The sequence below is a fragment of the Procambarus clarkii genome, chromosome 80 (assembly GCF_040958095.1).
Source record: "Procambarus clarkii isolate CNS0578487 chromosome 80, FALCON_Pclarkii_2.0, whole genome shotgun sequence".
NCBI classification, from domain to species: domain Eukaryota; kingdom Metazoa; phylum Arthropoda; class Malacostraca; order Decapoda; family Cambaridae; genus Procambarus; species Procambarus clarkii.
In genome coordinates this window covers 7,559,707-7,631,795 of record NC_091229.1, presented here as the reverse complement: position 1 = coordinate 7,631,795, position 72,089 = coordinate 7,559,707, and the positions used below count along the sequence as shown (strand labels likewise).

Here is a 72,089-nt window from a genome sequence, read left to right as displayed (position 1 = left end):
CACACAACTATAACTTGCAAACACTAAACAGAGTTCTATTATGCTATAACTTAAACGGCTTTCATTTTATATGCCTGCATTTGGGTGAGGTGATATGTTACAACAGTTTTGGATGAGGTGAAAACATACTTTCAACACAAGACAGAACATGAAACAATGGGTATAATATTGGGTAAGTTAAAGGGAAGAATGGAAGTAACTGCAGATGGCCTATTGGCCCATATTTCTTGATGCTTCTATATTGGTGCGGAGTCTTGAAGTGGGTAGAATATAGTTCTGCATTAATTGGCTGTTGATTGCTGGTGTTGACTTCTTGATGTGTAGTGCCTCGCAGATATGAAGCCGCCTGCTATCGCTGTATCTATCGATGATTTCTGTGTTTTTTGTTAAGACTTCTCTGGTGATGGTCAGCTTGTGGGAAGAGATTATATGTTCCTTAATGGAGCACTGTTGCTTATGCATCTTTAATCTCCTGGAAAGAGATGTTGTTGTCTTGCCTATATACTGAGTTCTTTGAGGCTTACTGTCCTCAAGTGGGCATTTGAAGGCATAGACGACATTGGTCTCTTTTAAAGCGTTCTGCTTTGTGTCTGGAGAGCTTCTCATGAGTAGATTGGCCGTTTTTTTGGTTTTATAGTAAATCGTCAATTGTATCTTCTGATTTTTGTCTGTAGGAATAACATTCCTATTAACAATATCTTTCAGGATCCTTTCCTCCATTTTATTAGCTGTGGAAAAGAAGTTCCTGTAAAATAGTCTAATTGGGGGTACAGGTGTTGTATTAGTTGTCTCTTCAGAGTTTGCATGGCGTTTCACTTTCCTTCTTATGATGTCTTCAACGAAACCATTGGAGAAGCCGTTGTTGACTAGGACCTGCCTTACCCTACAGAGTTCTTCATCGACTTGCTTCCATCCTGAGCTGTGGCTGAGAGCACGGTCAACAAATTGATCGAAACTGTGAACGCCAAGAAATCAGGACTCCAGCTGCCAAAGATTATTGAAGAATGCAAACCTGGATATGTGTATGGAAATGTCAAGACACACAAGCCTGGAAACCCACTTCGGCCAATCATCAGCCAGATACCCACACCCACATACAGACTGGCGAAGCGACTCAACGGCTTGCTGACTCCTTATGTCCCTTGTGCCTTCAACCTGAAGTCTCCAAAGGAATTTCTTGACTTACAGCGGGGAACACGGGCCACAGGGATAAGAACCTCGTTGGAAGTAGAGTCACTGTTTACCAACGTACCTGTGGATGAAACAATCGGGATGATAACGGACAAAGTGTATCGTGATCCGGCCTGTACTTCTCTTGACATACCAGAAAACATTCTAAGGAAACTACTCCAAGCTTGTACTAAAGAGGCACCCTTCTTGAGCCCGGATGGGCACATGTATAAGCAAGAAGATGGGGTCGCCATGGGTTCTCCCCTAGGTGTCCTGTTTGCGAACTTCTACATGGGTACCATCGAACAGAAGGTCTTAGTCAACATGAACTTGAAACCGGCCATGTACTGCAGGTATGTTGACGACATTTTTACACAGGTACCTGATGTTAGACATCTGCAGGAGCTGAAGGAGGCATTTGAGCGCAATTCTGTGTTGCGTTTCACTTACGAGATGGAGAAGGATTGGAAGCTGCCCTCTCTAGATGTAACAGTCATGGAAAGGAACGGATGTTTCCACACTGCAGTCTACACTAAGGAAACAAACATAGGAATGTGCCTCAATGCCAACAGTGACTGCCCAGACAGGTACAAGAGGAGTGTCGTTAACGCTTATGTCGACCGTGCTCCCAGCCACAGCTCAGGATGGAAGCAAGTCGATGAAGAACTCTGTAGGGTAAGGCAGGTCCTAGTCAACAACGGCTTCTCCAATGGTTTCGTTGAAGACATCATAAGAAGGAAAGTGAAACGCCATGCAAACTCTGAAGAGACAACTAACACAACACCTGTACCCTCAATTAGACTATTTTACAGGAACTTCTTTTCCACAGCTCATAAAATGGAGGAAAGGGTCCTGAAATATATTGTTAATAGGAATGTTATCCCTACAGACAAAAATCAGAAGATACAATTGACGATTTACTATAAAACCAAAAAAACGGCCAACCTACTCATGAGAAACTCTCCAGACACAAAGCAGAAAGCTTTAAAAGAGACCAGTGTCGTCTATGCCTTCAAATGCCCACTTGGGGATTTTCAGCCTCAAAGAACTCAGTATATAGGCAAGACAACAACATCTCTTTCCAGGCGATTAAAAATGCATAAGCAACAGGGCTCCATTAAGGAACATATAATCTCTTCCCACAACCAGACCATCACCAGAGAAGTCTTAACAAAAAACACAGAAATCATCGATAGATACAGCGATAGCAGGCGGCTTCATATCTGCGAGGCACTACACATCAAGAAGTCAACACCAGCAATCAACAGCCAATTAATGCACAACTATATTCTACCCACTTCAAGACTCCGCACCAATATAGAAGCATCAAGAAATATGGGCCAATAGGCCATCTGCAGTTACTTCCATTCTTCCCTTTAACTTACCCAATATTATACCCATTGTTTCATGTTCTGTCTTGTGTTGAAAGTATGTTTTCACCTCATCCAAAACTGTTGTAACATATCACCTCACCCAAATGCAGGCATATAAAATGAAAGCCGTTTAAATTATACCATAGTAGAACTCTGTTTAGTGTTTGCAGGTTATAGTTGTGTGTGTGTAAACTAAAGTCTTTGAAAATGTAATAAGTTATTGCGAAACGCTTTCAAGTGTCGCGTCAGACTAGAAATAAAAATGAATTTTGAAGAATTGATTTTTCAATATGCCTACATATATATACATATATATATATATATATATATATATATATATATATATATATTTATATACATATATATATATATATATATATATATATATATATATATATATATTTATATACATATATATATATATATATATATATATATATATATATATATATTCTGCGGGAATCGCAGAATATTATTAAATACAGAGGTCTGGCGCACTGCTACAGCTTTGTTCCGATCGGCTCGGAGACCCTCGGTTCGTGGGGAAATTGTGCATTGACGTTCCTGAAGGAATTGGGAGACAAATTGATGAGCGCTACAGAAAACCAGAGAGCAAAAAGTTTCTTGTTCCAGCGCCTCAGTGTTGCGATCCAGTGAGGAAATGCCTGTTGCGTCTTAGGCACTAGTCCAACTTCAGAGGAATTCAAAGAAGTGTTTGACTTCCAAGAATGATCGAACCCGTCTATGACATTCATCAATGTTTCCTATTGTCGTGTTTTTAAAGAGACCCATAACCTTTAAGCACCTAGCTTTTTGTATTATTTTTGTATCAACCCATGTATATCTTGTAACCATCAAATACATAATAGAGCACAAAAATAGGAAGGGGGTGGTAGGAGAAAAGAACCCAGAAACAGTATTGGAGGGGATCTAAACATTCCCTCATGTGCATTATGCGTGGTTTCCTCCGATGCTATGGTTCCCCCATCTTCCAGCTGCAGCCAGAGGTGGTACTCCCCATATATATATATATATATATATATATATATATATATATATATATATATATATATATATATATATGTCGTACCTAGTAGCCAGAACGCACTTCTCAGCCTACTATGCAAGGCCCGATTTGCCTAATAAGCCAAGTTTTCATGAATTAATATATTTTCTCTAATTTTTTTTCTTATGAAAGGATAAAGCTGCCCATTTCCTTACGTATGAGATCAATCTTTTTTTATTGGAGTTAAAATTAACATAGATATATGACCGAACCTAACCAACCCTACCTAACCTAACCTAACCTATCTTTATAGGTTAGGTTAGGTTAGGTAGCCGAAAAAGACAGGTTAGGTTAGGTTAAATAGGTTAGGTAGTCGAAAAATAATTCATGAAAACTTGGCTTATTAGGCAAATCGGGCCTTGCATAGTAGGCATAGAAGTGCGTTCTGGCTACTAGGTACGACATATATATATATATATATATATATATATATATATATATATATATATATATATATATATATATATATATATATATATATAAATATTTATATATATATATATATATTTATATATATATATATATATATATATATATATATATATATATATATATATATATATATATATATATATATATATATATATACATATATATATATGACAATGTCAGACCACGGAGGAAAAAATGAAACAGGAAATTTCCTTAAGTACTTTCGTATATTAAATACATCTTCAGAAGGTGTATTTAATAAATACATCTTCAGACCTTCTGAAGATGTATTTAATATACGAAAGTACTTAAGGAAATTTCCTGTTTCATTTTTTCCTCCGTGGTCTGACATTGTCACATTCTTAATCACGTGTTTATTTTCGTGATATACACACACATATATATATATATATATATATATATATATATATATATATATATATATATATATATATATATATATATATATATATATATATATATTATTAAATATGACCGAAAAAGTATTACCCACACCCACGTACAGACTGGCGAAGCGACTCAACGGCCTGCTGACTCCTTATGTCCCTTGCGCCTTCAGCCTGAAGTCTCCAAAAGAATTTGTTGACTTACTGCGGGGCACACGGGCCACAGGGATAAGAGCCTCGTTGGACGTAGAATCACTGCTCACCAACGTACCTGTGGACGAGACAATCGGGATGATAGCCGACAGAGTGTATCGAGATCCAGCCTGTACTCCTCTTGACATACCAGAAAATATTCTAAGGAAACTACTCCAAGCTTGTACTAAAGAGGCACCCTTCTTGAGCCCGGATGGGCACATGTATACGAAAGTAGATGGGGTCGCCATGGGTTCTCCCCTAGGTGTCCTGTTTGCAAACTTCTACATGGGTACCATCGAGCAAAAAGTCTTAGTCGACATGAACTTGAAACCGGCCATATACTGCAGGTATGTTGACGACATTTTTACACAGGTACCTGATGTCAGACATCTGCAGGAGCTGAAGGAGGCATTTGAGCAGAGTTCCGTGCTGCGTTTCACTTACGAGATGGAAAAGGATGGGAAGCTGCCCTTTCTAGATGTAACAGTCATGGAAAAGAGCGGAGGTTTCCACACTGCAGTCTACACTAAGGAAATGAACATAGGAATGTTCCGAAATGCCAACAGCGACTGCCCAGACAGGTACAAGAGGAGTGTTGTTAACGCATATGTCGACCGTGCTCTCAGCCACAGCTCAGAATGCAAGCAAGTCGACGAAGAACTCTGTAGGGTAAGGCAGGTCCTAGTCAACAACGGCTTCTCCAATGGTTTCGTCGAAGACATCATAAGAATGAAAGTGAAACGCCATGCAACCTCTGAAGAGACAACTAACACAACACCTATACCCCCTATTAGACTATTTTACAGGAACTTCTTTTCCACAGCTCATAAAACGGAGGAAAGGGTCCTGAAAGATATTGTTAATAGAAACGTTATCCCTACAGACAAAAATCAGAGGATACAACTGACGATTTACTATAAAACCAGAAAAACGGCCAGCCTACTCATGAGAAACTCTCCAGACACAAAACAGACCGCTTTAAAAGAGACTAACGTCGTCTATGCCTTCAAATGCCCTCATGGGGACTGTAAGCTCCAAAAAACCCAGTATATAGGCAAGACAACAACATCTCTTTCTAGGCGTTTAACGATGCATAAGCAACAGGGCTCCATTAAGGAACATATAATCTCTTCCCACAACCAAACCATCGCCAGAGAAATCCTAGTAAACAACACAGAAATCATCGATAGATACAGCGATAGCAGGCGGCTTGACGTTTGCGAGGCACTACACATCAAGAAGTCAACACCAGCAATCAACAGCCAATTAATGCACAACTATATTCTACACATCTCAAGACTCCGCTCCAATATAGAAGCATCAAGAAATATGGACCAATAGGCTTTCTACAATCACTTCTATTCAATACCCATTGTTTCGTGTTCTGTCTTGTGTTGATGAAATTAATACCCTATTAATGCCACCTCTTGTTCTGTCTTGTGTTGATGAAATTAATACCCTATTAATGCCACCTCACCCCATCCACCTCACTCAAATGTAGATATAAACAAAATCGGAGATGCGTAAGTTCTATTCAGTTGTGTATTTGTAAACTAAAGTCTATGAAAATGTAATAAGTTTTATGAAACGCGCTCGTGTCGCGTCAGACTAGAAATAAAAATGAATTTTGGAGAATTGATTTTTGATTTACCTCCAACAGTGAAAAGAAATGTACGAAAGATTGAGAAAATTCGTGTTAGAATTATTAATCTTACTTTTTCAGTCATATTTAATAATATATGTCTACAGGAAAGACTGCTACCAAAATATACTAATATATATATATATATATATATGTGTGTGTGTGTGTATATCACGAAAATAAACACGTGATTAAGAATGTGACAATGTCAGACCACGGAGGAAAATGAAACAGGAATTTCCTTAAGTACTTTCGTATATTAAATACATCTTCAGAAGGAATGAAGATGTATTCATTCCTTCTGAAGATGTATTTAATATACGAAAGTACTTAAGGAAATTCCTGTTGCATTTTCCTCCGTGGTCTGACATTGTCATATATATATATATATGTCGTACCTAGTAGCCAGAACGCACTTCTCAGCCTACTATACAAGGTCCGATTTGCCTAATAAGCCAAGTTTTTATGAATTAATTGTTTTTCGACTACCTAACTTACCTAACCTGACCTAACCTAACTCTTTCGGCTACCTAACCTAACCTAACCTATAAAGATAGGTTAGGTTAGGTTAGGTAGGGTTGGTTAGGTTCGGTCATATATTTACGTTAATTTTAACTCCAATAAAAAAAAAATTTACCTTCCCTGTGGGTGGCAGCGCCAGGTGGCGCTGCCACCCACAGGGAAGCAGCCAAATCCCGTAAGTATCACAGAACTGGATCACCACTACAATTTTGTCCCCATTGCTTCTGAGACACTCGGCGCCTGGGGTAAAAGTGCTACCAGTTTTTTGAAGGAACTGGGTTCTAGGCTCATTGAAACAACAAGGGACCCTAGAGCTGCCAGCTTTCTTTTCCAGCGCCTAAGCGTGGCGATACAGAGGGGAAATGCGCACTGCATCCAGGGTTCCTGCCCGCCATCTGAGGAGCTGGAGGAACTCGACAACCTATGATAACTATCTTTGTAACCTATATGTAACTCCTTTTTTTTGTAACAAGGTTCAAATAAAGCAAATATATATATATATATATATATATATATATATATATATATATATATATATATATATATATATATATATATTTATTTATATATATATATATATATATATATATATATATATATATATATATATATATATATATATATATATATGTATATATATAAATATATATATATATATATATATAAATGAATGAAAACTCACACCCCAGAAGTGACTCAAACCCATACTCCCAGGAGCAACACAACTGGCAACTACAGGGCGCCTTAATCCACTTGACCATCACGGCCGTCAAAAGGAAGTGATAGCCAAGGCTATTTGAGCCACTTCCCCGACGGCAACTCGGATGGTAATCTTGGGCATTAATATATATATATATATATATATATATATATATATATATATATATATATATATATATATATATATATATATATAAACATATATATATATATATATATATGTTTAAATATATATATATATATATATATATATATATATATATATATATATATATATATAAACATATATATATATATATATATGTTTAAATATATATATATATATATATATATATATATATATATAAACATATATATATATATATATATATATATATATATATATATATATATATATATATATGTTTTTATATATATATATATATATATATATATATATATATATATATATATATATATATATATATATATATATATATATATATATATATATATATATATATATATATATGCCTTTGAGTACCTGGGGCTCACATGGCCCCACAAAATGAGGTGATTCAATGAAATATCAATGTCCAAACTTAGGACCAAGTGCTGTTAGGTCGTTGTGGAGATACCCTCAGTTACCAATGACTTTTGTACAGTGGACTGAAGATTTCCTCCTAGACCAAATAACCAGCAATAACACTAGAGTACTCATCAGGTGGGTTATGCAGTTAATGTTGACTCCGGGTCACTGCGTCCTGTAATCCAGCCCTAAACTCCAACATGTTGAAACCGGTAGACCCTCTCCTACGTCCCCAATATAGATCTGCTGGCTAATTACACTGTACTAACTGCAACAGTCTAATATATTAATAATATAGCATAGGAAATTATACCTAAGGAAATAAGAGAGGCTTTCTGGGATTTTTAGTAAATTATGCCTCGTAACCCGGTTGAAATTCTTATGTTAGGAGCTCACAACAAAATAAATGATTTTTAGATACAACCGGGACGCGTCCTTGGAGAATGCAACAGCTCGATATGTAGCAATTCGTTTAACGGCACGACTCTGCTGTACAATTTGCACCTCTGAGTGAGACAATTCTGCGGTTATAAGCACAAATATGGCGTCTATCTGGAGAGCACAGTGATGTATCCGTCTCTCGTTCCAGGAGCTCAGGAACTCCGCCCCATGGCGGGGCGCTCCTTCCCCTCTCATCAGCTGGTAGTCACGGCACACATTTTCGGTGCAAATTCAAACCTTGTCCTTTTCTGACATTCTCACTCCATAAGATTCTTACAACCCAACACTCTCTCTCACTAATATTTACACTCGATGACATTGTACCGGGGGTAGGAAAATGAATGATGAAAAGAGAAGAAGAATAAAGTAATGGTTGGATGTTTGGGGCGAGGGAGGAAGAGAAAAGGTGAGGGAGATATGAGGAAGGAGTATGGGAGTAGCGAGGAGAGGTAGGAGGGAGGAGAAATGAAGGAGTAGTCAGGGGAAAGGGAAAGTTAGAGAGGAAGACAATGGGAACACTGAGGGAAGTAGAAGGTACATAATTAGAAGTAATAGTAGGATAAAGTAGCTGCCACCATCCATTCTAAACTTAGTACAAATAAGACAAGGAATGGAACTTGTTTGTACTTTAAGCTGTTATTAACTGTTAGGAATGTATCAAAGGCATCTGCTGTAAGCATATACACATAATCTTTAAACCGGTAAGATCAGAGTGCTCGAAACTCTAGTTTGCAATATATCAGAAAATTCAAGTTCTAGAGAACACAATTAAAGTCAGAGTAAAAAGTAAGTTAATCAAGTACTTACTTAACACTAGCTGAACTCGGCCACGCATTGTTGTGGCTCAGCAACGCATGTGCGTTACTTAGGCACAGCAACCTTTCCCTGTCTCCCAGTCCTCCCCTCCATTCCCCCCCTCCCCCGTTCCCTCGCCCTCCTAACTATTCCTCACTCCCTCATCCCCTCGTCCTCCCAACCACTTCCCACTCCCCTATCCCCTGGTCCTCCCCACCATACCCTACTCATTTGTCCCCTTGTCCCCCCCCCATTCTCCATTCACTTGTCCCCTCGACCCCATCAGCCCCAATTCCCCTATCCCCTCATCCTCCCCATCATTACCCCCTTCCCTGTCCCCTTGTCCTCACCACCATTCCCCACTCCCATCACCCTCTTCCTCCCCACTATTCACCACTCCCTCGTCCGATGCACTCCCAAAATGATCTGATGTCCCCAACAGAAAATTGGGAACATTAAATAAACTGATGTACCCATCACTGAAAAATAAGAAAAAAGTTAAAAAAACGAAATTAAAAAACTTAAAAAATAAAAAATAAACTATACTCACAAAATGAACGGTAAGGTAAACAACACAGCTCAATTCCAACACAATGTCACACATAATAATAAAATCCAAATGAAACTGAATTGAAATCTTTGAAAATTCAATTTCACTGAAACTCATTGGAATCAGAAACATAGAAATGGAATCGCAACATACTTGGTATAGTTTGTGTTGCTATTATATATAGTAGATGGCACTGTTAAAAAAAATGTTTTTACCTGTCACAGGTGTGTCATCTATATAGTACGTATATAAAAACATGCGTGTATTCGAATGGAACGTTGTGTCAGAGCAATCGGTGAAGAACTTTTGGAGATTATAGAGTGTATTGTTCTTACATACAACAGATGGCACTGTTTTTCAAAAAAGCATGTTTTTTCCTGTCACAGGTGAGGCATGTATATAGTAGGTATATAAAAACATGCGCGTATACGAATGCAACGTAGTTTCAAAATTTCAAAGCAATCGGTGAAGATTGCTTTGAAATCGATTGTGGTGTAGAAAGAGGTTTCGAAGATTCCCTCACATGTAAAACAAATAAAAAACACAGTTTTACAAAAAAGGCATGTTTTTCCTGTCACAGATGTGACATCCACATAGAATGTATATAAAACCCCGTTTGGATGTGAATGGAACATTGTGTGAAAATGTCAAAGCAATCAATGAAGAACTTTCGGAGATTAGCGATTTTGAACAAACGAACATTTACATTTTTATTTATATAAATGATAAATGATATGTATCATAATTCAAGCAATTTAACTTAATGTTCACGTTGTCATGATTAATATACAATGTGAGTCATCACACAAGAATTCGAGAATACTACAACTGACTGCCCCTGAAATCACACAACACGTTAAGTTAAGAAAACAAGAAATAAGTCACCTTATCGTTCACTCACCAAGGGTCTGAACCTAATTTGAACAGAGAGGGGAAGGAAGGGGTTGACAGGCAGAGTCCCCACCCAGCCTGCCAGCCTTGACTGGCTGCTGTTCAATCGTCCAGCCTCTCTGTCTGTTCTGTTCTGTTCCCTGCTGTTGCTGGGGGTATCCTCTCGAATGTACAGTTCACTGGGTACTTATTGCAAACATTGGAGCTAAACTCCGCCCACAAGTAAGAGGATGACGAGTAACCATGAGGAACACAGTACAGAAAACCAAGAGGAACACAACACAGATAATCAAGGGAAACAGCACAGATAACCAAGAGGAACACAGTGCAGATAACTAAGAGGAACAAAGCTCAGATAATGAAGAGGAACACAGAACAGATAACCAAGAGGAACTGCACAGATAACGACGAAGAACACAGCACAGATAACCAAGATGAACAGCACAGCTAACCAAGAAGAACACAGCGCAGATAATGAAGAACATTACACAGATACCTAATATGAACACTGCACAGAAATCCAAAAAGAGCACAGCACAGATAACCAAAAGGAACTGCGCAGACAACTAAGAGGAAAACAGCACAGATAACAAATAGGAACACAGCGCAGATAACCAAGAGGAACACAGCACAGATTACTAAGAGGAACACAGCAAAAATTACCAGGAGGAACATATCACAGATAACAAAGACGAACACTGCAAAGGTAGCCAAGAGGAACACAGCACAGATAAATAAGAGGAATACAAAATAGATAACCAAGAGGAACACAGCACCGATAACCAAGAGAAACACAGTACAGATAACCAAGAGGAACACACAATAGATAACCAAGAGGAACACAGTACAGATAACCAAGAGGAACACACAATAGATAACCAAGAGGAACACACAATAGATAACTAAGAAGAACACAGCACAGATCACCAAGAGGAACACAGCGCAGATAGAAAAGAGGAACACAGCACAGATAACCAAGAGGAACACAGCACAGAAAACCAAGAGGAACACATCGCAGATAACCAAGAGGAACGTATCACAGATAACCAAGAGAAACACAGCACAGAAAACCAAGAGGAACATAGCACAGATAACCAAGAGGAACATATCACAGATAACAAAGACGAAAAGTGCACAGATAGCCAAGACGAACACAGCACATATAAATATGAGGAACACAACACAGATAACAAGAGGAACATATCACAGATAACCAAGAGGAACACAGCACAGATAACCAAGAGGAACACAAAATAGATAACCAAGAGGAACACAGCACCGATAACCAAGAGGAACACAGTACAGATAACCAAGAGGAACACACAATAGATAACCAAGAAGAACACAGCACAGATCACCAAGAGGAACACAGCGCAGATATCCAAGATTAACAAAGCACAGATAACCAAGAGGAACACAGCACAGATAATCAAGAGAAACACAGCACCAATAACCAAGAGGAACACAGCACAGATAATCAAGATAAACACAGCACCAATAACCAAGAGGAACACAGCACAGATAATCAAGAGGAACACAGCACATATAACCAAGAGGAACACAACACAGATAACCAAGAAGAACAAAGAATAAATAACAAAGAGGAAAAGAGCACAGATAACTAAGAAGAACACAGCACAGATAACCAAGAGGAACACAGCACAGATAACAAAGACGAACACAGCACAGATAACCAAGAGGAACACAGCACAGATACAGAAGAGGAACAAAGCACAGATAACCAAGAGGAACACAGCACAGATAGAAAAGAGGAACACAGCACAGATAACCAAGAGGAACTCAGCACAAATAACCAAGAGGAACACATCGCAGATAACCAAGAGGAACGTATCACAGATAACCAAGAGGAACACAGCACAGAAAACCAAGAGGAACACAGAATAGATAATCAAGAGGAACACATTACCGATAACCAAGAGGAACACAGCACAGATAACCAAGAGGAAAACAGAAGAGGTAACCAAGAGGAACACAGCACAGATAACTAAGAGGAACACAGCATGGATAACAAAGAGGAACACAGCACAGATAATCAAGAGGAACACAGCACATATATCCAAGAGAAACACAGCACAGATATCCAAGATTAACAAAGCACAGATAACCAAGAGGTACACAGCACAGATAACAAAGACGAACACAGCACAGATAACCAAGAGGAACACATCACAGATAACCAAGAGGAACACATCACAGATGTGGGGAATAACTCAAAGGCAGCTACTCTCTTTTTTAAATTGACTTTAATAAGATAAAGTTCTATCTTATTTATTTTCTTAGTAAGAATTGAGTGAACTGTATGTACTTGATTAAACTGCCTGAAATTATCTCACAAACTATGGGGGGGACAATTGGTAGCTTAAACCAATTTGAGACGGCTCCTTCTTTAACTACCAATTGTTTACCCTTTATTACAATATTATAGCCAAGAGGTAGCCAAGAGGAACACAGCACAGATAAATAAGAGGAATACAAAATAGATAACCAAGAGGAACACAGCGCCGATAACCAAGAGGAACACAGCGCCGATAACCAAGAGGAACACAGCGCCGATAACCAAGAGGAACACAGTACAGATAACCAAGAGGAACACACAATAGATAACCAAGAGGAACACAGTACAGATAACCAAGAGGAACACAGTACAGATAACCAAGAGGAACACACAATAGATAACCAAGAGGAACACACAATAGATAACTAAGAAGAACACAGCACAGATAGAAAAGACGAACACAGCACAGATAACCAAGAGGAACACAGCACAGATAACCAAGAGGAACACATCGCAGATAACCAAGAGGAACGTATCACAGATAACCAAGAGGAACACAGCACAGAAAACCAAGAGGAACATAGCACAGATAACCAAGAGGAACATATCATAGATAACAAAGACGAACAGTGCACAGATAGCCAAGACGAACACAGCACATATAAATATGAGGAACACAACACAGATAACAAGAGGAACATATCACAGATAACCAAGAGGAACACAGCACAGATAACCAAGAGGAACACAAAATAGATAACCAAGAGGAACACAAAATAGATAACCAAGAGGAACACAGCACCGATAACCAAGAGGAACACAGTACAGATAACCAAGAGGAACACACAATAGATAACCAAGAAGAACACAGCACAGATCACCAAGAGGAACACAGTACAGATAACGAAGAGGAACACACAATAGATAACCAAGAAGAACACAGCACAGATCACCAAGAGGAACACAGCGCAGATATCCAAGATTAACAAAGCACAGATAACCAAGAGGAACACAGCACAGATAATCAAGAGGAACACAGCACATATAACCAAGAGGAACACAACACAGATAACCAAGAAGAACAAAGAATAAATAACAAAGAGGAAAAGAGCACAGATAACTAAGAAGAACACAGCACAGATAACCAAGAGGAACACAGCACAGATAACAAAGACGAACACAGCACAGATAACCAAGAGGAATACAGCACAGATACAGAAGAGGAACAAAGCACAGATAACCAAGAGGAACACAGCACAGATAGAAAAGAGGAACACAGCACAGATAACCAAGAGGAACTCAGCACAGATAACCAAGAGGAACACATCGCAGATAACCAAGAGGAACGTATCACAGATAACCAAGAGGAACACAGCACAGAAAACCAAGAGGAACACAGAATAGATAATCAAGAGGAACACATTACCGATAACCAAGAGGAACACAGCACAGATAACCAAGAGGAACACAGAAGAGGTAACCAAGAGGAACACAGCACAGATAACTAAGAGGAACACAGCATGGATAACAAAGAGGAACACAGCACAGATAATCAAGAGGAACACAGCACATATATCCAAGAGAAACACAGCACAGATATCCAAGATTAACAAAGCACAGATAACCAAGAGGTACACAGCACAGATAACAAAGACGAACACAGCACAGATAACCAAGAGGAACACAGCACAGATAAAGAAAAGGAACACAGCACAGATAAAGAAAAGGAATACAGCACAGATAACCAAGAGGAACACATCACAGATAACCAAGAGGAACACATCACAGATGTGGGGAATAACTCAAAGGCAGCTACTCTCTTTTTTAAATTGACTTTAATAAGATAAAGTTCTATCTTATTTATTTTCTTAGTAAGTAAGAATTGAGTGAACTGTATGTACTTGATTAAACTGCCTGAAATTATCTCACACACTATGGGGGGGGGGGACAATTGGTAGCTTAAACCAATTTGAGACGGCTCCTTCTTAAACTACCAATTGTTTACCCTTTATTATAATATTATACCACATGTGGTGGTTCACTTATTATTATATCATACCACATATGGTGGTCTAATCTACTAGTAATAATTACTAATTATGACTACTAATACTACTATAACAAAGATGGCTTAGCTGAGCCTGTTGTAGGGGCCTGCTAAGGCGTGTAGATGTAGTATCAAGATGGGTGTGGCCCTGTGCCTCCTTGTGCCACGTAATGGCGGCTGGTGGGAAGTCTACAAGGCCTGGCAAACAGCTAGTTATATTATGTTTATGGTCCAACTGTCTGCACAGATTCTTGTTGCTCCTATCACAATTTACCTGTATGGGATGCAAGGAATTAATCAAAGTTCCCTAAACATATCAATTACAGGTATGACATGAAGTGTGAGGGCTGTAAAATGGAGTACACGTACATTGTGGTTGGGGTCTTCATACCTATAACCGACTATCTTATAAATGAAAAAATGTGTACACTATAATTTCAAATATACAATACTCGATAAGCCGGATACAGGATTGCTCCAGAATGGTAGTGGTGTTGGGGAAGTTGCTTGGGGCAGAGTAAGTCTATCCAAGACGACTAGTAATCAACACTTCTAGAGCACCCATATGTTTGTTATTGTTCTGAGGTGAGAGTCAGTCTCTGTCTAGGGCCAACACCCTCAGGCTTGGTTCACTTCTCAAGTAATTTACATTACAAAGGAATCAAGCTACATTTTGATGTTAGTAATTATATTCAGTCTTGTTGATTACTTTTTTGTTATATCTAGATACAAAACTATTGTATGAACAGTTTTAGAACATTGTAATATACGTGTTGTCTATGACGTCACGGGATCTCCCATTTTCTTTCCTCAAGGGAAAACGAAAAAGGGAATACTATGTTATGTGTGTGTGTGTGTGTGTGTATGTGTGTGTCGGATTCCGACAACAGATAACCAAGAGGAACATATCACAGATAACCAAGAGGAACATATCACAGATAACCAAGAGGAACACAGCACAGATAACCAAGATGAACACAGAATAGATAATCAAGAGGAACACAGCGCAGATAGCCATGAGAAACACAGCACCGATAACCAAGAGGAATACAGCACAGATAACCAAGAGGAACACAGCACAGATAACCAAGAGGAACGCAGCACATATAACCAAGAGGAGCACAGCACAGATAACCAAGAGGAACACAGTACAGAAAAACAAGAGGAACACAGCAGGTTATATCCTTCCAGGTGGTGGCCAACCTGTCTGGTCTTGGTGATTGTCGTTCAGGAAATTTACTATTTTCCTAGTGTGAAATCTCGCCAGTGTTTGAGGAGTAAATAGTGTTGACATTAGTGTTAAGGTTCAGGCAGGGTTCCCACACACACGGGTATCTGCAGAAGACCACAGAATAAACAGTCTGATAAATGCAAATTGCATTCATGTTCAGGGAAACTTGTTAGGTTGTTGTTGTTGGTTAAGATTCAGCTACTCGAAACAAAATTCCCAAATAGCACGGGCTATGGTGAGCCCGTAGTGGGCTTGTGACCTTTAGGGTTATCGAGGTCCATGTAGGGAGATGACTGACGTTCCCCCAGGACGCAACCTAGAACAGTAGCCTATATCCAAGGTCACTATTTAAACAGGCGAGTCAGAAGTAAGATCACTTTTGCCAATGACTGATCTTCTCCGTGATGTAAATCACAACAGGAGCTTTGCTCCCGGAATACCTACTTAATGCTAAGAATATCCGTTCAAAAAATTGAACAAAGAATCATGCACAAACGTCTTGAGTTGCCGGGGAGCCGATCGAGGGCCCACTCGGTTGTGAACCCTCCCTGGAATATTTCCCGTCTCACCTCCTTAATTATCACTCCCTAACATTCTCCCTCCCTAATTATCATTCCCTAACATTCTCCCTCCCTAATTTTCATTCCCTAACATTCTCCATCCCTATCATTCTCCTTCCCTATCATTCTCACTCACTAACATTCTCACCTCCAAGTAGTCTCACTTCCTGACATTCTCCTTCCCAAATATTTTCAGTCCCAAAACATTCTCACTCCCTAACATTCTCCCTCATTAACATTCTCGCCACAAAACATGCTCCCCGCCCTGATATTCTCACTACATAACATTCTCTCTCCCCAACATTCTCCCTCCCAAAACATTCTCACTCCCTAACATTCTCTTTCCTGACATTCTCCCTCCATAGCATTCTCACTCCCTAACATTCTCACTCCCTAACATTATCACTCTCTAACGTTCTCACTCCCTAACATTCTCACTCCCTAACATTCTCACTCTCTAACGTTCTCACTCCCAAACATTCTCACTCCCCAACATTCTCACTTCCTATCATTCTCTTTCCTAACGTTCTCTTTCCTAACATTCTACCTCCATAACATTCTCACTCCCTAACATTTCTCATTCCCAGCATTCTCACTCTCTAACATTCTCACTCTCTAACATACTCACTTCCTAACATTCTCACTCCCTAACATTCTCACTCCCTAATATTCTCAGTCCCTAACATTCTAACTCACTAACATTCTCACTTCACAACTTTGTGACTCCTTTAACATAATGCCTCCCTAACATTCTCCCTCCCGAAAATGTGAGAATGTTAAGGAAGGAGAATGTAAAGGAGGATGAACGTTAAGGAGGGAGAATGCAGGGAATGAGAATGTTAGGGAGGGAGAATTCTAGGAAAAAGAACGTTAGGAAAGAGAATGTTAGGGAGTGAGAATGTTAGGGAGAGAGAATGTCAGATAAGAGAATGTTAGGGAGCGAGAATGTTCGGGAGAGAGAATGTTATGTAGTGAGAATGTTTTGGGAATGAAAATGTTTGGTAGGCAGAATGTTTGGGAGTGATCATGTTAGTGAGGGAGAATGTTGGGGAGTGAGAATGTTTAGGAAGGAGAATGTTAGGAAGTGCGACTATTTGGGAGTGAGAATGGTTGTGAGTGAAAATGATAAGGAAGGAGAATGATAGGGAGGGAGGATGACAGGGAGGAAGAATGTTAGTGAGTGATAAGTAGGGAAGGAGAATGTTAGAGGAATGATAATTAGGGAGGGAAGACGGGAAATATTCGTGCGAGGGTTCACAACGGAGTGGTCGCTAGATCGGCTCCCCGGCAACACAAGACGTTTGTGTGTGATCCTTCGTACAATTTTTTGCATGGATATTCGTAGCATTAAGTTGGTATTCCGGGAGCAAAGCTCCTGTTGTGATTTACATCATGGAGAAGGTCAGTCGTTGGCCAGAGTGATCTTACTTCTGACTCGCCTGTTCATCTTCCAGTAAATAGTGACCTTGGAGATAGGTTACTGTTGTAGGTTGCGTCCTGGGGAAACGGCGGTCATCTCCCTTCAAGGACCTCGATAACTGATCACAAACCCACTACGGGCTCACCATAGCCCGTGCTACTTGGAACTTTTGTTTCGAGTAGCTGAATCTTAAACAACAACAGCTACCTAACAGGTTTCCCTGACCATGAAGGTAATTTCCATTTATCAGAGTATTATTGTTTGAACTTCTGCAGATGCTCGTGTGTGTGGGAACCCTGCCTGAACCTTAACACTTATGTCAACACTATTTACTCTTCAAACACTGGTGTTTGAGGAGTAAATCTGAGTTTGAGATTAAAGATTTGAGTTTGAGGAGTAAAGATCTAAACACTAGAGATTTCACACTAGGAAATTAGTAAATTTCCTGGACGATAATCACCAAGATAAAACAGGTTGGCCACCACCTGGGAGGATGTACTCTGCTGAGTTCCTCTTATTTATTTGTGCTGAGTTCCTCTTGGTTATCTGTGCTGTATTCCTCTTGGTTATCTGTGCAGTATTTCTCTTGTTTATCTGTGCTGTGTTCTTCTTGGTTATCTACATTGTGTTCCTCTTGGTTATCTGTGCTGTGTTCCTCTTGGTTATCTGTGCTGTGTTCCTCCTGGTTATCTGTGCTGTGTTCCCCTTAGTTATCTTTATTCACCTAGTTGTGTTTGCGGGGGTTGAGCTTGAGCTCTTTCGGCCCGCCTCTCAACTGTCAATCAACTGTTTACTAACTACTTTTTTTTTCACACAACACACACACACACCAGGAAGCAGCCCGTGACAGTTGACTAACTCCCAGGTACCTATTTACTGCTCGGTAACAGGGCATCCAGGGGTGAAAGAAACTTTGCCCATTTGTTTCTGCCTGGTGCGGGAATCGAACACGGGCCACAAAATTACGAGTCCTGCGCGCTATCCACCAGGCTACCAGGCCCCTTGGTCTTGGTTATCTGAGCTGTGATCCTCTTGGTTATCAGTGCTGTGTTATTCTAGGTTATCTGTGCTGTGTTCCTCTTGGTTATCTGTGCTGTGTTCCTCTTCGTTTTCTGTGCTGTGTTTCTCGTGGTTATCTGTGCTGTGTTTCTCGTGGTTATCTGTGCTGTGTTTCTCGTAGTTATCTGTGATGTGTTTCTCGTGGTTATCTGTGCTGTGTTTCTCGTAATTATCTGTGCTGTGTTTCTCGTAGTTATCTGTGATGTGTTTCTCGTGGTTATCTGTGCTGTGTTTCTCGTAGTTATCTGTGATGTGTTTCTCGTGGTTATCTGTGCTGTGTTTCTCGTGGTTATCTGTGCTGTGTTTCTCGTGGTTATCTGTGCTGTGTTCCCCTTGGTAATTTGTACTGTGTTCCTCTTGATTATATGTGCTGTGTTCCTCTTGGTTATCTGTGCTGTGTTCCTCTTGGTTATCTGTGTTGTGTTTCTCGTGGTTATCTGTGTTGTGTTTCGCGTGGTTATCTGTGCTGTTTCTCGTGGCTATTTGTGCTGTGTTCCTCTTCGTTTTCTGTGCTGTGTTCCTCGTGGTTATCTATGCTGTGTTTCTCGTGGTTATCTGTGCTGTGTTTCTCGTGGTTATCTTTGCTGTGTTTCTCGTGGTTATCTGTGCTGTGTTTCTCGTGGTTATCTGTGCCGTGATTCTCGTGGTTATCTGTGCTGTGTTCCTCGTGGTTATCTGTGCTGTGTTTCTCGTGGTTATCTGTGCCGTGATTCTCGTGGTTATCTGTGCTGTGTTTCTCGTAGTTATCTGTGATGTGTTTCTCGTGGTTATCTGTGCTGTGTTTCTCGTGGTTATCTGTGCTGTGTTTCTTGTGGTTATCTGTGCTGTGTTCCTCTTGGTTATCGGTGCAGTGTTTCTCGTGGTTATCTGTGCTGTGTTTCTCGTGGTTATATGTGCTGTGTTTTTCGTGGATATCTGTGCTGTGATTCTCGTGGTTATCTGTGCTGTGTTTCTCGTGGTTATCTTTGCTGTGTTTCTCGTGGTTATCTGTGCTGTGTTTCTCGTGGTTATCTGTGCCGTGATTCTCGTGGTTATCTGTGCTGTGTTCCTCGTGGTTATCTGTGCTGTGTTTCTCGTGGTTATCTGTGCTGTGTTTTTCGTGGTTATCTGTGCTGTGTTCCTCGTGGTTATCTGTGCTGTGTTTCTCGTGGTTATCTTTGCTGTGTTTCTCGTGATTATCTGAGTTGTTTTCTCGTGGTTATCTGTACTGTGTTTCTCGTGGTTATCTGTACTGTGTTTCTCGTGGTTATCTGTGCTGTTTCTCGTGGTTATCTGTGTTGTGTTTCTCGTGGTTATCTGTGTTGTGTTTCGCGTGGTTATCTGTGCTGTTTCTCATGGTTATCTGTGCAGTGTTCCTCTTGGTTATCTATGCTGTGTTCCTCTTGGTTATCTGTACTGTATTTCTCGTGGTTATCTGTGATGTGTTTCTCATGGTTATCTGTGCTGTGTTTCTCGTGGTTATCTGTGCTGTTTATCGTGGTTATCTGTGCTGTGTTTCTCGTGGTTATCTGTGCTGTGTTCCTCTTGGTTATCATTGCTGTGTTCCTCTTGGGTATCTGTGCTGTGTTTCTCGTGGTTATCTGGGCTGTGTTTCTCGGGGTTATCTGTGCTGTGTTCCTCTTGGTTATCTGTGCTGTGTTTCTCGATGTTATCTGTTTTGTGTTTTTCGTGGTTATCTGTGCTGTGTTTCTCGTGGTTATCTGTGCTGTTTTTCTTTTGGTTATCTGTGCTGTGTTCCTGTTGGTTATCTGTGCTGTGTTTCTCGTGGTTATCTGTGCTGTGTTTCTCATGGTTATCTGTGCTGTGTTTCTTGTGGTTATCTGTGGTGTGTTTCTTGTGGTTATCTGCGCTGTGTTTATCGTGGTTATCTGTGCTGTGTTCCTCTTGGTTATCTGTGCTGTATTCCTCTTGGTTATCTATGCTGTATTCCTCTTGGTTATCTGTGCTGTGTTTCTCGTGGTTATCTTTGCTGTGTTTCTCGTGGTTATCTGTGCTGTGCACCCCTAAATGTGCGATGCTGAAACCCCTCTCCAAGATCAAGAGGTGTACAGGGTGATTCCTGAGTGAATTTCAAGAACTCCAGTGTACACTGCAGGTCGACCGACGGTAGTGGGAGTGTGGCTGCCAAGGTTGGTTGTTTGTTCCAGCAGAGAGTGGCTGGGGGACGTTGTCCGCCTGGACGCAAGTAACAGTCTGGTGCAACAGCCAGAGATCTCTTTGGAGGTTTAAGTTCCATAAGCCCCATTCCTCTCAGGCCAGAACAGATATTGGTGGCCTGTCCAGGATCTATTAGGGTAACACTGCTATAAGCACTGTTAGAGTAACACTGCTATAAGCACTGTTAGAGTAACACTGCTATAAGCACTGTTAGAGTAACACTGCTATAAGATTGTTAGGGTAACACTGCTATAAGATTGTTAGGATAACACTGCTATAAGTACTGTTAGGATATATCACTGTTATAAGCACTGTTAGGGTAACACTGCTATAAGCACTGTTAGGGTAACACTGCTATAAGCACTGTTAGGGTAACACTGCTATATAAACAAAGTTAGGTAAGCAGTGTGAGGTAATCTGTGTTGTGGAAGAGGAACATGTTTAGGAGAGACTCAGCAGTGTTCCAGGAACCCAGAGGTTGCCAGGTCGACCAATGTGTTAAGAAAACGAGTCATATTATGTGTCGTCCTGGACTGGTTAGCTGCGGCTCCGGCTAGACAACACAGTTCCAGTTTTTACACAGCGCGGACCCAGGGAACTGTGAGAGGTGCGAGTGCTCTCATTGGGGAACATCTCTCAATATATTCTTAAGCGCCCGGGGAACCCCACACCAGCCACACGTGTCCCGCCAGCAACACCTACTGAACCATTCACCTGCCACAGGTCTTGGTCAGTATCACCTCCTCTCAAGCAATCGTCAACACCTTCACCTCTCCAGCAGAAGCCACGATGAAGCTGTTGCTGCTCTCAGCTCTGTTGCTGACGGTAAGTGGAGCTTTTTAATACCTTGTTCCAGACGAACAAGGCCAGTATTCAATCACAATATGATTTAATAATAATGGTATAATAAGTATTATAATAAGTATAAATATAATGGAATGTGAATAAACTCGCGAAATTCAGAGATAGCACCATCAATGGAGTCCAAGAAATGTGTAAGTACTTCATTCATAATGATGTACTGTCGGAAAGTACAGCGAATTACCCAAAATTTGCTTACTGTAGGTAATGCATGCCTGACTGTAAAGCTGTGGAGCAAGACTAGTGACAAGCTGTGGGTGGGTGTGGAGCAAGATTAGTGACAAGCTGTGGCTGGGTGTGGAGCAAGAATAGTGACAAGCTGTGGGTGGATGTGGAGCAAGATTGGTGACAAGCTGCGGGTGGGTGTGGAGCTTGACTAGTGACAAGCTGTGGGTGGGTGTGGAGCAAGACTAGTGACAAGCTGCGGGTGGGTGTGGAGCTTGACTAGTGACAAGCTGTGGGTGGGTGTGGAGCAAGATTAGTGACAAGCTGTGGGTGGGTGTGGCGCAAGACTAGTGACAAGCTGTGGGTGGGTGTGGAGCAAGATTAGTGACAAGCTGTGGGTGGGTGTGGAGCAAGATTAGTGACAAGCTGTGGGTGGGTGTGGAGCAAGATTAATAACTGTGACTCACCAAAGATGAAAAGTGCCTTGTATAGTGAATTTTTTTAGCCTCTTGTTGAATCACTTGTGATATAAAAACGATAATCGATGTGTATTTGGGTAAATGATACTATTTAAATAAACTAGCTTCAAAAGATTGTCACTTGCTTAGCTAAACGAACTATGGTGTTCAGTTCCTGAACCCATTATGTGTCTCTGTAACCCTTTCCACATACTTATTCTGAGAGCGGTAGTGAACCCCAAACCCATCCTGCAAGCGGTAGTGAACCTCATACCCATTCTGCGAGCGGTAGTGAACCCCATACCCATCCTGCGAGCGGTAGTGAACCCCATACCCATCTTGCGAGCGGTAGTGAACCTCATACCCATTCTGCGAGCGGTAGTGAACCCCATACCCATTCTGCAAGTAGTAGTGAACTCCATACCCAACCTGTGAGTGGCAATGGACTCTGTAACCATCCTTTAGATGGTTCCATATCCATTTCCTTTAAGTGCTTATAGATCCCCTATCCTTTCCCTATTAAGGAAAGGGTTACAGAGGAATATAATGAGTTTAGGAACTGAGCACCATAGTTCATTTAGCTAAGCTCGTGGCAATCTTTTGACACTAGTTACTCAATTGTTAATGTTATAAATACATGAACATATTAGTATATTTTGGTAGCAGTCTTTCTTGTAAACATATGTTGTTGAAATTGACTGAAAGGGTAAGATAAATGATTCTATCACGAATCTTCTCAATATTTCTTACGTTTTTCTTCACTGTCGAGGGTAATTGAAAAATTAACTCTTCAAAGTTCAATTTCACATTTTGGACCATATATTGGATTGTAAGTGGTAATGAACTTTGGAAAGTTAATATTATAATTACCCTCGACAGTGAAGAAAAACGTAAGAAATATTGAGAAGACACGTGTTAGAATCACTAATTTTTTGTATATGTTTGTTTTTGTATATGACCCTTTCGGTCATATACAAAAACACATGCACATATATATATTCAATCATTTACACAAATCTATATAACTAAAAATGGAAATGTTCGTTTGTTCAAAATCGCTAATCTCCGAAAGTACTTAGCCGATTGCTTTGAAATTTTCACACAATGTTCCATTCGCATCCGAGCAGATTTTTATATACATATTATATAGATGTCACGTTTGAGACGGTAAAAAAAACATGTGCTTTTCATGTGAAGGAAATCTTCGAAATCACTTTACCGATTGCTTTGAAATTTTGACACAACGTTGCATTCGAATAGGCGCGTCTTTTTATATATCTACTATATACATGCCTCACCTTTGACAGGAAAAAATATGCTTTAAAAAAAAAAACAGCGCCATCTGTAGGACGTCAGAGCAACACACACTGTAATCTCAGAAAGTTTTTCACCGATTGCTTTGAGATTTTGACACAACATTCCATTCGAACACGTGCGTGTTTTTATATACATACTATTTGGATGCCACACCTGTGACAGGTAAAAACATGCGTTTTTTGAAAAACAACGCCATCTGTTGCACGTAAGAGCAAGACACGATATACAAAATATGTTACGATTCCATTTCAATGTTTCCGATTGCATTTATAAATTGAATTTTTCATAGAGTTTCATTTATTTTTATTTTTATTCAATTATTTTGTGTGACATTGCGTTTGAATTGAGCTGTTTAGTTTACCATACCGTTCAATTCGTGGGTATAGCGAATTGGTTTCTTTTTACATTGTTTTTCATTTCGGTTTTTTCAACGGTTCTTATTTTTCAGTGCAATGGGTGGTGAAATTGAATTGTGAACGATTTATTTGCATTTGAATTTAAGTATTTTGTTAGTATTTTGTGTTTTTGTTTTGAAAACAAGAAAATAGACAACACGTTTATTTCACAGCTGCAAATATTCAACAAACAGCTATGAATCCACGGGCGACAACGTTAATCCGCCCATTCAGGCTTGTTCGCATTTGTGTTCCTCACGTGTGCACCAAAGAAAGATGAGATTTGATAAAATACTATGCTTAAGATTACCATCAGAGTGCCGGCGGGCTGATGGGCAAAATAGTCTCTGCTACCATCAGCTTTTGACCGATCGTGATGGTCGAGTGGATTAAGGTGTCCTGTACACACCAGTTGCATTGTGCTCCTGGCAGTATGGGTTCGAGTCACTTCTGGGGTGTGAGTTTTCAGTTATTTATATATATATATATATATATATATATATATATATATATATATATATATATATATATATATATCGACAATCTTTTTATATCACAAGTGAGTCAACAAGAGGCTAACGAGTAGTTATAAACCCCATATCCTTCCTGTGAGTGGTAATGAACTGCAAACACATGCTGTGGATAAAAGTAAAAGATATCCATTCTGTGAGAGCTAATGGACCCCATACACACACTGTAACTGGTAATGAACTCCATATCCCTTCTGTGGGTGGTAATGAAGTGCAACTCCATCCAGAGGGGGATAGAGCATCCCAAAGCCTTCCATTGGGTAGTAGTAAAACTCATATCAATCCTCTGAGTAGTAGTGAACTTCACACACAACCTCTAAGGGATGCCATACCAATATCATTTCTGTTTCAATGGACCCCCATATACCTCCTGTGATTGGTAATGGACCCCCATATACCTCCTTTGATTGGTAATGGACCCCCCATATACCTTCTGTGAGTGGTAATGGACCCCCATATACCTTCTGTGAGTGGTAATGGACCCCCCTATACCTCCTGTGAGAGGTAATGGCCCCCCATTTACCTCTTGTGAGTGGTAATTGACCCCCTTATACCTCCTGTGAGTGATAATGGACCCTCATATACCTTCATTGAGAGATGATGGACCGCATACCCATCCTGTGTGGCAGTGCATCTCATACTCTTCGTGTGAGTAAAAAAAAAAAGAGTTGAATAGTACAGCAGTCAACTTTGTGATGTGGTGGTTCACTGGTACAGTAGTCAACCATTGTGGTGTGGTGGTTCACTGGTACAGTAGTCAACCATTGTGATGTGGTGGTTCACTGGTACAGTAGTCAACCATTGTGGTGTGGTGGTTCACTGGTACAGTAGTCAACCATTGTGGTGTGGTGGTTCACTGGTACAGTAGTCAACCATTGTGGTGTGGTGGTTCACTGGTACAGTAGTCAACCATTATGGTATGGTGGTTCAGTGGTACAGTAGTCAACCATTATGGGGTGGTGGTTCAGTGGTACAGCAGTCAACCATTATGGTGTGGTGGTTCAGTGGTACAGTAGTCAACCGTTGTGGTGTGGTGGTTCAGTGGTACAGCAGTCAACCATTATGGTGTGGTGGTTCAGTGGTACAGTAGTCAACCGTTGTGGTGTGGTGGCTCAGTGGTACAGTAGTCAACCGTTGTGGTGTGGTGGTTCAGTGGTACATTAGTCAACCATTATGGTGTGGTGGTTCAGTGGTACAGCAGTCAACTATTGAGAAACTGGGCTAGAGGTTGGACAAGACATTGGACGAGAGACTGGACTAGAAGTTGGACAAGACATTGGGCGAGAGACTGGACTAGAGGCTGGACAAGACATTGGGCGAGACCGTGAGTAAGTATGACCAGATGGACTTTGCAAACATTTAAACAAATTTAAAGTTATAAAATCCTTTGAAATTACTTTCAGTTATCAGAGACATAAATTAATATTAAATTGTTTTGTTGTTTTATCAGATTGTTGTTGTGGGAACAACCTCTCACCCTGGGTAAGTACACTGTTTGTATGTTGTCCTTGTTAGTGTTCCTTGAGTGTCTGGTTGGTACATTGTCCTTGTTAGTGATCCTTGAGTGTCTGGTTGGTACGTTGTCCTTGTTAGTGATCCTTGAGTGTCTGGTTGGTACATTGTCCTTGTTAGTGTTCCTTGAGTGTCTGGTTGGTACGTTGTCCTTGTTAGTGTTCCCATGAGTGTCTGGTTGGTACGTTGTCCTTGTTAGTGATCCTTGAGTGTCTGGTTGGTACATTGTCCTTGTTAGTGATCCTTGAGTGTCTGGTTGGTACGTTGTGGTCGTGTACTCATCTAGTTGTACTCACCTAATTGTGCTTGCGAGGGTTGAGCTTTGGCCCTTTGGTCCCGCCTCTCAACCGTCAATCTACTGGTGTACAGATTCCTGGGCTTCTCTTGCTCGATCTATCATATCAACATTTGAAATTGTGTATGGAGTCAGCCTCCACCACATCACTTCCTTGTGCATTCCATTTACTAACTACTCTGACACTGAAATTTTTTTTTCTAATGTCTCAGTGGCTCATCTGGGTACTTAGCTTCCACCTGTGTCCCCTTGTGCGTGTACAACCCATGTTAAATAATCCTTCCTTGTTGTGGGAGATTTTTTCTTCACTATTTAATGTCATATAATATTTGAGCAAATAATTCATTCAAAATAAACTTAGAGAAGTAGACTATATAAACTTCTTTATAAAGTGGAGTGATTCCCTACACATTTTTTTCGAGGTGGGGGGGGGCGGCGTTAATCTACGTATTGCGTGAAAATATTGAATAAATTTAAATAATAATATTATAGATAAATCAGGGTTAAAGAGTTAATAGACTACACTACAACTGATTAGTTATAAACTTTCAGCTTAGCTGGACTGAAGATTTCCTCCTAGTCCAGCAGTAACACGAGAGCAGTCATCAGGTGAGTTATGCAGTAAATATTGACTCCGTGGTCACTGCGTACTGTTCTCAGCCCTGAACTCCAACGTGTTGGAACCGGAAGAACTCTCTCTCTCACGTCGCCAACGTAAACTGGGTTTTGTTATTAATTGTGCCTCATAACACGGTTGAAATTTCAATGTTACTAGCTCACAACAAAGAAAATTAAATATTATACAACCGGGATACGTCCTTAAAGAATGCAACAGCTTGATATGTGGTAATCCATTCAACGGCCCGACTCTGCTGCACTATTTGCCCCTCCGAATGAGACAATTCTGCGGCTATAAGCACAAATATGGCGCTTATTTGGAGAGCACGGCAATGCGTCAGCCTATCTCGCCAGCTGCTCGGCCACAACTGCGAGGCGCGGCGCCACCCCCCACCTCTCATCAGCTGATAGTCACGGCACACATTTTTGGAGCAAATTTACCAATGAAAGGAGATAAATGCTGATTTATATGCGAATTTACTCTTCTTGAATACTATGAACATTAATTAGTCTATCTAAGATAATCAAACGCAAATCAAAGCAGATTGATGACGGAGTTTCTATCAAGTGCTAGGCAAAGGAATAGTCACCGCGTACATGTGGTGGCTGACGCAATTGTCCCTAGCATGTTCAACAATTTTTGTTAGTATAGTTTGTTAGATTAGTATCTGAGGTGTCGAAAATTTCCGACACTTGTCTACCCTGTCAATTCCCCAGAGAATTTTGTATATGATGATCATGTCTTTCCGAGCTCTTCTGTCTTCCAGCGACGTGAGGTGCATTTCTCTCAGCGTTTCCTTGTAACTCATGCCTCTTAGTTCTGGGACTAGCCTAGTGGCATACCGCTGAACTTTTTCTAGCTTCGTCTTGTACTTGACAAGGTTCGGGCTCCATGCTGGGGCCGCATACTCCAGGATTGGCCTTACATACGTGGTATACAAGGTTCTGAAAGATTCTTTACACAGATTTCTGAAAGCAGTTCTGATGTTAACCAGCCTTGCAAACGCCGCCGATGTTATTCTTTTGATGTGAGCTTCAGGAGACAGGTTTGGTGTGATATCAACACCTAGATCTTTCTCTCTGTCCGTTTAGTGAAGGACTTCATCTCCCATTCGGTATCCAGTGTCTGGCCTCCTATTTCCTTCCTAGTTTCATTACCTTACATTTACTTGGGTTGAACTTTAGTAGCTATTTGTTGGATCATTCCTTCAGTTTGTTTTGGTCATCTTGTATCCTCATACTATCTTTCTCAGTCTTAATCCTCGTCATAATTTTTTCATCATCAGCAAACATTGAGAGGAACGGGTCTATTCCCTCTGGAAGATCATTTACATATATCAGGAACAGTATAGGTCCAAGAACTGATCTCTGAGGTACTCCACTGGTGACGCCACGCCACTCCGAGACCTCAACCTTCACGGTGACTGGCTGTCTTCTCTTGCTTAGGTACTCCCTTATCCAGTGGAGTACCTTCCCTTTCACTCTTGCCTGCATCTCCAGTTTGTGCACTAGTCTCTTATGTGGCACTGTGTCCTGGAAAAAAAAAATATGCAGTCTGCCCACCCCTCTCTTTCTTGCCCGATTTTAGTTGCTTGGTAATTTAATTCAATCAATCCCGTGAGGCACGATCTGCCAACCCTGAACCTAGTGGATCTGAAGAAGCTAGTGGATCAGATGATCCACTAGCTTCTTTCGCACAATCTTCTCAGTCACCTTGCATGGTATGTAAATTAGTGACACTGGCCTGTAGCTCAGTACCTCCTGTCTATCACCCTTCTTGAATATTGGGACTACATTAGCCGTCTTTCAAATTTTTGACAGTTCACCTGTTACCAGTTGTTATACACCTTGGAGAGTGGCAAGCACAGAGCTTCTTCTCCTTCCTTCAGTATTCAAGGTGAGATTCCATCCGGGCCTATAGCCTTTGTCACTTCCAACTCTAGCAGATGCTTCCTCACCTCCCCACTGGTAATCAAAATCTCATCTAGTTGTGTTTGGTTAGATATTCCCTCTTTTATTTCTGGGACTTCCCCTTGCTCTACTGTGACGACCTATTGGAATTTCTTATTGAATTCCTCGCACACTTCCTTGTCGTTTATAGTGAATTTGTCTACCCCTATCCTCGGTTTCATTACTGTTCCTTCACTTTCCTTTTTCTCTTGATGTGGCTTTGCAACAAATTAGGTTGAGTCTTTGCCATGATTGCTATGTCATTTTCATATTGTTTTTCTGCCCCTCTTCTCACCCTGACGTATTAATTCCTGGCGCTCCGGTATCTTTCTGTGCTTACAAGTGTCCTATTATTTATATAGTTTTTCCACGCCCTTGTTCTTAGTTGCTTTGCTAGCTTACACCTCTGATTAAAACATGGCATTCTCGTCTGCATTTCATTTCTTTCCTTTTGGACTGTGACGAACTTAACTTCTACCTCCTTACATTTCTTTGTAATGTAGTCAATCATGTCTTGGGCCATCTTACCTCTAAGCTCTATTTCCCAAGTTACATTTGTTGGGAATGTTCCTATCTCCTCATAGTTTCTCTTTCGGAATGCCATCCTTTTGTTTTCTGTGGCCTTCCTTGGGTACATTAACCCTTCTTCGACCAGATACTCAAAGATCAGTACACTGTGATCGCTCATTCCCACGGGGGCTTCGAACCGATATTCTTTATGTCAGACTCATTCAGAGTGAAGACTAGGTCGAGTCTCGCTGGTTCATCGTTGCCTGTCATTCTTCTGGGTCCCTTCCCCCAGCTGACTTAAAAAGTTTCTTGTCGCCACTTCCAACAGTTTAGCTCTCCATTTTTCCTCACCCCTATGTGGTTGCTTGTTTTCCCAGTATATCCACCCTTGATTGAAGTCCGCCATGAGGAGCAAATGGGATCTATTTCTACAGGCAGCAGTGGCTGTTCCCTCAGTTATAGAGTTGACTGCCATGTTGTTTCTATCCAACTCTTGTCTGGGTCTTCTGTCGTTTGGTGGAGGGCTATATATCACTGCTATTACTACTCTCGGTCCTCCCATCTTCGTGGTGCCTGTAATGTAGTCTCTGAATCGTGTGTGTTACCACTTGAGTGTTTGGTTTGTACTTTGTTCCTGTGTGCGAGCCCCTTGAGGGTCTGGACCTAGATTCAGTAAGCTCTGTGTATTTCTTCGTAAGTGGGTTTGCTACGAAGGTTCCTAAGTGTGCCCTAAGAAGATGCTTAGGTGCAATTCAATAACGTCCACTTAGGAAGAAATTTGTTGGTTCACCTGCATGCCGATAGAGGTCACTACTGTGTTTCGTTTGGCCAATCAGAGAGCAGCAACATTCTTCATATTGAAGATTTAGCGCTGGCTTATCGGAGCTCTACTGCCTCCTATTTACGTCGATTTTTTTTATAAAATTAGTATATTTCGAAGTAAAACAGCCAGCACCGACATTGTAGTAAGCAAATATGTTACATTTGTTGTTTACCTACTTAATTCTAAGAGATACCGTGTAGCTGTCCTTGTTGCTCGGAAGATGCGCTGACAATTATTGTATATATTTACTGAATTTACCCAAGGGCCACTAACTATCTAGTGGCCTCGAAGAGGACAGAAAGCCGGCGGCTTGTTAAAGGGCCCGCCAATTGTCTTAATGATATTTTTTGCTGGAATTTGGCATTTACGGCTTCAGCGGGTAGGCGGTTCCATGGGTTTATAGCCCTCTTGGTGGAAAAAAACATCTGTTTTCAGTCCTACTTGAGAGAACATACTCTCCAACACTATATCTGTGATTGCCCTGTTATCAGTGACTTGATACCAAATGGTATGAGGTATTTTGAGCTCTGTAATTACTTCATACACTCAGGAATATTGGAAGATATTCTTGTGCTGCACCCAGATTTTGCCAGTGAAGGCTAATAGATCAGCCTTAAGTATTTTGTTCTCTCCTGATTCCATGTATGACTGGCCATCCTGTGAGGTGAGGATGTTGGATAAGCTTGTAGCTGGTTTTTGATCTACACTGTGTGGTCCTTTATACAGAATAGGGACGCAGCACATTGCTGTATATACCTAATCTTCTTAATAAAAAAATCAGTAATAAAGATTTTAAATTAGTTTGTATTATTACAAATACAGTACTGCATTATCCTTATTAAATCATGTTGACCATGGATCATTAAGATCTCAGGTTGATAAATAGTCATATTTCTTTTGAACTGCTAATCCATGCTAATCATTCATTAAATTGTGCATTATGTATCAATTTTTCACTTCCTTGGATATACTGTACAGTACAAAAAGATAGGATAAAAATAAACCAGTAATATTTCCTTCATTATATTTTTCATTTAAATAACTGCATCAATATTTTACAGCTGACAGGATTTGTTTTACCATACAGGAGCATTATTTGTTAAAAAAAATTAGGTTTATTGTTACAATGGTGCTACATAGCCTTCCCAGCTTGGTGCCTTCTTTTAATACTTACTGATTAAAAAATAAATAATAAATACATTTTATTCAGGAAAAGTACATACAGATGATTTACAAACATAATGTTGGATTTATAGACAGAGCTAGTACATACAATACCTAAAGCCACTAATACTCATAGCATTTCGGGCAAGGTATGGGGGAAAAAACACAGACTAAAACTTAATAGTAATCGGGATTAGGTATAAAGTGTGTTGAAAGAAGGAATAAAAAATACAAAAAGGGGGGTAACATAGCATAAATCAGCAATTGCACATGTTGGTGAACAGCGTTGTTTAAAAAATAGCAAGACATGGGTTGACATTTAGGAGGTAAGTTAGATTACATGGAATTAATTAGGCAGTACTTGGTTTAACTCTTAAACTGGTTGAGAGAGGTACAGCCTTTGACATGATTCGGTAGGTCATTCCACATTCTGGGTCCCTTGATTTGTAGATCACTTCTAGTTTGGTTACACACAGCCAAATTGTGTAACAGTAAGAGGTCTTGGACACAAATTTGTTCCATGCTAAATGTAGAGGAATCAGCTGAGTATTCCTCAAATAAAATAAGTTGCCTCAGCTTATAAGGTAAATAAAATAAGCATTTCACAAATAAGTAGCTGCCTCACCTCACTGCCTTACTCATAGCCTTCCCGGCATGGTGCCTTCTTTTGATAATTACTTGTTCCACACCCAAATTGTATAACAGGAAGAGGTCTTGGACCCCTACTTCCTTCTCTCTTTTTTAATTGTCTATATAGTCATAATTATAGCTTTAAGTATTCAATGAATAAAGTTTTTGACATTTTTACCCTTCTCCTTACCTAACATCATTTGTACAGCATATTTTTATTTTATGCCTCACCCAGATTTAATTTCAAAATAAAACCAAACTAAATAAATTAGAAATGGGTATGTATAGCGAAAGGTACACCCTTACTACTAGGTGAACAGGGGCATTTGGTGATAGTAAATGATCCCATCAGGCAGGGCTCATCACCTTCTCTCATATTTCATGTTCACCAGTGTTTATTTACTTAATAACTACGGGTATAATATCTTGCTATTATAAAACTCATTCTACTCTCATAAAAGGCATATTTACTTTAAGTTTCAAGCAGATAATGCATATATAAGTAACACGAAGGACTCCTCTTCACTAGATTCAATTTTTATAATCTTATGTTTATGTTCCAAAATCTTAAAATCGATCCCAGTGTTATGTAGTAGAGAAAAATTGAGTTATATCCAGTTTACGTAAAGCTACGAGTGGTCGAAACCACACTTAGATCCCGGAATGAACTTACAAAGGTTTTTCCACTTAGTGTAGCTACTTGAATACCGCCGTAGCCGCCACGAAGGCGCTAAGAAGGAAAACATTCGTAGCTAAGAAGAAAAACCTTGTAAGTAAAAACTTTGTAAGTACCTTCCTGAATCCGGCCCCTGGTTCGTACTTTGTTCTCGTGTGTGAGTCCTTAAGTGTCTGGTCGACACTTTATCTTCGTGGGTGATCCCTTGAGTGTCTGGTTGGCACTTTGGCCGAGTCAGAGTTCCCATGAATGTCATGTTGGTGGACTTTTGACCTTTTATGTGACCCCTTGAGTGTCTGATTTGCCCTTTGGCCTAGTTAGAGTTCCCATTAATGTCTTATTGGTGGTACTTTGTTCCTATGTGTGACCCTTGAGTGTCTCATTGGTAATTTAACCCTGTGAGTGCCAGGTTCGTAGTTTGCTCCCGTGTGTACCTTGATACTTTGCTCCCGTGTGTACCTTGATACTTTGCTCCCGTGAGTACCTTGTAACTTTGCTCCCTTGGTGGAATTTTTGATGTATCTTGATGCTTTGCTCCCGATAGTCGATAGTGCCTTGTTGAGAAATTACCCCAATGAGCGCCAGGTTTGTATTTTGCCACTATGAGTGCCTGATTTGTATTATGTACGCATGAATGCCTGGTTTGATTCTTGTTTCCAGTGAGCGAATGGTGAGTACTTTGCCCCCTGTGAGTGCCTGGCTGGTACTTCGTCTCCGTGAGTGCCTGGCTGATACTTTGTCCGCGTGAATGCCTGTTTGGTATTCTTCCCCTTGAGTGCAAGGTTGATGCCATGCGTACCGTGATAATCTGGTCGATACTTCGTTCCCTCGAGAACCTGGTTGATACTTTTCCCCTGTGTACCTGGTTGATACTTTGCACCCGTGAGTACCTGGTTACTACTTTGCCCCAGTGGGTACCTCTTTGATACTTTGCCCCCGAGTGTAACCTAGTTAGCGTTTGGTTGGTATTTCGCCGCTGTGAGTGCCTTGTTGGAACTTTGTCCCCGCGAGTTTCTAGTTAGTACTTGGTTCCAGTGAGCGTCATGTGAATACTTTGCCCCCATGTGTGCCTGTTTTGTACTTTGTCCCCGTGAGTGTGCTCACCAAAGGAGCGGCTTTGTGATCCGAATAATTAAATAACACGGAAATCATTCTCTCCCGCTGGAGATGGATAAATGAGGATGGCTCGAGGCCATTGTTCACTGTTCATAGTTGCTCAAGGAGTAAACTGAAGCTCAAACTGTGGATGGTTTTACACTGTAACTATAGTTCAGCTTGTTGGTTTACAGTCGTTCTACACGTCCAGGACGGAAACAGTTCTTCTCCGACCCTTGCTCCATCGTTAAGTCCTCTAGCTCCTTTGGTTGTATATTATCTGGGCAGTTAGTACATCCTGGGAGTAAGGGAGAGGTTGGGCTTGTTAAAGTACATGAAAACAACACACCAGTGTGTGTCAACACTTTATTAAACACTATGTAATTAGTGTTACAACACACAAGTAATCACACATTGATATTGTGAGCATAATGTTACAACTAGCGGCAGGTGGTGTCCGAGGTTATTGACACGTCCCAGAGTGCCACACCAGCCATCAGTAACCACCGTGGGTTTTTTTTTGCTGAGGGGCCCTTGGGGCCGTGACAGTCTGCAATCATGGGGGGGCCTGTGCCCCTTGTCTCCAGGCAGGCCTCCATTGGCCTGGAGTTTTCTGGGATTGCTTCGAATCACGCTGTGGAGGTGGTAATGATTGATATGTTACGTGTCCCAGTGGAGTCTGTATGTGGTGTGCAGCTGCTTGCCGGCAGGCGGGCGATAGTCAAGTTCGACTCTCCGGCGATTTATCAAGATCTCGTCACGTGCTATGATGGGCGCTCATTCGATCTTCCTGGGGATGGTGGGTCGGTAACCCTCTCAGGCCGTTGTGGAGCCACGACGTTTGTGGCGGTGCATGGGATGCCTTTTGATTTCCCTGAGGATCTCCTACGTCGGTACTTTGCCCGGTTTGGGCGGGTTCTACATGTGAGGATGAATGCTGTTCCTACTGGGAGATGGAAGGGGGTTCCGTGTGGGACCCGCACTCTCGCCATGCACCTCCGGGATTCTGTGCCGTCCTCCGTCGTGCTGTTGGGGTTCCCGATTCGTGTTTTTCACGCAGGACAACCTCGGACTTGTTTCCGGTGTGGCCTCCCGGGTCACCTGGCCGCGGGGTGTGCGGAGTGTCGGGTCACCCCTGTTAACCTTTTGGGAGGAGGATTTTCCCCCGCTGTCGGCCCCGGATCTGTCTCACCGTGATGGTCCGGGTGTTGATTCCCTGCTGGTTTCTGCCCCGGTGTTGGATGGTGTTGTGGATGTTGACGTGGGGGTTGCGGTGGCCCCACCCCCACCACCGGGTTCCCAACCCCCGGCGTCCCTGCCCCTGTCGCCCCAGCCCGATCTGTCTCAGCCGCCCGTGCCTCCGTCCCTACATGTGGCGTCTCCCGTCCCTTTGGATGTTAGCGGCGTGGAGTCTCCTGCGGTGTGTGGTCCGGTGCCCCCGGTAGTGGAGGCTGCGGTTCTCAGGGGCCGGGCCTTGAAGGCGCGTCCATCGGAGTGTTCTGCCCTGTTACAGGATGATGGGGGTGACAGCTCAGATGACCGGCAGCCCGTCTCCAAGCGCTCGAGGCGGCTCCCGAGTGTGTCTTCCCTTCGTGGGGTGCCTTGGGTGGAGGTGGAGGAGTACGTTGATCCGGCGTCTCCTGCCGAGGTTGGCGGTGCTGTGGGGGGCTCTGTGCTGCCTCCGGAGTCTCCCCCTGTGCCTACTGCTGGTGACTCCCCACGGTGGGAGGTTGCTCCTGCTAAACGGGACCTCGTCGTGGTTTTACGGAAGGATGTGCGCCACGGTGCCTCGGCTCCTATGCTCGGTGGCGTTGGCCCCGACTCGTCTGTGTCCTCTGCGGGTTCCCTTAGTGTGCAGCCCCATGTGGGGCCTCGTGAGAGGCCTCTGGAGGAACCTCGTGCGCCTGTTGATACGCAGCCCTGTGCGGCGCCCGGAGAACCTCCCAGTGCCGATACTAGTGTGAAACCACCTAGTGTGGGCCCCTCCCCTGTGCTCGCGGCCGACGGGAGCGTGGTCCGTGAGCCACGGGTTTTGGACATCGTTTGGGACGACAGGGTGCGTGAGGGCCCGTGGTGCTCGTCGACTGTTTGGGTACCAAAGTTGAAATGGTTTCTTTATGGGGTGCCTGACTGGATGCCTCGGCCTTGTGCGTCTCCTGGTAAGCCAGTGCCTGAATTCGTCCAGCTTTTCTGGGAGGCGTACTGCTTGCGCTTCCCAGCCAAGGAGTTTCCGGACAAGTATCGTTAGTGCCGTGTGTTTACTTGTGTTCTCTGTCTGTTTAATTTGTTACCGTGTCTGCGGTTCTATGTCTGGTTTGTCTCCGTGTTTGGTTTCGCCCTGCTGGGCGGTGTGCTTGTGGGTGTGCTTGGGTGTGTGCTCTGCGTGCGCTTTTTTTGGTTGTGCTGCGCTGTGTGTGTGTGTTATGTTCTGTTACTTGTGTTGTTTTTAGGGCTGTGTGTGTGTGTGTGTGTGTGTGTGTGTGTGTGATTGCCGGTTCCTGCGTGTTCCGGTTATGATTTCCTGTCTGTCTTGCCTTGTCGTAATGCTTGTGTAGCCCTTCAGGCTAGCTGGTTACAAGATTTGTTTTATTTTGTACCATGTCGTCCTATGTCCTTTTTTTGGTTTCCTGTTGTACGATTATTTGTTTTTCTGTTTTATGTTTCTTTTCTGTTGTTCACATGTTTTTTTGTGCTTTATAGTTCACTGCTTGTGCTGTTTTGACTAGATGTTTTTGTGTGTATTTAATGTACTTTCCTATGTATTTTTTGTTCTTTGTTTTCTATTTTATGTTATGTTGCTCTGTGTTACTTGTTTTGTGTTGTTGTCATTCTATGTTCCTTGTTATTATATGCTTTACTGTTTTATATGGTTGTATGTAGGCTGTTTACTTTGTTTTAACAATAAAAAGAACAAAAAAAAAGTAACCATCGTGGGTGACTCGCTTCACCACCCCGGGGGCGTCACTCCTGTGGCTCAGATAGTCTCGTTTTAATTATTCATTTAATAATTTAGATAAAAAAGACCATAATTAATTATTAATTCACAAATATTATTTAGTCAATTCAATGACAATCATACATACAGGATGTAGAGTCAATGGCAAAATGCTGATCCTTGGAAAATTAAATAATTTGAGTTATCTTCAGTCAACTGAGCTGACAAAATATATAAGTTTAAGTTCAACTAAATAATTCTGTACTGAATGGACTAATTCTAAATTAATTATATATTACACAAATAAATTACAACCCTGTGGAGTTGAGTGGAGCACATAAGAAACCCATTATACAGTCCACTGAAGGTAATATAAATTCCTGAGTGTTTACCCACATAATCCCACAAGGCCACAACAATAGCTTCCTGATGACGCAGCAAGTTTGGTGCTGTGAAAATGGCCTATCAACCGCTGATGGAATATTAATCACAATAGTTACCTAATGAACCAGCAAGTTTAGTTTTGGGCTTAAGGCCTATCAACTTCGGGAGGGGTATAAAATCTACCGCAATAAATAGTCCAAGTGAAGTAACTCCTAATTGGTCCTTTCAATTAATATAATATTTATATCCACCCAAATACATTCATATGTATGTCTAACCTAAACGTGAAAGAATTCAACGATCACACGCCCTTATAATAACTTGATTTCGTTGCCAAATTATCCAGCAGTGAATGTTGTATACAGAAGATAGCAAAGCTTGAGAAAAAACAAATTGCATGCATTTCACTTCTTCGCTCGAGTAAGTATTAATTTAATGTGTCCTAATTCTCAGTTTTTCCATAACCCCTTTTCTTGCATTTCCATCTTATAATACAAACTTCCTACAGGAGAGGCTGTCCGGATCCCCTCTCGTACGGAAGGTACTGCATTCGGTACGTCGACACGTGTCATTCTGACCAGGAGTGTCAGAGGAATAACTGGGGCCGCAAGTGTTGTCTTGTTGCTGGCTGTGGCAAGGAGTGCAGGAGCTAAGGTCAGAAGGAACAAAGAGCACGCTGCAGGATGGCCAGAAGGACACGTTTCAGGACGGCCAGAAGGACACGCAATAGGAGCAAGTTGTAGGAGCGTTTTTATATTATCAATAAAATTATTTCAGCCAGTGGAGGCGCTGTTTAACATTCCTTAATAAAATCAGCATTACACACGTCTAGAATATTTTCATCTATCACGAGTGCTTGGAACCTGTCCGGGGAACACACCCTAAGATGCTCCAGCTCACTTGGACGAGTTGACACCTTGACTCCACAGTTGTCTCCCAGCAACTGTCAACCTCAAGATGGCACAACTGATATGAACGTATCAAGATATGCAAAACAACACACAAGACATGCAGAAAATCGCACAATAAATGGAAAAGATATATAGTAAATGCAGAACAACAAATAATAAACGAAGAATAATGCAAAAGACCAGAAAAATAGCAAACACACAATAATTAAAGAATAAGGCAAAAGACAAAAAAAGAACAACATTAAATAAATGCAGAAAACGTACAATAAATACAGAACAGCCCACAATAAATGAAAGACAGCCCACAATAAATGAAAGACAGCCCACAAAAAATGAAAGACAGCCCACAATAAGTGAAAGACAGCCCACAATAAAGGCAGGACAGCACACCACCATAAAATAACCTTTTAGGAATTAGTGAAATTTTTAGTTCGTGTATCCAAACCTTTAATTTTGTATTAAAGATTAAGTTTGACATTTTCCAAGTTGTACTGGCACTTGTATTATACTTGTATAATGAGAAGGCTTGACATTTTCCTAGTGGTATTATCACTTGCATTATAATTTTAATATAATTAGGCTTTACATTTTCATAGTGTTATATTGTCACTTTAGGTTATACCTCAGCTTAGATCATAACATCTTTGCTTGAAGATTTCTAGATTTTTTTTTAACTTAAACTGGGAGATTAGTAACTATTAACAGGTTTATAAGTTACTATACTTGTCTATCCTCTTAACCTATATATATTGAATTTCTGCATATATATAGTTATCATGACCCTCGTCCTCTTCTGATCGTGTCTTACCCAAGACCCATATATTAAATACCAGCCAGTTGCTGACTGACAATGGCTGAATTAACAAGCAAAATTAAAGATTCTGTTTGTTTTCTTCAACCTTTTATTCATTGATATTCTGGTAGAAAAATATTAATATATATATATAATTTAGTAAAAAAAACATATCTGATTTAAGCACTTAAGTGTTTGCCTGATACTCCCCAAGCCAGTGTGATCTCGAGGAGCTGCTAGGCCTAATTAAGCAATACTAGGCCTATTATGACCAAACCACACGCACCTGAAAACGACTAAACAACTGCGTTTCGGTCCGTCTAGGACCATTATCAAGCAGATCACAACACTTCATAAATGGTCCAGGTGGACCGAAAGGTCGTCGTTTCTTTGTTTTCTGATGTGTAGTTTGGTCATAGCATCTTCAGCCACGTTATTGTGACGCATCGTCTGAACATATTTATATATTTTTAATATTTTCTATACATTTAGGATACCCGGCATTGCGTGGGTCTGTATCCCATCTATCTACCTATCCATATACCAGTCCATCTGACTATCAACATATCTGCCCATCTGTTCATGTGTCTATCAATCCACCCATTTATCTATCTATCCATCTAGCCTTCCATCTATATATAAATATACATCTATCTAACCATCCATCAATTCACCTATGTTTCCACCTACCTATCTATCAATTCATATTTCCTTCTATCTATCCCTCCCTTTGAGTTAAATGGAAATGAATCTGACTAGAGATATGTAGTGAGTGGGGCGCCACAAGGCTATTGGGGCGAACCCTTTTTGTCATATATATGAGTCACATAGACGAGAATATTACAACCAACTTTATCATGATAGTAGATGTCTCTTAAGATTTATGCAGCCGATCCTCCTGTTTAGATAGTACTCAGAGAAACGACGAGGATCATTGTACATATTGTGACGTACTGGACAATAAGAAAGTAAAGATTGGTGCTATTAAATTTGGGCAAATCGGAAAAGGTTTTTATATATGTTGCTAACAAAACTTAGCCTAACCTAACCAACCTAGGCCTAATACACACTGTATGAGGCCTAATAAATTACATATATATATATATATATATATAGGGAGCCGGTCGGCCGAGCGGACAGCACGCGGGACTTGTGATCCTGTCGTCCTGGGTTCGATCCCAGGCGCCGGCGAGAAACAATGGGCAGAGTTTCTTTCACCCTATGCCCCTGTTACCTAGCAGTAAAATAGGTACCTGGGTGTTAGTCAGCTGTCACTGGCTGCTTCCTGGGGGTGGAGGCCTGGTCGAGGACCGGGCCGCGAGGACACTAAAAAGCCCCGAAATCATCTCAAGATAACCTCAAGATATATATATATATATATATATATATATATATATATATATATATATATATATATATATATATATATATATATATATATATATATATATATATATATATATATATATTATTAAATATGACCGAAAAAGTAAGATTAATAATTCTAACACGAATTTTCTCAATCTTTCGTACATTACGCTTCACTGTTGGAGGTAAATCAAAAATCACTTCTCCAAAATTCAGCTTTCTACAAACACTTCTATTCAATACCCATTGTTTCTGTTCTGTCTTGTGTTGATACTTTTAATACCCTATTAATATCCCCTCTTGTTCTGTCTTGTGTTAATGCCACATCACCCCTCCCACCTCACTCAAATGTAGATATAAAATCAGAGATACGTAAGTTCTAATCAGTTGTGTATTTGTGAAGTCTTTGAAAATGTAATAAGTTTTACGAAACGCGCCCGTGTCGCGTCAGACTAGAAATAAAAATGAATTTTGGAGAAGTGATTTTTGATTTACCTCCAACAGTGAAGCGTAATGTACGAAAGATTGAGAAAATTCGTGTTAGAATTATTGATCTTACTTTTTCGGTCATATTTAATAATATTTGTCTACAGGAAAGACTGCTACCAAAATATACTAATATATATATATATATATATATATATATATATATATATATATATATATATATATATATATATATATATATATATATATATATATATATATATATATGATGTACTATGCCTAGAAATATTTTGGTTTGTATTTTAGCTTTATTTTTCTTGACTCTATAAAGTGAATTTGTACCAAATTCTCTTTATCTAATTGTCCAATATGTCAATACAGTATATATATACGATGGGCCACATAGTTACAAAAAATACTATATAAAGAGGATTATGGGTTGGATTTCTGCAAAGTAGGAATTGAAAATGATACTGAGATCTCACAAAGAGATCTAAGAAAACTTCACAAATGGTGGGAAGACTGGAAAATGCTTTTTAATATGGAATAGTACAAGGCTTTGTATTTGGCATAAAAATGCACCCCCAAAATCTACTAGATCATTAACAGCACCTTGCAGCAGATTTATTAAGATAAGGACCTTGGAGTCAGAATCCACTAACCACTAAAAGTTGCACAACAAGTGGGAGCCGCAGTAAAAAAAAAAAAAAAGCCAACCAAACCCCAGGAAGAGTCAAAGGAATCTTTGACATAAAGAAAAAGTATGTAGTTATGTAACTGTTATAATCTCTGGTGCTCATTTCCACTATTGTATCCAAACATGGAGACCTTATTTTCAGTAGGTTGTATCTGCTTTAGAGAAAGTTCAACACCAACAACAAAAATCATCCCAGAACTAGGTCGACTCTCAAACAACACTACTCTCTTCATACGGCATTACACCTGAAAGGCCAGTTGAAAGGATTGTTCCAACTATCATTAGCGTTCCAAATCACTAACAACGTTTTCCTAAGCCAATAGAGCATCAAGAAGGAGGGGCCAAGGAACACACTCAAGAGAACTTGATTCCGGGCGTCACACTGACAGTATACAATCAATGTGGAACACCGAAACTACGCCACCATAATTCAAACAACCAGGCAGCTGACTCTTAAACCACCACCTTCAACAACACCACCATCTCCGCCCTTTACCCCACTTCGCACAATCTCCAAACCAGACGTTAAATCTGCTTTCCATCCATATCAACCTCTCCATCACCACAAAACCATGAATAACGACACCTGGTTCATACCTGGTTGATGGGGTTCTGGGAGTTCTTCTACTCCCCAAGCCCGGCCCGAGGCCAGGCTTGACTTGTGAGAGTTTGGTCCACCAGGCTGTTGCTTGGAGCGGCCCGCAGGCCCACATACCCACCACATCCCGGTTGGTCCGGCACTCCTTGGAGGAATAAATCTAGTTTCCTCTTGAAAATGTCCACGGTTGTTCCGGCAATATTTCTTATGCTTGCTGGGAGGACGTTGAACAACCGCGGACCTCTGATGTTTATACAGTGTTCTCTGATTGTGCCTATGGCACCTCTGCTCTTCACTGGTTCTATTCTACATTTTCTTCCATATCGTTCACTGCAGTACGTTGTTATTTTACTGTGTAGATTTGGTACTTGGCCTTCCAGTATCTTCCAGGTGTATATTATTTGATATCTCTCTCGTCTTCTTTCTAGTGAGTACATTTGGAGGGCTTTGAGACGATCCCAATAATTTAGGTGCTTTATTGCGTCTATGCGTGCCGTATATGTTCTCTGTATTCCCTCTATTTCAGCAATCTCTCCTGCTCTGAAGGGGGAAGTGAGTACTGAGCAGTACTCAAGACGGGACAACACAAGTGACTTGAAGAGTACAACCATTGTGATGGGATCCCTGGATTTGAAAGTTCTCGTAATCCATCCTATCATTTTTCTGGCTGTCGCAATAATTGCTTGGTTATGCTCCTTAACGTTAGGTCGTCAGACATTATTATTCCCAAATCCTTTACATGCTGTTTTCCTACTATGGGTACATTTGATTGTGTTTTGTACTCTGTATTATGTTTAAGGTCCTCATTTTTACCGTACCTGAGTACCTGGAATTTATCACTGTTAAACATCATGTTATTTTCTGATGCCCAGTCGAAAACATTATTAATATCAGCTTGAAGTTTTTCAATGTCCTCAGCCGAGGTAATTTTCATACTGATTTTTGGGTCATCTGCAAAGGATGATACGAAGCTGTGACTTGTATTTTTGTCCATATCTGATATGAGAATATGGAAAAGCAGCGGTGCAAGGACTGTACCCTGAGGTACAGAGCTTTTCACTGCACTTGGACTAGATTTTATATGGTTGACCGTTACTCGCTGAGTCCTGTTTGACAGAAAACTGAGTATCCAGCGTCCTACTTTACCGGTTATTCCCATTGACTTCATTTTGTGTGCTATCACGCCATGGTCACATTTATCGAAAGCCTTTGCGAAGTCCGTGTATATCACATCATCATTCTGTTTTTCTTCTAATGCCTCAGTGACTTTGTCGTAGTGCTCAAGTAGCTGTGAGACGCACGATCTTCCCGCTCGAAATCCATGTTGGCCTGGGTTGTGAAGGTCATTGGTCTCCATGAAATTGGTGACCTAACTCCTAATCACTCTCTCAAATACCTTTATGATGTGCGATGTTAGTGCAACTGGTCTATAATTTTTTGCCAATGCTTTGCTCCCTCCCTTGTGTAGAGAGGCTATGTCTGCTACTTTAAGTGCATCTGGTATCTCCCCCGTGTCCAAGCTCTTCCTCCACACTATACTGAGTGCCTGTGCTACCGGCACTTTGCATTTCTTTATAAATATTGAATTCCATGAGTCTGGACCTGGGGCCGAGTGCATGGGCATGTTTTCAATTTCTTTTACAAAATTTAATGCGCACGTGTTTATATCAGTTATATTTACAGGGGTTTGAATATCCCGCATAAAGAAATTGTCTGGATCTTCCACCTTCATGTTGTTTATTGGAGTGCTAAACATGTCCTCATACTGCTTTTTTAGGATTTAACTAATTTCTTTGTCATCCTCCGTGTATGAGCTTACACTTGTACGAATAGGTCCAATACTGGCAGTGGTTTTTGCTTTTGATTTCTCATATGAGAAGAAATATTTTGGATTTTTCTTTATTTCCTGAATTGCTTTCTGTTCTAACTGCCTTTCTTCAGTTTCATATGAGTGTTTCAATTTCCGCTCGATTTCTTCAATCTCCCTATTTAAATTATTCCTTCTTTGACGGGAAATTAGTGTCTGCATAAGCAGTTCCGTTATTTTTTTCCTGCGTTTATAGTGTCGTCTGCGTTCTCTTTCTACGTTAGATCTCTTTCTGGCTTTCCTCAAAGGAACATGTTTCAGACAGACTTGATACGCTTCTGAAGTCAGTTTTTCTATTCCTTCTGTAGGACTTGTATTACTTAGAACAGTTCCCCGTGGAATGTTTGTAAGTTCCCTGTTTATTATCTACCGACGTAGTACAACCTTTACCGGCTTCCGGGAACAATCCCATAGACAATACACAATACCCACAATACGAGGGTGCTCAGCCCCGAAACCATCTCAAGGTAACCTACCCAAACGCTTACTCTGCCCAACCTCCAGACCTATGTCAACCTCACGTATCTCAGCATTAACCGCAGCAGTGGACACACCAGGAGGGACGAGTCTCTTTCTCCTGAACCAAGAGAGAGGGATTCACTCTTCTTCTCCTGAACTTCTGAACCAGATGTCAGGAGATGGATTTTCCCGCTCCCTTGTCTACTGTAATGTGTGCACAGGAGGGTGTCTACAGAGCTGCGGTGTCCGAGTGGTTAAGGAGATGGACTTGAAATCCTTTGGGCTCTGCCCGCACAGGTTCGAATCTTGTCCGTAGTGATGTTGATTTTGGGGGCCTGGTAGCCTGGTAGATAGCGCGCAGGACTCGAAATTCTGTGGCGTGGGTTTGATTCCTGCACCAGGCAAAAACAAATGGGCAAAGTTTCTTTCACCCTGAATGGCCCTGTTACCTAGCAGTAAATAGGTACCTGAGAGTTAGTCAGCTGTCACGGACTGCTTCCTGGGGTGTGTGTGTGTGTGGTATGGGGAAAAAAAAGTAGTTAGTAAACAGTTGACTGACAGTTGAGAGGCGGGCCGAAAGAGCAAAGCTCAACCCCTGCAAACATAACTAGGTGAATACAACTAGGTGAATACAGGAGCACAAGTTTAAGAAATACAACTCCCATACAGTCATGCTGGGTGTCTACGGACAGACCCTGACAAGAGCTTTTCAACAGAGGCATTGTGGTCGCTGTAGCGAGTCTGTAGAGAAAGATATAGCAAGACGTTTATTTCAGGTAAATTTTTGTACAATTTCAAGAGGAGAGGGGGGATTGGGGGGTTAATGGTCGTAGGCCGATCCCCGCCACCACCAGCCCCCTCGTGCCATGAGGGTTGCGTCATATTAGGAGGGCTGTGATTCGTCGACGCACCAGGCCTCTGAAGATGCATGTCTGTGATTGGTGCAGAGGAGCTGAGGGGTGCCGGCTTAGATGGGAGTCCTCGCTTGGCGGGAAATTCATTCTTACGGTGTCAATTGCTGGAAGAGGCTGTGTCGTTTCCATGTTAAGCCAAGCAACGGAAATACCGCCTGCATCGACACAAAAGTCACTCTCGATAGTCGTACCATCGTCCCAGAACCGTTAGAGTAAGAATCCGGTATCGTGGAAGAGGGTTATCGTCGAAATACAACGGAGTGAACTTTATTGGGATCGTCACCTTTCCGTGATCGTTGAACGCCTCCCAGAGAAAGTGGACTGTGGTGGCTGTTACCTGCGTGTGGTAGTGACATCCATCGTCAATTGTGCCTTAGTCAGAAGGTACATGTGAGAGACGAACTCGGGAAGGTTTCCAGTGTTGTGAAGGGAACCTAGAATTCGTAATTCCGGGGAATTACATGTGAAACAGTGGGGACTCATAACTTTTTCCTAGCCGTGTCATAGCTTTTTCCAAGCCGTGTCGTATAGTTCCGTACCACGCCGTGCAGTTCCGTACCGCACTGTGCAGTTCCGTATCGCGCCGTGCTGAGGGCGTGGTACCAACGCTATCTGTGTAGGGCTACTAGCTGCATCTTCTGTCTCGTTCCACCGTGCCCAGCTTAGAGCACTGGTGGTACCTTCCGCCACCCTGTGGCCTGTGTCGTAACACCGGGCCAGTCACCCGTGGTCCTGCCTGACCACGTGAAGGATATGGGAGTACTTCCACACCGTTCCTTTCCCCTGTCTTAGAAATAATTTTGTTCTTAGAAATAATTTGTTGGTGTTTTTTTTTTATTGCTTAGTTTGAAAACTTTAAATTTAATGCTAAGTGACAATCAAGAAAGGAACAAAATGAATCATAAGTTAACTGTGTGCTGAAGACTTCATCTGGTCAGCTGTTTTGATTTCACGTATATCTACATGTTGAGCTTACTTATTCCAAATGCGAGTCAGTCTAGGAAGGAATGATCGCTGACGGAGTGAGTGCTTGAGACAGGCACAGCCAACATATGACTGTAGATTGCTGAGCCCCTTGCATTGTATTTGCTAACTTGTGGAAGTCCACGATGTTGGGACAAATGGGGAACCTAGAGAACATTTGCCTTGTACTGAACAGTAAGTCCTCCGACATCTCTGCAATGTTGAAGATTCTGATACGATGACTGGGAGAGTTTGACTTAGATGAGTTGGAATAAATGAAGTTGGTATAAGGAATTGAGCTCGGAAAATTCCTAAGAACTTTCTTTATTCTTTAACCTTTATTCCTGTCGTGATATTCAATTAGGTCGCCTGAGGAAGGACTTCCTTAGCTAACACACCAGTGTAGTAAGCAGCTCATTCCTCACTTTGGGACCATATATGAACAATTGACTAGGCGCGAGCAAACACCGAGACCCCAATGAAAATTGAAATTCCCCCGCTTAGGTCGCTGACCTTCGCCATTCGCCGAAGCGAATCTAACGAGTAAGTCCTGGGCTCTCACAACAATAATTTATTGTTGTGTGGTGCCGTATATTTGGTCCAAAACTCAGAATCAGTCTCAATTTTATTAGTCGAGTGTGTCAGACCACTTGCATAACAATAATAATGTGTGGGGGTGTAGCGAAAAGACAGTGTTAAACATAACAACTTAGTTTATTCAATAAAGTACTAACTACTACAACAAAACAAAAGAAATATCAATGACGTTACTCGAAATCCTTCCTGTGACACTATCAATGACAGCTAGACACCAGCCCCTCGGACTTCATAATGAACTAACTCGAACATAAGCGTGAACACAGAGGAATCAGCACGAAACAAAAACTAACAGATCGATAATCACAATTACAACAAATGACACAGTAGGTTCTGAAACACGTCTCCAGTAACCTCCTAACTGTTCTACGCCTCAGTGCAGTCTACACCTGCAATGGCGGATGCAATGCAATCAAATCAGTAGTCTTTCAATGACAACAATAACTAATGGGTTCACTGGCAACTCCAGCACCCTTCCTCAAATTAATCCTTACGTTAACACTCCGTCCCAAGGACGATCAACAATCAATAACAATTTATTTACGTTAATAACACAATAACATTTACGTTAATAACAAAATAACATTTACGTTAATTTGATAACTTTTACAACTGTCACTAGTAACGCGGAAATTACACAACACTCTACCCGTCGAGCATTCAGTGAGAAAATCCCATTAATCCCTGCTCCTACCAGAAAGCTGATTAATCTCTTTACTGGTTACGTTAATTTACGTTAATCGGTTACTAATCACTCAGCGATGGTAAACTCTGATTTACAATGTCCAACGTGCTAAGAGAACGGTAATCACTCGTGATTACCTTTAAAGTAATTAATTACTATCCTCAAGATCAATAATTAAACAATTAAAATACGCAACCTTTCACACTGGCTCAGCAATTTACATTAAGGTATGAATTCCGTCTAAGCCTTCCATACTCAGACCAATTCAGGTGGCTAATAACAGTAATTAGCCCCACGTTTACGTTATTCGAAAATGATGTTACTCCTCCCACGAGTCAATCAAGTGCCGGTACTTCCGGGCAGATAAATAACGACGTTACGTTAATGGAACAATGGAGCCTTCGTGTGAGTCGATCAAACATGGATCGAGGTTAATTACCTTGACTTCCTGAAACACGTCAATTATCCGGCCCACTGACCATTAATTACGACAGACAATACTCTAATTCTTATCTGGCTAAGGGCTAGGCTCCTTGAGACTACCGTAGCTGCTTGGCAGGAAAGTAAATTAACCCAAACGTATTCTACGTTACTCAAATTGTCAAAGAACAAATTCTCTGAAAGCAATGGGCGTTCCCTTGGTTACGTTATATTAATTTCCCTGCAATCACCTCACTGAATACTGGACTTCGATGTCCTACCAAATAACCAGGAGAATATATGTGTATCCAAGTACTCGTCTACAGCCGAGTTCCCCCACGACAATGACAAATCACACTAACAAATCACAGTGATTTACGTTACAATCCGGTTGCAATGACAATACTGCAGAACCTAGTAAAAGAACATACAGGACATGAACCCTCTAGAACACTGCCCCACAATGGCTTTACTGAACTGCAATCACATACGGTGATTGCTCAACTCTAGCAACAATCACTAACAATGACAACCCCTTTGCAATAACACACACGGCAAGTACTCTAATTTTCAAGTATTAGAATACTGCGCACACTTACTGTTGCAACTGACCCCAGTGCTCTCAATAATCCCTAGAACATAGGTCGACAGAGCGACGGCGGTCTCTGCAGACAGCCTCGTCACTCACCAAATTCTACCAAAATTACGTTAATACTGCAACCACAATACATTTATATATATAAATCACACTTGTCATGGCCCTGGGAACAATACAAGAAATTAAGACCACACTGTGGTACACTCCCCAATAATCATTGCTAGGAATCACTGACGTTACACACACACTAACCTGAGCGCTCAGTGTTGGAATTTCACACCTGCAAGACTACACATGGAAATAATATCACTCCATCCCACGGACGATCAAAAATGATTTAATTACCACAATGGAATTATGTAATATTTCATGGACATCCTCTCAGTCCTTGGCTAATCTATGTATACTCTGTTCCCGTGTGTACCCACACACACACACACACACTGTACGACTGTGTACACAAGACGTAAGTCACTCTGGACTGACAAGATGACAATAAAGGGTGATTATCTCCTCGTCCACACTTCACTTCACCTCTGCAGGTGCTGCGTGACAATGTGACGGAACACTTGACCTCGAATTCAAGCTTTTAGAGACTAACTGATCACCAGAAATACACACATAGGTACTTACTCATTCATACTGCCGGCTTACACACCATTCCCATACATCAGGCACCCCGCTACAGGTGGCTGGCTCACAGTGGTGGAGAATAGGCGGTGCTGGTTCCTCACGTGGTATTTTACGTACACTTGGCGTGCACTCGAACCCCCCCCCCCTCCCCTCACAACTCGGCTCGGTTCGTACCTTCGACCCACCGGTGAAGTGAGGCGTTCGTACCCAGGTGACGCACACAACGATAGCGTCTTACACAAACATGGGAAACCTGCCTTAAAACACTGACACGAATTTCCCCGTTCCCATCGACTGCTACAGAGCACTAGTAAGGCATTATTAATATTTACTGGTATGGGATCTACGAGTCTGTTACTGCTCGTATGCACATTACCCCACAATTTCAGATCACAAGATCTCCTCTACCCACTGTACACAATGTCTTTCTCCCCTTCAAGCGACGACTTCGGGCAGATTCTGTGACGACCGTTGTCGTAGATGAAGCAGTTGAGTAATCAAGCCACCACGACGCCCTATACTCAATTTGGCCGAATTAAGTACAGAGAGCGTCTTGACAAAGTGGCAGCTGGGTTCAGAATGGCGCCTACACTGGCGATTCCCGTGTCCTCCTGAAAATAACCAATGAGAGGAAGGCATACAGCGGCCTACCCCTCTCAACTAATCAGCGACGGTGTAGCAAGGCCCCTAGGGCAACTCCAAGATGGCCGACCAACATGGCGGCTCAAGATGTTTACTAAGATGGCGGCTGTTTCCATGACGACGACTAGCTCACCCACGCCTGGGGCCTAGCTTGTTTCCTGCACAAACTCGAGTCTCGCTTCAAGCCATACAATGAGATGATGCTATCGGCATATCTCTGTTCACAGACGTGCTACCCCGGCCAGGGTAACATTTCTGGACTGCTACTGACTGGGGCTCGCACATGAGCCCAAACACTACATGATTCGGTTGCTGGTTACAAAACTTAAGTCCACACACTTAACAAGTGCACTTAACAAGTGTACTGGCTCCCACAGGCATAAGAGCACTATTGTAAGTGAGCTGGTGAACCATCTCTTCACAATGACCAATCCATCCAAAAAAGGCCAAGACTTGGTTCTCCACTTTGGCCAAAATACTGTTGAACGATGAGGGGGCAGGCCATCCAGGAGAACAGTGCTTACTGAAGATGAAAGCAAACTTGACCCTCGTATAAGGTTTTGCAGACCCTTCTGTCAAGAAGGTGTGAGATTCCCTTTAAGGCAGTAAGTTTCTTGGCTGCCATGTTTGCTAGGTCCAACACGCGACTTTTCAAGGTCACTGAAGAGTTGAACTTCATTCCCAAGATGTCAACTTCGTCACTGAGCACTATGTTTTCCACTTATGTGTATTCTCGTCCCACTTGCAATATCATGCTGTCTAGTTATTACTAGACGGCATTTCGTTATTACTCTCTCGCTCTTTCTCCCTCTCATGCCGTTTTACAATAGGGCACATACCCTGCCACACTTACCAGCCACACTTACACAATCACACTTATCCTGCCACACCTACCCTGCCACACTTACCAGCCACACTTACACAATAACACTTACCCTGCTACACTTACACACTTACCCTGCCACGCTTACACAACCACTCATCCTGCCACACTTACCCTGCCACACATACCCAGCCACACTTACCCTGCCACACTTACCCAGCTACATTTACCCTGCCACACATACCCAGCCACACTTACACAGCCACACTTACCCAGCTACATTTACACTGCCACAATTATCCAGACACACTTACCCTGCCACACTTGCTGGAAGCCCATAGGAGTTCTCCCCCATCAGATGAGGTTCTAGGTGTTGTGAGTCGACTAGTGTTGACTCTCTCTTGACTTGGTGTGCTGTGTTGACTACTACTATAACTACTTATAGTAGTAGTCATGTATAGCTCCCCACCAAACGACAGAACACCCAGACAGGAATATGATAGAAATAACATGGCCACCATTAATATAACAGAGAGAGAACAGTTTCTGTCGCTAGCAGGAACGGATCCGGACTCTTCATCATGAAAGTCTTCAACCACGGGAAGATAGATTGGGAGAACAGAGACCCATATGGAGGACCAGACACATGGAGAGCTAAGCTGCTGGACGTGACAGCAAGAAAATCTCGAAGTCAACACATCAAGGGACCGACAAGAATGAGAGGAGAAGGTGCACTAGCCATGCTTGATCTGATATTGTCCCTAAATTAGTCGGATATAAGAGAAGTTAAGTTGGAAGCCCCTTGGGAATGAGTGATCACAGTGTATTGATCTCTGAGTACCTGGTAGAGCTAGGATATATCTCCCCCAAAAAAGAACTAGGAAACAAACGGCTGGTGTACCGAAAGGGAAATTATGAGATGAGAAAATTCCTAAGGGATATACCATCGGACACAGAACTCAGAATTAAATCTGTACAAGACATAATGTACTATGTCACCCAAAAAAATCAGGAGGCAGTAAACAGGTTAATTCCGGCCTAAAAGGAAAAAACCGAGAAGCGAAAGAAGAATCCGTGGTTTAATAAGACATGTATGGAAGCAAAAGTACTGAATAAATGGGCGTGGAGGAACTACCGAAATAACAGAACACCATACAGCAGAGAGAGATACTTGACAACCGGGAATGAGTGTGTTAGTGTAAAAACAGAAGCAGAGAAAAAGTATGAAAATTATATAGCAAATACAGCCAAGACTGAACCAAACCTACTCCACAGTCACATCTGGAGGAAAACAGCAGTGGAAGAACTGGTGATTAAACTTAGAATGGGTGAGGACAAGTATACAGAGAATGACAAAAAGTTGTGTGAAGAACTCAACAAGAGATTCCAGGAGGCCTTCACAACAGAACGAGGTTGGGGCTGCACTAGGAGAGGTAGAAGTAAACCAGGCGGCCTTGGAAGGGTTCGAAATTACAAGCGATGAGGTTAAATGACATCTCTTGGATCTGGAAGTGAGAAAGGCTTTTGGTCCGGACGGAATCTCACCATAGGTATTCAAAGAGTGTGCCGAAGCACTTTGCTTGCCACTCTCCATAGTGTATAGTAGGTCACTGGAGATGGGAAACCTACCAGAAATATGGAAGTCGGCTAATGTAATCCCAATATACAAAAAGGGCGACAGACAAGAGGCACTGAACTACAGGCCAGTGTCCTTAACTTGTATTCCTTGCAAGTTGATGGAGAAGATCTTGAGAAAAAAACATAGTAACACACTTGGAAGGAAGGGACTTCGTGACAATCCACCAACATGGGTTCATAGAGGGTAAATCTTGCCCGACAGGCTTATTAGAATTCTAGGATCAAGTGACAAACCTTAAGCAAGAAAGAAAATGATGGGCGGATTGCATTTTCTTGGACGGCCGGAAAGCCTTTGACACAGTACCCTATAAGTGTGACAGGGTAAGTGCGGCAGGGTTAGTGTGGTTAAGAAAGAGGAGGACAGACAGCTTGAGGCTTCAAGAAGACCTGGACAAACTGAAGGAATGATCCAACAAATGATTGTTAGAGTTTAACACAAGCAAATGTAATGTAAATAAGATAGATGCAGGAATCTGGATACAAGGTATCATTTGGGAGATAAAATTCTTCAAGAATGAGAGAGAGAAAGACCTGGGGGTTGATATCCCGCCAGATCTGTCCCCTGAAGCCCATATCAAGTGGATAGCATCAGCGGCATATGACAAGTTGGCTGAAATAAGAACGGCCTTTAGAAATTTGTGTAGTGAATCATTCAGAAATTTGTATATTACAAATGTCTGACCAATCTTGGAGTATGCAGCCCAAGCATGGAGTTCATATCTAGTTAAACATAAGACTAAACTGGTAAAGGTTCAAAGGTTTGCCACCAGTCTAGTACCCGAACTGAGGGGTATGAACTACGAGGAGAGACTACAGGAATTAAACCTCATGTCGCTGGAAGACAGAAAAGTTAGGGAGACATGATTACCACAGACAAGATTCTCAAAGAATTAATAGGGTAGATAAAGACAGACTATTTAACACAAGGGGGCACAAGCACTAGGGGACACAGGTGGAAAGTGAGTGCTAAAATGAGCCATAGAGACATTAGAATTTTGTTTGTTAGTGTCAGAGTAGTTGACAAATGGAGTGCATTAGGAAGTGATGTGGTGGAGGCAGGTGCCATACACAGTTTCAAGTGTAGATATGACAGCCCAATAGGCTCAGGAACCTGTACATCAGCTGATTGACAGTTGAGAGGCGCGACCAAAGAGCCAGAGCTTAACCCCAGCAAGCACAACGAGGTGAGTACAACTAGGAGAGTACTTGCCTTCCCACACTAGCCCTGTCACATTTACCATGTATCAAGACTGAGAGGAGTTGCATCCAACAGCCTGATTGACCAGGCTGTTAATTTTAAACAAATAATATATTATCGGAAGAAAAATATCATATATATCCAGTGGGGGTAAAGGTGTGGATATAATGTAAAATATATATAAGATGGTATTGTATGTAGGAGGTGTGAAATTATTACACTAAGAAGTGTAATAATTAACAAGTGTACTGGCTCCCACAGGCATAAGAGCACTATAAGACTAAACACTTAGGTTATTCAAGTACATGGAGGGAAAAAGTAGTACAGGATAATAACGGGTCTATAGGAGATATTGTGGGATATGTCAGGGGATACCTTGGGGATTAGTTTAAAATCTGAGGAAAATTCAGAGCAAGGGTTGAAGTTACAAACTATGGATTATATTCAATAAAGTTAGATGAGGCTTACTAAAATATATATGGTATGAATATTCATATATGCATTATAATATATATATATATATATATGTCGTACCTAGTAGCCAGAACGCACTTCTCGGCCTACTATGCAAGGCCCGATTTGCCTAATAAGCCAAGTTTTCCTGAATTAATATATTTTCTCTATTTTTTTTTTTTTTTTTTTTGAGATATATACAAGAGTTGTTACATTCTTGTACAGCCACTAGTACGCGTAGCGTTTCGGGCAAGTCCTTAATCCTATGGTCCCTGGAATACGATCCCCTGCCGCGAAGAATCGTTTTTTCATCCAAGTACACATTTTACTGTTGCGTTAAACAGAGGCTACAGTTAAGGAATTGCGCCCAGTAAATCCTCCCCGGCCAGGATACGAACCAATGACATAGCGCTCGCGGAACGCCAGGCGAGTGTCTTACCACTACACCACGGAGACTGCAATGAAACTGCAATGACTGCAATTTTCTTATGAAATGATAAAGCTACCCATTTCATTATGTATGAGGTCAATTTTTTTTTATTGGAGTTAAAATTAACATAGATATATGATTGAATCTAACCAACCCTACCTAACCTAACCTAACCTATCTTTATAGGTTAGGTTTGGTTCGGTAGCCGAAAACGTTGGGTTAGGTTAGGTTAGGTAGGTTAGGTAGTCGAAAAACAATTAATTCATGAAAACTTGACTTATTAGGCAAATCGGGCCTTGCATAGTAGGCTGAGAAGTGCGTTCTGGCTACTAGGTACGAAATATATATATATATATATATATATATATATATATATATATATATATATATATATATATATATATATATATATATATATATATATATATATATATATATGTCGTACCTAGTAGCCAGAACGCACTTCTTAGCCTACTATGCAAGGCCCGATTTGCCTAATAAGCCAAGTTTTCCTGAATTAATATATTTTCTCTAATTTTTTTTCTTATGAAATGATAAAGCTACCCATTTCACTATGTATGAGGTCAATTTTTGTTATTGGAGTTAAAATTAACGTAGATATATGACCGAACCTTACCAACCCTACCTAACCTAACCTAACCTATCTTTATGCGTTAGGTTAGGTTAGGTAGCCAAAAAAAGCTAGGTTAGGTTAGGTTAGGTAGGTTAGGTAGACGAAAAAACATTAATTCATCACAACTTGGCTTATTAGGCAAATCGGGCTTTGAATAGTAGGCTGAGAAGTGCGTTCTGGCTATTAGGTACGACATATATATATATATATATATATATATATATATATAAGATATATATATATATATATGTCGTACCTAGTAGCCAGAACGCACTTCTCAGCCTACTATGCAAGGCCCGATTTGCCTAATAAGCCAAGTTTTCCTGAATTAATATATTTTCTCTAATTTTTTTCTTATGAAATGATAAAGCTACCCATTTCATTATGTATGAGGTAAAATTTTTTTATTGGAGTTAAAATTAACGTAGATATATGACCCAACCTAACCAACCCTACCTAACCTAACCTAACCTATCTTTATAGGTTAGGTTCGGTTAGGTAGCCGAAAACGTTAGGTTAGGTTAGGTTAGGTAGGTTAGGTAGTCGAAAAACAATTAATTCATAAAAACTTGGCTAATTAGGCAAATCGGGCCTTGCAAAGTAGGCTGAGAAGTGCGTTGTGGCTACTAGGTACGACATATATATATATATATATATATATATATATATATATATATATATATATATATATATATATATATATATATATATATATATGTCGTACCTAGTAGCCAGAACTCACTTTTTGGCCTACTATTCAAGGCTCGATTTGCCTAATAAGCCAAGTTTTCCTGAATTAATATATTTTTTCTAATTTTTTTCTTATGAAATGATAAAGCTACCCATTTCATTATGTATGAGGTCAATTTTTTTTTATTGGAGTTAAAATTAACGTACATATATGACCGAACCTAACCAACCCTACCTAACCTAACCTAACCTATCTTTATAGGTTAGGTTTGGTTAGGTAGCCGAAAAAGTTAGGTTAGGTTAGGTAGGTTAGGTAGTCGAAAAACAATTAATTCATGAAAACTTGGCTTATTAGGCAAATCGGGCCTTGCATAGTAGGCTGAGAAGTACGTTCTGGCTACTAGGTACGACATATATATATATATATATATATATATATATATATATATATATATATATATATATATATATATATATATATATATATATATATTCAGTTGCATATGTCCTGGGGACCATTCAGGCTTGTTCGCATATATATATATATATATATATATATATATATATATATATATATATATATATATATATATATATATATATATATATATATGTCGTACCTAGTAGCCAGAACTCACTTCTCAGCCTACTATTCAAGGCCCGATTTGCCTAATAAGCCAAGTTTTCCTGAATTAATATATTTACTATAATTTTTTTCTTATGAAATGATAAAGCAACCCTTTTCTCTATGTATGAGGTCAATTTTTTTTTATTGGAGTTAAAATTAACGTAGATATATGACCGAACCTAACCAACCCTACCTAACCTAACCTAACCTATATTTATAGGTAAGGTTAGGTTAGGTAGCCAAAAAAAGCTAGGTTAGGTTAGGTTAGGTAGGTTAGGTAGACGAAAAAACATTAATTCATGGAAACTTGGCTTATTAGGCAAATCGGGCCTTGAATAGTAGGCTGAGAAGTGCGTTCTGGCTATTAGGTACGACATATATATATATATATATATATATATATATATATATATACCGTACCTAGTAGCCAGAACGCACTTCTCAGCCTACTATGCAAGGGCCAATTTGCCTAATAAGCCAAATTTTCATGAAATAATGTGTTTTCGACTACCTAACCTAACCTAACCTAACTTTTTCGGCTACCTAACCTAACCTAACCTATAAAAATAGGTTAGGTTAGGTTAGGTAGGGTTGGTTAGGTGCGGTCATATATCTTCGTTAATTTTAACTCCAATAAAAAAAAAATTGACCTCATACATAATGAAATAGGTAGCTTTATTATTTCATAAGTAAAAAATTAGAGAAAATATATTAAATCAGGAAAACTTGGCTTATTAGGCAAATCGGGCCTTGCGTAGTAGGCTGAGAAGTGCGTTCTGGCTACTAGGTACGACATATATATATATATATATATATATATATATATATATATATATATATATATATATATATATGCGAACAAGCCTGAATGGTCCCTAGGACATATGCAACTGAAAACTCACACCCCAGAAGTGACTCGAACCCATACTCCCAGAAGCAACGCAACTGGTATGTACAAGACGCCTTAATCCACTTGACCATCACGACCGGACATAATGAGGTGATAGCCGAGGCTATTTGAAGCACCCCACCGCCGGCACTCGGATAGTTATCTTGGGCATAGCATTTTACCAAATCACCTCATTCTTTGGGGCACACGTGAGGAACACAAATGCGAACAAGCCTGAATGGTCCCCAGGACATATGCAACTGAAAACTCACACCCCAGAAGTGACTCGAACCCATACTCCCAGAAGCAACGCAACTGGTATGTACAAGACGCCTTAATCCACTTGACCATCACGACCGGATATAATGAGGTGATAGCCGAGGCTATTTGAACCACCCCACCGCCGGCACTCGGATAGTTATCTTGGGCATAGCATTTTACCAAATCACCTCATTCTTTGGGGCACACGTGAGGAACACAAATGCGAACAAGCCTGAATGGTCCCCAGGACATATGCAACTGAAAACTCACACCCCAGAAGTGACTCGAACCCATACTCCCAGAAGCAACGCAACTGGTATGTACAAGACGCCTTAATCCACTTGACCATCACAACCGGACATAATGAGGTGATAGCCGAGGCTATTTGAAACACCCCACCGCAGGCACTCGGATAGTTATCTTGGGCATAGCATTTTACCAAATCACCTCATTCTTTGGGGCACACGTGAGGAACACAAATGCGAACAAGCCTGAATGGTCCCCAGGACATATGCAACTGAAAACTCACACCCCAGAAGTGACTCGAACCCATACTCCCAGAAGCAACGCAACTGGTATGTACAAGACGCCTTAATCCACTTGACCATCACGACCGGACATAATGAGGTGATAGCCGAGGCTATTTGAACCACCCCACCGCCGGCACTCGGATAGTTATCTTGGGCATAGCATTTTACCAAATCACCTCATTCTTTGGGGCACACGTGAGGAACACAAATGCGAACAAGCCTGAATGGTCCCCAGGACATATGCAACTGAAAACTCACTCCCCAGAAGTGACTCGAACCCATACTCCCAGAAGCAACGCAACTGGTATGTACAAGACGCCTTAATCCACTTGACCATCACGACCGGACATAATGAGGTGATAGCCGAGGCTATTTGAACCACCCCACCGCCGGCACTCGGATAGTTATCTTGGGCATAGCATTTTACCAAATCACCTCATTCTTTGGGGCACACGTGAGGAACACAAATGCGAACAAGCCTGAATGGTCCCCAGGACATATGCAACTGAAAACTCACACCCCAGAAGTGACTCGAACCCATACTCCCAGAAGCAACGCAACTGGTATGTACAAGACGCCTTAATCCACTTGACCATCACGACCGGACATAATGAGGTGATAGCCGAGGCTATTTGAACCACCCCACCGCCGGCACTCGGGGTGGTTCAAATAGCCTCGGCTATCACCTCATTATGTCCGGTCGTGATGGTCAAGTGGATTAAGGCGTCTTGTACATACCAGTTGCGTTGCTTCTGGGAGTATGGGTTCGAGTCACTTCTGGGGTGTGAGTTTTCAGTTGCATATGTCCTGGGGACCATTCAGGCTTGTTCGCATTTGTGTTCCTCACGTGTGCCCCAAAGAATGAGGTGATTTGGTAAAATGCTATGCCCAAGATAACTATCCGAGTGCCGGCGGTGGCGTGGTTCAAATAGCCTCGGCTATCACCTCATTATGTCCGGTCGTGATGGTCAAGTGGATTAAGGCGTCTTGTACATACCAGTTGCGTTGCTTCTGGGAGTATGGGTTCGAGTCACTTCTGGGGTGTGAGTTTTCAGTTGCATATGTCCTGGGGACCATTCAGGCTTGTTCGCATTTGTGTTCCTCACGTGTGCCCCAAAGAATGAGGTGATTTGGTAAAATGCTATGCCCAAGATAACTATCCGAGTGCCGGCGGTGGGGTGGTTCAAATAGCCTCGGCTATCACCTCATTATGTCCGGTCGTGATGGTCAAGTGGATTAAGGCGTCTTGTACATACCAGTTGCGTTGCTTCTGGGAGTATGGGTTCGAGTCACTTCTGGGGTGTGAGTTTTCAGTTGCATATGTCCTGGGGACCATTCAGGCTTGTTCGCATTTGTGTTCCTCACGTGTGCCCCAAAGAATGAGGTGATTTGGTAAAATGCTATGCCCAAGATAACTATCCGAGTGCCGGCGGTGGGGTGGTTCAAATAGCCTCGGCTATCACCTCATTATGTCCGGTCGTGATGGTCAAGTGGATTAAGGCGTCTTGTACATACCAGTTGCGTTGCTTCTGGGAGTATGGGTTCGAGTCACTTCTGGGGTGTGTGTTTTCAGTTGCATATGTCCTGGGGACCATTCAGGCCTGTTCACATTTGTGTTCCTCACGTGTGCCCCAAAGAATGAGGTGATTTGGTAAAATGCTATGCCCAAGATAACTATCCGAGTGCCAGCGGTGGGGTGGTTCAAATAGCCTCGGCTATCACCTCATTATGTCCGGTCGTGATGGTCAAGTGGATTAAGGCGTCTTGTACATACCAGTTGCGTTGCTTCTGGGAGTATGGGTTCGAGTCACTTCTGGGGTGTGAGTTTTCAGTTGCATATGTCCTGGGGACCATTCAGGCTTGTTCGCATTTGTGTTCCTCACGTGTGCCCCAAAGAATGAGGTGATTTGGTAAAATGCTATGCCCAAGATAACTATCCGAGTGCCGGCGGTGGGGTGGTTCAAATAGCCTCGGCTATCACCTCATTATGTCCGGTCGTGTTGGTCAAGTGGATTAAGGCGTCTTGTACATACCAGTTGCGTTGCTTCTGGGAGTATGGGTTCGAGTCAATTCTGGGGTGTGAGTTTTCAGTTGCATATGTCCTGGGGACCATTCAGGCTTGTTCGCATTTGTGTTCCTCACATGTGCCCCAAAGAATGAGGTGATTTGGTAAAATGCTATGCCCAAGATAACTATCCGAGTGCCGGCGGTGGGGTGGTTCAAATAGCCTCGGCTATCACCTCATTATGTCCGGTCGTGATGGTCAAGTGGATTAAGGCGTCTTGTACATACCAGTTGCGTTGCTTCTGGGAGTATGGGTTCGAGTCACTTCTGGGGTGTGAGTTTTCAGTTGCATATGTCCTGGGGACCATTCAGGCTTGTTCGCATTTGTGTTCCTCACGTGTGCCCCAAAGAATGAGGTGATTTGGTAAAATGCTATGCCCAAGATAACTATCCGAGTGCCGGCGGTGGGGTGGTTCAAATAGCCTCGGCTATCACCTCATTATGTCCGGTCGTGATGGTCAAGTGGATTAAGGCGTCTTGTACATACCAGTTGCGTTGCTTCTGGGAGTATGGGTTCCAGTCACTTCTGGGGTGTGAGTTTTCAGTTGCATATGTCCTGGGGACCATTCAGGCTTGTTCGCATTTGTGTTCCTCACGTGTGCCCCAAAGAATGAGGTGATTTGGTAAAATGCTATGCCCAAGATAACTATCCGAGTGCCTGGGGTGGTTCAAATAGCCTCGGCTATCACCTCATTATGTCCGGTCGTGATGGTCAAGTGGATTAAGGCGTCTTGTACATACCAGTTGCGTTGCTTCTGGGAGTATGGGTTCGAGTCACTTCTGGGGTGTGAGTTTTCAGTTGCATATGTCCTGGGGACCATTCAGGCTTGTTCGCATTTGTGTTCCTCACGTGTGCCCCAAAGAATGAGGTGATTTGGTAAAATGCTATGCCCAAGATAACTATCCGAGTGCCGGCGGTGGGGTGGTTCAAATAGCCTCGGCTATCACCTCATTATGTCCGGTCGTGATGGTCAAGTGGATTAAGGCGTCTTGTACATACCAGTTGCGTTGCTTCTGGGAGTATGGGTTCGAGTCACTTCTGGGGTGTGAGTTTTCAGTTGCATATGTCCTGGGGACCATTCAGGCTTGTTCGCATTTGTGTTCCTCACGTGTGCCCCAAAGAATGAGGTGATTTGGTAAAATGCTATGCCCAAGATAACTATCCGAGTGCCGGCGGTGGGGTGGTTCAAATAGCCTCGGCTATCACCTCATTATGTCCGGTCGTGATGGTCAAGTGGATTAAGGCGTCTTGTACATACCAGTTGCGTTGCTTCTGGGAGTATGGGTTCGAGTCACTTCTGGGGTGTGAGTTTTCAGTTGCATATGTCCTGGGGACCATTCAGGCTTGTTCGCATTTGTGTTCCTCACGTGTGCCCCAAAGAATGAGGTGATTTGGTAAAATGCTATGCCCAAGATAACTATCCGAGTGCCGGCGGTGGCGTGGTTCAAATAGCCTCGGCTATCACCTCATTATGTCCGGTCGTGATGGTCAAGTGGATTAAGGCGTCTTGTACATACCAGTTGCGTTGCTTCTGGGAGTATGGGTTCGAGTCACTTCTGGGGTGTGAGTTTTCAGTTGCATATGTCCTGGGGACCATTCAGGCTTGTTCGCATTTGTGTTCCTCACGTGTGCCCCAAAGAATGAGGTGATTTGGTAAAATGCTATGCCCAAGATAACTATCCGAGTGCCGGCGGTGGGGTGGTTCAAATAGCCTCGGCTATCACCTCATTATGTCCGGTCGTGATGGTCAAGTGGATTAAGGCGTCTTGTACATACCAGTTGCGTTGCTTCTGTGAGTATGGGTTCGAGTCACTTCTGGGGTGTGAGTTTTCAGTTGCATATGTCCTGGGGACCATTCAGGCTTGTTCGCATTTGTGTTCCTCACGTGTGCCCCAAAGAATGAGGTGATTTGGTAAAATGCTATGCCCAAGATAACTATCCGAGTGCCGGCGGTGGGGTGGTTCAAATAGCCTCGGCTATCACCTCATTATGTCCGGTCGTGATGGTCAAGTGGATTAAGGCGTCTTGTACATACCAGTTGCGTTGCTTCTGGGATTATGGGTTCGAGTCACTTCTGGGGTGTGTGTTTTCAGTTGCATATGTCCTGGGGACCATTCAGGCCTGTTCGCATTTGTGTTCCTCACGTGTGCCCCAAAGAATGAGGTGATTTGGTAAAATGCTATGCCCAAGATAACTATCCGAGTGCCAGCGGTGGGGTGGTTCAAATAGCCTCGGCTATCACCTCATTATGTCCGGTCGTGATGGTCAAGTGGATTAAGGCGTCTTGTACATACCAGTTGCGTTGCTTCTGGGAGTATGGGTTCGAGTCACTTCTGGGGTGTGAGTTTTCAGTTGCATATGTCCTGGGGACCATTCAGGCTTGTTCGCATTTGTGTTCCTCACGTGTGCCCCAAAGAATGAGGTGATTTGGTAAAATGCTATGCCCAAGATAACTATCCGAGTGCCGGCGGTGGGGTGGTTCAAATAGCCTCGGCTATCACCTCATTATGTCCGGTCGTGTTGGTCAAGTGGATTAAGGCGTCTTGTACATACCAGTTGCGTTGCTTCTGGGAGTATGGGTTCGAGTCAATTCTGGGGTGTGAGTTTTCAGTTGCATATGTCCTGGGGACCATTCAGGCTTGTTCGCATTTGTGTTCCTCACGTGTGCCCCAAAGAATGAGGTGATTTGGTAAAATGCTATGCCCAAGATAACTATCCGAGTGCCGGCGGTGGGGTGGTTCAAATAGCCTCGGCTATCACCTCATTATGTCCGGTCGTGATGGTCAAGTGGATTAAGGCGTCTTGTACATACCAGTTGCGTTGCTTCTGGGAGTATGGGTTCGAGTCACTTCTGGGGTGTGAGTTTTCAGTTGCATATGTCCTGGGGACCATTCAGGCTTGTTCGCATTTGTGTTCCTCACGTGTGCCCCAAAGAATGAGGTGATTTGGTAAAATGCTATGCCCAAGATAACTATCCGAGTGCCGGCGGTGGGGTGGTTCAAATAGCCTCGGCTATCACCTCATTATGTCCGGTCGTGATGGTCAAGTGGATTAAGGCGTCTTGTACATACCAGTTGCGTTGCTTCTGGGAGTATGGGTTCCAGTCACTTCTGGGGTGTGAGTTTTCAGTTGCAATTGTCCTGGGGACCATTCAGGCTTGTTCGCATTTGTGTTCCTCACGTGTGCCCCAAAGAATGAGGTGATTTGGTAAAATGCTATGCCCAAGATAACTATCCGAGTGCCTGGGGTGGTTCAAATAGCCTCGGCTATCACCTCATTATGTCCGGTCGTGATGGTCAAGTGGATTAAGGCGTCTTGTACATACCAGTTGCGTTGCTTCTGGGAGTATGGGTTCGAGTCACTTCTGGGGTGTGAGTTTTCAGTTGCATATGTCCTGGGGACCATTCAGGCTTGTTCGCATTTGTGTTCCTCACGTGTGCCCCAAAGAATGAGGTGATTTGGTAAAATGCTATGCCCAAGATAACTATCCGAGTGCCGGCGGTGGGGTGGTTCAAATAGCCTCGGCTATCACCTCATTATGTCCGGTCGTGATGGTCAAGTGGATTAAGGCGTCTTGTACATACCAGTTGCGTTGCTTCTGGGAGTATGGGTTCGAGTCACTTCTGGGGTGTGAGTTTTCAGTTGCATATGTCCTGGGGACCATTCAGGCTTGTTCGCATTTGTGTTCCTCACGTGTGCCCCAAAGAATGAGGTGATTTGGTAAAATGCTATGCCCAAGATAACTATCCGAGTGCCGGCGGTGGGGTGGTTCAAATAGCCTCGGCTATCACCTCATTATGTCCGGTCGTAATGGTCAAGTGGATTAAGGCGTCTTGTACATACCAGTTGCGTTGCTTCTGGGAGTATGGGTTCGAGTCACTTCTGGGGTGTGAGTTTTCAGTTGCATATGTCCTGGGGACCATTCAGGCTTGTTCGCATTTGTGTTCCTCACGTGTGCCCCAAAGAATGAGGTGATTTGGTAAAATGCTATGCCCAAGATAACTATCCGAGTGCCGGCGGTGGGGTGGTTCAAATAGCCTCGGCTATCACCTCATTATGTCCGGTCGTGATGGTCAAGTGGATTAAGGCGTCTTGTACATACCAGTTGCGTTGCTTCTGGGAGTATGGGTTCGAGTCACTTCTGGGGTGTGTGTTTTCAGTTGCATATGTCCTGGGGACCATTCAGGCCTGTTCACATTTGTGTTCCTCACGTGTGCCCCAAAGAATGAGGTGATTTGGTAAAATGCTATGCCCAAGATAACTATCCGAGTGCCAGCGGTGGGGTGGTTCAAATAGCCTCGGCTATCACCTCATTATGTCCGGTCGTGATGGTCAAGTGGATTAAGGCGTCTTGTACATACCAGTTGCGTTGCTTCTGGGAGTATGGGTTCGAGTCACTTCTGGGGTGTGAGTTTTCAGTTGCATATGTCCTGGGGACCATTCAGGCTTGTTCGCATTTGTGTTCCTCACGTGTGCCCCAAAGAATGAGGTGATTTGGTAAAATGCTATGCCCAAGATAACTATCCGAGTGCCGGCGGTGGGGTGGTTCAAATAGCCTCGGCTATCACCTCATTATGTCCGGTCGTGTTGGTCAAGTGGATTAAGGCGTCTTGTACATACCAGTTGCGTTGCTTCTGGGAGTATGGGTTCGAGTCAATTCTGGGGTGTGAGTTTTCAGTTGCATATGTCCTGGGGACCATTCAGGCTTGTTCGCATTTGTGTTCCTCACATGTGCCCCAAAGAATGAGGTGATTTGGTAAAATGCTATGCCCAAGATAACTATCCGAGTGCCGGCGGTGGGGTGGTTCAAATAGCCTCGGCTATCACCTCATTATGTCCGGTCGTGATGGTCAAGTGGATTAAGGCGTCTTGTACATACCAGTTGCGTTGCTTCTGGGAGTATGGGTTCGAGTCACTTCTGGGGTGTGAGTTTTCAGTTGCATATGTCCTGGGGACCATTCAGGCTTGTTCGCATTTGTGTTCCTCACGTGTGCCCCAAAGAATGAGGTGATTTGGTAAAATGCTATGCCCAAGATAACTATCCGAGTGCCGGCGGTGGGGTGGTTCAAATAGCCTCGGCTATCACCTCATTATGTCCGGTCGTGATGGTCAAGTGGATTAAGGCGTCTTGTACATACCAGTTGCGTTGCTTCTGGGAGTATGGGTTCCAGTCACTTCTGGGGTGTGAGTTTTCAGTTGCATATGTCCTGGGGACCATTCAGGCTTGTTCGCATTTGTGTTCCTCACGTGTGCCCCAAAGAATGAGGTGATTTGGTAAAATGCTATGCCCAAGATAACTATCCGAGTGCCTGGGGTGGTTCAAATAGCCTCGGCTATCACCTCATTATGTCCGGTCGTGATGGTCAAGTGGATTAAGGCGTCTTGTACATACCAGTTGCGTTGCTTCTGGGAGTATGGGTTCGAGTCACTTCTGGGGTGTGAGTTTTCAGTTGCATATGTCCTGGGGACCATTCAGGCTTGTTCGCATTTGTGTTCCTCACGTGTGCCCCAAAGAATGAGGTGATTTGGTAAAATGCTATGCCCAAGATAACTATCCGAGTGCCGGCGGTGGGGTGGTTCAAATAGCCTCGGCTATCACCTCATTATGTCCGGTCGTGATGGTCAAGTGGATTAAGGCGTCTTGTACATACCAGTTGCGTTGCTTCTGGGAGTATGGGTTCGAGTCACTTCTGGGGTGTGAGTTTTCAGTTGCATATGTCCTGGGGACCATTCAGGCTTGTTCGCATTTGTGTTCCTCACGTGTGCCCCAAAGAATGAGGTGATTTGGTAAAATGCTATGCCCAAGATAACTATCCGAGTGCCGGCGGTGGGGTGGTTCAAATAGCCTCGGCTATCACCTCATTATGTCCGGTCGTGATGGTCAAGTGGATTAAGGCGTCTTGTACATACCAGTTGCGTTGCTTCTGGGAGTATGGGTTCGAGTCACTTCTGGGGTGTGAGTTTTCAGTTGCATATGTCCTGGGGACCATTCAGGCTTGTTCGCATTTGTGTTCCTCACGTGTGCCCCAAAGAATGAGGTGATTTGGTAAAATGCTATGCCCAAGATAACTATCCGAGTGCCGGCGGTGGCGTGGTTCAAATAGCCTCGGCTATCACCTCATTATGTCCGGTCGTGATGGTCAAGTGGATTAAGGCGTCTTGTACATACCAGTTGCGTTGCTTCTGGGAGTATGGGTTCGAGTCACTTCTGGGGTGTGAGTTTTCAGTTGCATATGTCCTGGGGACCATTCAGGCTTGTTCGCATTTGTGTTCCTCACGTGTGCCCCAAAGAATGAGGTGATTTGGTAAAATGCTATGCCCAAGATAACTATCCGAGTGCCGGCGGTGGGGTGGTTCAAATAGCCTCGGCTATCACCTCATTATGTCCGGTCGTGATGGTCAAGTGGATTAAGGCGTCTTGTACATACCAGTTGCGTTGCTTCTGTGAGTATGGGTTCGAGTCACTTCTGGGGTGTGAGTTTTCAGTTGCATATGTCCTGGGGACCATTCAGGCTTGTTCGCATTTGTGTTCCTCACGTGTGCCCCAAAGAATGAGGTGATTTGGTAAAATGCTATGCCCAAGATAACTATCCGAGTGCCGGCGGTGGGGTGGTTCAAATAGCCTCGGCTATCACCTCATTATGTCCGGTCGTGATGGTCAAGTGGATTAAGGCGTCTTGTACATACCAGTTGCGTTGCTTCTGGGATTATGGGTTCGAGTCACTTCTGGGGTGTGTGTTTTCAGTTGCATATGTCCTGGGGACCATTCAGGCCTGTTCGCATTTGTGTTCCTCACGTGTGCCCCAAAGAATGAGGTGATTTGGTAAAATGCTATGCCCAAGATAACTATCCGAGTGCCAGCGGTGGGGTGGTTCAAATAGCCTCGGCTATCACCTCATTATGTCCGGTCGTGATGGTCAAGTGGATTAAGGCGTCTTGTACATACCAGTTGCGTTGCTTCTGGGAGTATGGGTTCGAGTCACTTCTGGGGTGTGAGTTTTCAGTTGCATATGTCCTGGGGACCATTCAGGCTTGTTCGCATTTGTGTTCCTCACGTGTGCCCCAAAGAATGAGGTGATTTGGTAAAATGCTATGCCCAAGATAACTATCCGAGTGCCGGCGGTGGGGTGGTTCAAATAGCCTCGGCTATCACCTCATTATGTCCGGTCGTGTTGGTCAAGTGGATTAAGGCGTCTTGTACATACCAGTTGCGTTGCTTCTGGGAGTATGGGTTCGAGTCAATTCTGGGGTGTGAGTTTTCAGTTGCATATGTCCTGGGGACCATTCAGGCTTGTTCGCATTTGTGTTCCTCACGTGTGCCCCAAAGAATGAGGTGATTTGGTAAAATGCTATGCCCAAGATAACTATCCGAGTGCCGGCGGTGGGGTGGTTCAAATAGCCTCGGCTATCACCTCATTATGTCCGGTCGTGATGGTCAAGTGGATTAAGGCGTCTTGTACATACCAGTTGCGTTGCTTCTGGGAGTATGGGTTCGAGTCACTTCTGGGGTGTGAGTTTTCAGTTGCATATGTCCTGGGGACCATTCAGGCTTGTTCGCATTTGTGTTCCTCACGTGTGCCCCAAAGAATGAGGTGATTTGGTAAAATGCTATGCCCAAGATAACTATCCGAGTGCCGGCGGTGGGGTGGTTCAAATAGCCTCGGCTATCACCTCATTATGTCCGGTCGTGATGGTCAAGTGGATTAAGGCGTCTTGTACATACCAGTTGCGTTGCTTCTGGGAGTATGGGTTCCAGTCACTTCTGGGGTGTGAGTTTTCAGTTGCAATTGTCCTGGGGACCATTCAGGCTTGTTCGCATTTGTGTTCCTCACGTGTGCCCCAAAGAATGAGGTGATTTGGTAAAATGCTATGCCCAAGATAACTATCCGAGTGCCTGGGGTGGTTCAAATAGCCTCGGCTATCACCTCATTATGTCCGGTCGTGATGGTCAAGTGGATTAAGGCGTCTTGTACATACCAGTTGCGTTGCTTCTGGGAGTATGGGTTCGAGTCACTTCTGGGGTGTGAGTTTTCAGTTGCATATGTCCTGGGGACCATTCAGGCTTGTTCGCATTTGTGTTCCTCACGTGTGCCCCAAAGAATGAGGTGATTTGGTAAAATGCTATGCCCAAGATAACTATCCGAGTGCCGGCGGTGGGGTGGTTCAAATAGCCTCGGCTATCACCTCATTATGTCCGGTCGTGATGGTCAAGTGGATTAAGGCGTCTTGTACATACCAGTTGCGTTGCTTCTGGGAGTATGGGTTCGAGTCACTTCTGGGGTGTGAGTTTTCAGTTGCATATGTCCTGGGGACCATTCAGGCTTGTTCGCATTTGTGTTCCTCACGTGTGCCCCAAAGAATGAGGTGATTTGGTAAAATGCTATGCCCAAGATAACTATCCGAGTGCCGGCGGTGGGGTGGTTCAAATAGCCTCGGCTATCACCTCATTATGTCCGGTCGTAATGGTCAAGTGGATTAAGGCGTCTTGTACATACCAGTTGCGTTGCTTCTGGGAGTATGGGTTCGAGTCACTTCTGGGGTGTGAGTTTTCAGTTGCATATGTCCTGGGGACCATTCAGGCTTGTTCGCATTTGTGTTCCTCACGTGTGCCCCAAAGAATGAGGTGATTTGGTAAAATGCTATGCCCAAGATAACTATCCGAGTGCCGGCGGTGGGGTGGTTCAAATAGCCTCGGCTATCACCTCATTATGTCCGGTCGTGATGGTCAAGTGGATTAAGGCGTCTTGTACATACCAGTTGCGTTGCTTCTGGGAGTATGGGTTCGAGTCACTTCTGGGGGGTGAGTTTTCAGTTATATATATATATATATATATATATATATATATATATATATATATATATATATATATATATATATATATATATATACATATATATATATATATATATATATATATATATATATATATATATATATATATATATATATGTCGTACCTAGTAGCCAGAACGTCGTACTCGGCCTAATATGCAAGGCCCGATTTGCCTAATAAGCCAAGTTTTCCTGAATTAATATATTTTCTCTATTTTTTTCTTATGAAATGATAAAGCTACCCATTTCATTATGTATGAGGTCAATTTTTTTTTTATTAGAGTTAAAATTAACATAGACATATGACCGAACCTAACCAACCCTACCTAACCTAACCAAACCTATCTTTATAGGTTGGGTTACGTTAGGTAGCCGAAAAAGTTATGTTAGGTTAGGTAGTCGAAAAACAATTAATTCATGAAAACTAGGCTTATTAGGCAAATCGGGCCTTGCATAGTAGGATGAGAAGTGTGTTCTGGCTACTAGGTACTCACGTATTCTACTCATTCATGTATATTTAATAAAGAACTGCAGCCACGAACAACAATAACAACTACTTCCAGACGTCTTGACAGTATACCAGTCTCCCCCCTGCACCACTGCCCATCGCCCCACCTCGCACCTGGGTCACTGGGAGACCTCGCCCTCTGAAACAAGCAGTTTAAGTGAGCCGGTTCAAAGTTAAAGAAGCCATCAGCGCCATCTGCCCGGCCGATATTTTGTATAAATAGGGCTACCAAACTCTCCAAGATTCAGATTTCTCCTGTGTGTTCAACTGAGTTGACTTGTTAACACATCTCGGTGTGGTAACGGATTTAGTCAGACTAGCTCATAGTATTTTGCACTATATTTTATTTTGCACCTTAACGTAATGTAAATTTGATTGTTCATCTGGTTTGTTTTGCGCAATTCGTATCAGAGCCAAGCCTTAACATTTTTTGTAATTTGTTTAATTTATTTTTAAAGTAAAATATTTTTTAACTGTTTTTTTCCCTCTGCTACAGTTTCTCACTGTGAAGACACTTTTGCAGTTTAAGTTTTTTTTTTTTTTTTAAATATTTGGTGACTGGCATTACAGAGACTGCAAGACCACCAACGTTTCCCATCACAAATTGGGGGACTGTCCTAGGAGCCTCGCTCAGGTAATGCTTCTAGACCCTTCACTTAAAGTTGTGGTAACTGTACTTGATTTTATTACAAATTTAATTTTTCAGAACTCTCATTCTTTGACTAATATTAATGGTGCTTCATACTGTTTGCTTTCCAGATGGAGCATTTTATGATTGTTGGATGACTTTGGATTACGTGGTGTCTGGTGGCCACAGTCATACTCGTGATTGGATGTTCCACACTCTTTGCTATATTCTGTGTTTCCACCTTATTCTCGTCCCTACAGGAGAGTTCTCATTCAGACAGATCACCCCCTTTGGTACCCTGGTACTTTTGACTGTCTTCGGATCAAGTACACCCTCATTTTTGCAACCCAAATGCAGGAGGGTATAGAAGGCCAAAGTTCCTCTCGCACGAACTATGCTGTAAGGTTAGGACCCCTACAAGCAGTTCTCGTCATTAATTGACGCTTCGCACAGCTACGCGTCGATCATAGATATGGTACTTATACAGGTAAAGAGTTAACATTTGTTTCCAGAGCACAAAGATTGTTAATTCTCTAAGTACTATCTAGTTTTAGTAGGAATCCTCTTACCTTTGTTCTCGTCATTTAGAGACATGGTAAGAAATCCCTACATTTTTTGCACTACCTTCGAGACAACTGTCTCACCATTCAAGTAGGATCCCTCTTGTCCTTATCCTCGTCATATAGAGCACCGGGTACAAGATTCCATATTTTCTTGAAACGCTTTGTTTCATTTTTGATCTTGATTGTAACCTTGACTATTAAGTTTAAAACAGGATAGTTTACCGTTGTCATGTCATCCTGTCACTCTTGACATTTCATATTTTGTTACATCCACCTGCGTATTCTCTTGCATATGTTTACTATCATTTACCATGTTTCGTCTTTCCACATTTAGACAGAATCCAAACGATGAAGTGAGCACACTAGTTCGTGCCACCAAGGCGGAGATACTGACTCTAGTAAATGAGTACCACCTTACAGCCTCACTTGGAGCTACAAAAACTGATTTGCACAACCTCATTTTGGACCATTTATTAGACAATGACACTATTACTCCTGAATCTCATGAACATTACTTAGTTGCAGACAAAAACGCCTTGGCAGCTATATAATTGAAGCTAGAACTCGCTAACGCCGAACGTCTCTACCTAGCCGACAAGAAAGAAAACGACTTTACCCGATGTGCTCAATTGGCTGACTCTTACAGCATTATTCACAGAGTACCAGCCGACACGCCATCTAGTAAGACCTCCTGGTTTAGTCCTGAAAAAATGAGTACTAGTAATGTGAACTCCTCGTTGTATTGCAATTATTGCAAAGACTATGGGCATACCATAGAAAAGTGTACCAATCCTCACTGTAATGTCAAAATGTGAAAATAAGCCCAAATCACCACCTAAAATTCACATGAGTCCTAAACCTGTAATG

The 72,089-nt window shown here is 42.2% G+C and overlaps 1 long non-coding RNA gene and 1 other non-coding gene across 2 annotated transcripts; both read left to right on the top strand.

The window, feature by feature from the left end:
- Window positions 1-22,073: 22,073 nt before the first annotated feature.
- LOC123753441 (uncharacterized) lies at window positions 22,074-39,651 on the top strand. Its single transcript, XR_006772286.2, has 3 exons — window positions 22,074-22,367; window positions 26,719-26,750; window positions 38,369-39,651. It is a non-coding gene; the product is annotated as an uncharacterized lncRNA (long non-coding RNA).
- A 5,585-nt stretch (window positions 39,652-45,236) lies between these two features.
- Window positions 45,237-45,318, top strand: TRNAS-UGA (transfer RNA serine (anticodon UGA)). The gene has a single exon. It is a non-coding gene; the product is annotated as a tRNA-Ser (tRNA).
- The last annotated feature ends 26,771 nt before the right edge of the window (window positions 45,319-72,089 follow it).